We start from the raw sequence: 72,089 nt of genomic DNA on the forward strand, positions 1-72,089 counted from the left end.
GCAGGCAAGTTTTACAATAAGTGGAGTTAGCTAATGACTGTGGATCAAAGGAAACGCTGAGTAGCTTATACTGTTTATTTTTCCTTTATTGTAATTTTTATACCTATACATAGGTAGGCTGGCAGCAGCATCCTACGCTGCTCTTCAACCTTCGAGTCGACAATGAGAGAAACATGAAGAAGATTCATAGGAGATATATTGACGGGCAAAAAACAGTAGACACAGAAAAACAAAACACGGAGCCGTTCACACTCGACGAAAATTACACTGAAACACGTTGGCACGGCGCACAGACACTGATGATTCGACGGTACAGGTGAACGTTGGAGTGTGACGGTGAACACTAACACAAACACGACGGCACACACACGAGAAACTGCTGGCAATGATCTCTGGCGCGCCCATGTCCACGTAGCGTGTACGAGCCTGGGGACCTGCCGATAGGGGAAGAAGGGGGAGGGGGAGGGGGAGGGAGAGGGGTGAGCAAAGATGCCAATGGCAGAGGAGACGGGAGTAGGAGCGGAGAAATGGGGGTAAGGGAAGCCCGGGGGAGGAGTGAGGAGAGAGGGAGGAGGGAGAGAAGGGAGAGAGGGTGCCCATAGGAACAAAACACAGGAGGAGGCTACAAAATGGTCTCCCCCAAGGGTCTGTGCTGGCTCCATGCCTTTTCAATTTATACATAGCGGACATCCCAAACCTGGAATCTCGTTCTTTTATGTATGCAGATGACATCGCTATCGCGGCTCACGCCAACACTTTCGAAGAACTGGAAGAAATTTTAAACAGGGATCTGGAACGACTACAACAATATTATGACAACTGGCACCTCAAAGTAAATCCGACTAAATCCGTGGCATCAATAATGCACTTGTGTAACAAAGATGCAAATCGTGAGCTAAAAGTGCAAATAAAAGGTAAATTGTTGAAAAACGATAGGACGCCAAAATATCTGGGTGTTAAGCTAGATCGCACTCTCACATATAAGAGCCACCTGTACGAAGTCGCCCAAAAAATGAAAACAAGAAACAACATCATAATGAAACTGGCAGGAACAACCTGGGGATGTTCCACTGAAACTCTACGCACATCAGCACTGGCACTTCTGTATAGTGTAGCGGAATATTGCGCACCCGTCTGGGCCCGCAGTAGGCATGTCAGATATATTGATGTGCAACTTAACGAGACAATGAGGCTCATAACAGGAACAGTAAGACCCACCCCGAAACCTTGGCTGCCCGTCCTTGCCAATATCGAACCACCCTCGATTAGACGTGAAAGAGCAATCCAGAGGTACAAAGAAAAGTTCAGGGACCTACCTCCTCCCCCTGACAGATTGATGTCAAGAAATCCCTTCTGGAAAGAACTCAAACAACAGATTGATATCGATAACCTGTGGAAACAGCAATGGCAGGAAAGCAAAGTGAATAACAGTTTCCTTATTGAGGACCCATCTCAACGAGTTCCAGGCTTCCAACTCCAACGTAGAGTGTGGGTAACTCTAAATCGCCTGCGGACAGGTGTTGGTCGGTGCGGATATTTGTTGAAAAAGTGGGGTTTCTCCCAGGACCCCAATTGTGAGTGCGGAGAGAGTCAAACCATGCAGCATATAGTTGAGTGCGACGTACACGGACTTAAGGGAGGATATCTGATGGACATACATGTGATAAGTGACCAAGCACTTTTGTGGCTGGAAACCCTGAAAATTTTATTGTAAATCATTGTTAATGTTAATTTAAATTTTTATGTTGATGTTTGTAAGTGTATCACGCTTTGACTGTAGCTGAACGAGAAATAAAAATAAATAAACAGGAGGAGGGAGGGAGGATCACAGTTGGTAGGAGGGGTAGATGGAGGGGAGGAGGGCATCATCAGGGAGGGGGAGCTGGCGGAAGCCACCTTGGGGGAGGGTGTAGAGAGTGGAGAGATGGAGAGCAGGTGGGCGTGGAAGTACAGGCGCGGCAGCGGACGGGGGCGGGAGAGGATGGGAGAGACCAGCGGGTGAGGAGGATCGAGTTTACGGGAGGTGTACAGGATCCGTATCCGTAATTTATACTGATAAGTAAAAGGCCTTTAACGCGCTCGGAATAAGTAATAAGGGTGCAAGGTTTTAACAAGTAGTGAAAGAGCAGATGTAGCGAGGAGGAACTTTGGGCTTGCAAAACATGCTTTAAACCTCGTGAGCTTCCTAAATTCACCAAATAGAGGAGACTACCGGTTCCCTATCAATCGGTGACTACCCGCTGCTGCACGCATCGAACGATCGACTTCACAGCCCTTGAGCCACCGCAATGTGGTTTAGGCACCGAATTGCCGGCCAACTCAGACACCGTGCCACGGCGACAGAAAGTAAACACGTCTCTGCCCCGGGTCCAGGGAACAGGAACGAGTCGTCTGCTGCCAAAGCTATCCCCCCAACACACAACAAAAAGTAATCTACGCAAATGCCTAAGATGTAAAAAATCTGAACTAATCGCGCAAGGAACTACCGATACAAGTTACAAGTGTAACACTCCTTAAAAATTACTTATTATTTAGGAGCGGAAATATCGGGGCCTGGTGATGCAATGACTCAAGCATACTCGTTTACAAGGGGTACTTCGCCTCTGACACAGATTATGTTACAAATTTAATTCCTCCATTGAATTTATAACAGGGAATACTCTTCACTAGTACGGAATATGGCCTGGAACACAAATTGTGATCGGTTAGATTGACCGATGACTATGCGTAAAATCACTCGCAGACCTTAATTTAATAGATCCAATAATGGCCTTACTATACCAAGTACCCAAAACAACACTTAACTCCACTCAGGAGTGAAGGAGCCGTGATTTGCAGGATTCCATCCAGGGTGTTAAGGGTGTCTACAGTCTGGAACTGCGCGACTGCTACAGTCGCAGGTTCGAATCCTGCCTCGGGCATGGATGTGTGTGATGTCCTTAGGTTAGTTAGGTTCAAGTAGTTCTAAGTTCTAGGGGACTGATGACCTCAGGTCCCATAGTGCTCAGGGCCATTTTTTGTTAAGGGTGTTATTGCCTCCAATCCGTACAGACGGTCTTCAAGATGCCGTAAAATTTAAGCTTGCAGAGTAGGACACGAATTTGTCAATCTACTAACCCCCAGCTCGCCGCTACCAGTCCTAAACCGAGCCGGCTAGGAATGCCTCCGACCGGCTTCTCAAGGCCCGCAAGAGACAGCTGAAATCCCTTAAAAGCACGAACTTGCCAACCACGTGCTCTACAGCCAACTGCTTGCCCAGGATCCGCCAAACCAACAACACACGGCTCGATCAAGGACCCAAGCTTGCGACATACGATCAGATCGATATCACCAACGCAGGTACGTAGTGGCACCAGCGGAGTACCATACCAAGATTAAAGCCGCCACGGCGCACATCTGAACCGCACATACCCTGATCACTGGATTGTTCATATTTGTATAATTAACCAGCCACAAAGATCGGCCGGCCAGTGTGGCCCAGCGGTTCTAGGCGCTTCAGTCTGGAACCTCGCGACCGCTACGGTCGCAGGTTCGAATCCTGCCCTGGGCATGGATGTGTGTGATGTCCTTAGGTTAGTTAGGTCTAAGTAGTTCTAAGTTCTAGGGGACTGATGGCCTCAGATGTTAAGTCCCATAGTGGTCAGAGCCATTTGAACCAACCAAGGTTGGAGTGCCATGCCACCAACATTAAAGCTGCACGGCTCACATCTCAACCGCATTTACCCTCATCACTGGATTGGTCAAGGTTGTACAATTAATTGGGCACCAACATCGGACTGCCATGCCATCAAGATTAAAGCCGGCATGGCTCATATTGAAACCTCTTTATTATATTTTTACTTAATCTGAAATAACTGGGAAGGTGAAACTTCTTAATTTAATTCTAAAGCTGCTGAGTGAAATTGAACGTACTGTCTCTTTGACTTTATCGTTTCATTTCTGACCTACAGAATTATTCCTGACAAATACACTCCCGGAAATGGAAAAAAGAACACATTGACACCGGTGTGTCAGACCCACCATACTTGCTCCGGACACTGCGAGAGGGCTGTACAAGCAATGATCACACGCACGGCACAGCGGACACACCAGGACCCGCGGTGTTGGCCGTCGAATGGCGCTAGCTGCGCAGCATTTGTGCACCGCCGCCGTCAGTGTCAGCCAGTTTGCCGTGGCATACGGAGCTCCATCGCAGTCTTTAACACTGGTAGCATGCCGCGACAGCGTGGACGTGAACCGTATGTGCAGTTGACGGACTTTGAGCGAGGGCGTATAGTGGGCATGCGGGAGGCCGGGTGGACGTACCGCCGAATTGCTCAACACGTGGGGCGTGAGGTCTCCATAGTACATCGATGTTGTCGCCAGTGGTCGGCGGAAGGTGCACGTGCCCGTCGACCTGGGACCGGACCGCAGCGACGCACGGATGCACGCCAAGACCGTAGGATCCTACGCAGTGCCGTAGGGGACCGCACCGCCACTTCCCAGCAAATTAGGGACACTGTTGCTCCTGGGGTATCGGCGAGGACCATTCGCAACCGTCTCCATGAAGCTGGGCTACGGTCCCGCACACCGTTAGGCCGTCTTGCGCTCACGCCCCAACATCGTGCAGCCTGCCTCCAGTGGTGTCGCGACAGGCGTGAATGGAGGGACGAATGGAGACGTGTCGTCTTCAGCGATGAGAGTCGCTTCTGCCTTGATGCCAATGATGGTCGTATGCGTGTTTGGCGCCGTGCAGGTGAGCGCCACAATTAGGACTGCATACGACCGAGGCACACAGGGCATACACCCGGCATCATGGTGTGGGGAGCGATCTCCTACACTGGCCGTACACCACTGGTGATCGTCGAGGGGACACTGAATAGTGCACGGTACATCCAAACCGCCATCGAACCCATCGTTCTACCATTCCTAGACCGGCAAGGGAACTTGCTGTTCCAACAGGACAATGCACGTCCACATGTATCCCGTGCCACCCAACGTGCTCTAGAAGGTGTAAGTCAACTACCCTGGCCAGCAAGATCTCCGGATCTGTCCCCCATTGAGCATGTTTGGGACTGGATGAAGCGTCGTCTCACGCGGTCTGCACGTCCAGCACGAACGCTGGTCCAACTGAGGCGCCAGGTGGAAATGGCATGGCAAGCCGTTCCACAGGACTACATCCAGCATCTCTCCGATCATCTCCATGGGAGAATAGCAGCCTGCATTGCTGCGAAAGGTGGATATACACTGTACTAGTGCCGACATTGTGCATGCTCTGTTGCCTGTGTCTATGTGCCTGTGGTTCTGTCAGTGTGATCATGTGATGTATCTGACCCCAGGAATGTGTCAATAAAGTTTCCCCTTCCTGGGACAATGAATTCACGGTGTTCTTATTTCAATTTCCAGGAGTGTATTTAGCAAATTTTACCTTAATAGTGTGACATCCAGCTCAAAAAATTATATAATCATCCGTGATATCCAGTTCCAAAAAGTTATATAATCGGCAATAATTTTAAATTTCTATGACAGACTCGACCGTGGCATCCAGTTCCAAAAATTATATCATCATCAACAATAATACATTTGTATGACGGAGACAAGTCCAGACCGTCCGCTCGTGCTAACACTTCGAACCTCTAACCTCCATCTCTGCTAACTACAAAGCTTCCAACCTCCATCACTGCTGGCTATTCACCTCCAACTGCGAGTCCGACCAGCCACTGAGTCTCATACTGAGGGAGCACAGCTCTGTCAGAGTTATTAATGCAGTCAATCGCGCTTTCAATATATAAACAAACAGGCTACTTACAACATCTCAAACGCACTTACCCTCATCACTGGATTGGTCATGGTTGTACAATAAACTTGCCACCAAGATCGCCAGCCTTTGGAAAATTACATTTTTGTTTATGGTACTGGATGAAGTCTGAGACGTGCAAACGAAGGGGGAATACGGTAGTGAACTGCTTGGTCACATCACGTACGTTGCTGCTCTCATTAGGAAATGTTCCGAGGCACTCAAACAAACAACGCAACATGTTCTCCCAAGAACACACAAAGGCACTGGAGTTGGCAAAGGGATACTCGAAAATTCATTGCGAACTACACAACAGCTGTAATATGACGTGTCCATTAATGGTTAGAGGTGAATGTGTTAAAAATAACTATTTCTTCATTTCATTGTAAAACGCGTGTCGTACATGTGTAAATGTGACAATATAATGAATTCCACATAAAAATAAATAACAATGTACATTGAATCTGTTCTATTTCGTGGATCTCACAGCAGCGTACGATACTGTCCATCATCGGTTAGTCCATGCAAAACTGTACAATATGATCAACAACGCCCACCTCGTTAGACTACTCAGCACCCTCCTCCAAAACCGCAGATTTTTTGTTGAATTTAAAGAACAACGCAGTCGCTGGAGAGCGCAGAAAAATGGTCTACCTCAGGGAAGCGTCTTGGCTCCACTTCTCTACAACATCTATACCAACGACCAGCCATTGACCCCAGGCACAAGGAGATTCTTATATGCAGATGACCTAGCCCTTGCTACACAGAGCTCATGCTTTGAAAGAGTGGAAAGAAACCTGGCAACAGCACTTAGAACACTGTCAAGATACTACAAAATGGTTCAAATGGCTCTGAGCACTATGGGACTCAACTGCTGAGGTCATTAGTCCCATAGAACTTAGAACTAGTTAAACCTAACTAACCTAAGGACATCACAAACATCCATGCCCGAGGCAGGATTCGAACCTGCGACCGTAGCGGTCTTGCGGTCCCAGACTGCAGCGCCTTTAACCGCACGGCCACTTCGGCCGGCCAAGCTACTACAATCGGAACCAACTCAGACCAAACCCTTCGAAGACACAAGTGTGTGTCTTTCATTTAACGAACAGGGAAGCTAATCGTGAGCTACATATGGCATGGTCAGGCACTGTGCTTTTCTACTGCTGAATATGCTTCTCCATTCTGTTACAGGTCATCTCATGCCAGACAAGTAGACATTGCTCTCAACGAAACCTGCAGGTTGATCACAGGTTGCTTAAGACCTACCCCAACTGATAAGCTCTACTGCCTGGCTGGAATAGCGCCACCATGGATACGCAGAATAGTGGCTGCCAACAAGGAGAGACTGAAAGTGGAACAGGACAGTGCCCATCCACTGCACGGACATAATCCACCACAGCAACGGCTGAGATCGCGAAAGACCTTCCTGAGAACATCCGAGAAGCTCACCATTTCACCAGAGAAGGCAAGGCTGGAGTTATGGAGGAAGTCCACGCCTCACCTGCAGACGCCAGAAGCTGAAGAATTAGCACCTGGACACAACGAGAGCTGGCTGGTGTGGAAATCTTTAAACAGATTGCGATCAGGAGTTGGACGATCCAGAGACAACCTGAAGAGATGGGGCTTCATAACAGAAGATACGTCCTGTGATTGTGGACAAGAACAAACCACAAGCCACATGCTCCAGTGCCTTTTGTGCCCTACATCCCGCACGAAGAATGATCTCCTGCAAGCCACTCCAAGCGCCTTGGAGGTTGCAAAGTACTGAGCACATGTAATATAAATACAATTTGTGTGTATACACTGCTGGCCACCGTAAATGCAACACCAAGAAACAAGAGGTAGCACAACAAAATTTATATTGTAGATAACATGTTGACCAATTATCAAATGCTTACGTTTACAGACGTCTGTGACATGTGGTTCCTGCCAGAATCAGTAGCCAGAGTAGCCGCCATTGTTGGAGATCACCGCAGCCACACGTCTCGGCATTGAGTCAAAGAGACGTTGGATGTGTTCCTGGGGTACAGGAGCCCAAGCAGCTTCCACACGTTGCCAAAGATCATCTGGTGTGGCAGCTGGGGATGTAATCTGGGTCACTCGTTGAGCAACCATGGACCACATGTTTTCTATCGGCGAAAGATCCGGAGAGCGAGCCGGCCAGGGAAGCACTTCAATCTGGTTATTGACGAAGAACCTTTGGACAATGCGTGCCACGTGTGGTCGCGCATTATCCTGTTGAAATATGGCTGTGGCCGAGCCCTGAAGGTAAGGAAGGACAACTGGCTCCAGCACCTCGGATATGTAGCGCCGGCTATTTAAAGTACCGGCAATGCGTACTAGAGGCGTGCGAGAGTAATATCCAATACCGCCCCATACCATAATACTCGGTGCAAGACCAGTGTGGCGGTGCATAATGCAGCTGTCCAGCATCCTCTCTCCACGGTGTCTCCACACTCGAATCCGACCATCGTGGTGCTGCAGACAGAAGCGTGCCTCGTCAGTAATGACAACGTCATTCCATTCTGCCGTCCACATCCGTCTGTCATCACACCATTGGCGACGGAGACGTCTGTGGTTCTGCGTCAATGGTAGACGAAGCAATGGACGTCTTGCGGACAGACCACTCTGCTGTAAACGGCGTCGAATGGTACGCGCAGACACTGGATGATGCGTTACAGACGCAATGTGCTGTGCTACGGTTCGGGATGTCACTGAGCGATCCGTCACTGCCATGCGCACAATTTGCCTATCAGCACGTGCAGTGGTGCACCGAGGTGAATGCGATCGACCACGTCGGTCCGTCGTACCCTCCTGCATCCAATGGTCACATATCCGCATTACAGTTGTTTGGTTTCGTCCAACACGACTAGCGATTTCTCTGTATGATAATCCACAATCTCGGTAAGCCACTATCCTTCCTCTGTCGAACTCGGATACTTGATCAAACGATATTCGCTGTTATCTACGAGGCATAACTGATCGTCTTGTGAAACAACCACAAGGTAAACACACGTGCCGAACGTACACTCGTCGAAATCGCCAAGCCTTAAATGGCGCTATGAGGTGGCGCCACAGGTGCGCGTGATGTGCGTCTGCGCTGAAATTCTAATCAGTTGCATATCTCATCGCTGCAAACCCATGGTATAAATTTCACTTGATTCGGATGCTTCCTTCAGAGTGTTGCATTTACGGTGGCCAGCAGTGTATATTTATTGATGTGTATGGCAACTGTAAATTTGTATGTTTCTGATTCGAGAATAAATAAATTTCGAGAACCATTCGGAACATGTCATACGTCCATGTGAGGTGTTTTGCTTCGAATGATAGTTCGAGTCATATCCCTGAATACTTACAATTTTTCCTGGTAGACCCTTATATCAGGAATTGTTCTTCCCTGACGGGGAATTCTACCATCATCTGTAAATAAATGGCACCAGTATTTTGAAACAACGACTTAACTAAAGGTACAAAAAATATCACCACTCCTTCTGAGTACCATTACTAGCTGAGAAAGTGGGTGGGTTACGTCTCGCCCTGCACTGACCACCGCACTGATGACGTAGAGGCTTTAAGATGTGACCGAGGTATCGCCGGCCTCTGCCTGACATGGCGTCGAAAAATGATTTATCGCTACGGAATCGAAAACGAGTTGTCCGAAAAACATCGACGCCTGTCGCCCGGCATTGTAAAGCAGGGGCCGACCAATCAAATTTTAATGGCGCTCTGCTTTTGTCCGCTTCACAATGGGCGAGCTGGGCACTTTTTCCGTGCCGATGGAAGATTTATTGTGCAAATATTACTATGTACTGCGCGCGTGTATACACGACGGCCGGGTTCAGGTCACGTAGGTGGCGGCGTGTATTTGATATCCGTTATTTATTACTTTATCGGCCATTACTGGCAGAAAGGGCCGGTGATACCACTGCGTTGCTAGCACGGAATGCGTCCCGCGCTGCAGGGTTCGCGGATAATGCCTCTTATATGTGTGCTGCTCACACTCGCGTAATGTTCCGTAGGGGGTCGCTTCTGAATGTTGTCTGACAGTTGTCAGGTGCGGAAGTAGCGCCTGGTACACGACTGTCTGAAGAATGTGTGCTAGTGTGATGGCGCATGTGGTGGCTGTGTCAAAATTAATCAGTGGCAACTGTAGGAGGCTAGCAATCTGTATTACCAAACGGCTAAAACCACGTATTACTACACTCATGCTCATAAATTAAGGATAATGTAAGCCTGCAGGTTTTCGTGGCTGTTGTCACTGAAGTTAAAATCTTCTGGGTTATTAGGCCGCGTCATGTTTCTTCTAAAATGGTCGACGTTTCGACCCCTCTGCTGGAATCTTCCTCACGATCTTTTGGTGTCCACTACTCCTAGAACACAGTCTGAGACGAGTGTCGCGTCCACTTATAAAGGGGGAATTTTCTGGCGTTCGTGCTGGAGAAGTGATAGTATTGGTTAAAATTCATATGGCTACCATTGGTGGGCCATAGTCATAGGCTAATACAGAAGAAGGGGCGTTGGTAGCTCATCTCCTGTGGATACCATTGGCGGTCATCGTCACTAGATAGAAAGGCACTATTCCACACTTATGCTGGAGAAGGGTTATTGGTTGAAATGCCTGCTACCGCTATTGGTTGGTCGTCATCAGTGGCTAGATTCGAACCGGACAGAGCAAGAGAGGGGGATGTTTACCCAAAATAATATTGTCCGCCGAGTTGACTTGCAGCGCGTTGTTTATGCCGCTCGCACACCGCGGCCGCGTATTTACTTCCTTGATGGCGGGGAGCCACGATGCCGTAAGCCTATAGCCGTCCTCTCTGTTGAAATTAGAGGCATTCTTAGAAATTTCAACCGCTTCTCGGACCTTTCTTCTATAAATTAAGGATAATGCTGATACATGGTGAAACAACGCTCTGGTGGGTGGTTTGCGGGTTTAAATCACCTCCGGGTATGACCATGCGGTGCATTTGACCTGCAGTCGTCGCACAGTGGCGCTGGCAGCAGTCCACATACGCAGAGGTGTGTTGGTGCATGTCAGAGTACAGTGCAGCGAGTAAGTGTGCAGACGTTTTCAGACGTACTAATGGTGACTGTGTGATGAAAATGGCTCAAAGAACACATACTGATGACGTTATGAGGAGTAGAATACTAGGGCGACTGGAGGCTGGTCAAACACAGCAGGTCGTAGCACGGGCCCTCCTTGTGACACAAAGTGTGATCTCAAGATTACAGCAACGACAGTAAACGTGTCTAGGCGCTACAGTACGGGACGTCTACAGTGTACAACACCACTAGGAGACCGACATCTCACCATCAGTGCCCACAGACGGCCATGGAGTACTGCAGTTGTCTCCAGACACACAGTCTACAGACGACTGAACAGACATTGTTTATTCGCCCGAAGACCTGCAAGGTGCATTCCACTGACTCCTGGACACAAGAGAGCCCGTAAAGCCTGGTGTCAAGAACACAGTACATGGTCATTGGAACAGTGGTCCCAGGTTATGTTCACAGACCAGTCCAGGTATAGTTTGAACAGAGATTCTCGCCGGGTTTTCATCTGGCGTGAACCAGGAACCAGACATCAACCCCTTAATGTCCTTGAAAGGGACCTGTATGGAGGTCGTGGTTTGTTGGTGTGAGGTGGGATTATGATTGGTGCACGTACATCCCTGCATGTCTTTGACAGAGGAACTGTAACAGGTCAGGTGTATCGGAACGTCATTTTGCACCAGTATGTCCGCCTTTACAGGGGTACAGTGGGTCCCACCTTACTCGGATGATGACGCACAGCCCCACAGAGCTGCCATCGTGGAGGAGTACCTTGAAACAGAAGATATCAGGCGAATGGAGTGGTCTGCCTGTTCTCCAGACCTAAACCCAATCGATCACGTCTGGGATGCTCCCGGTCGACGTATCGCTGTACGTCTTCAAACCCCTACGACACTTCAGGAGCTCCGACAGGAACTGGTGCAAGAATGGAAGGCTATACCCCAGCAGATGCTCGACCTCCCAGAGTATGCCATCCCGTTGTGCAGCCTGTGTACATGTGCATGGTGATCATATCCCACATAGATGTCGGGGTACATGCGCAGCAAAAAGGCTTTTTGTAGCACATGTGTTTCGGAACGATTTTCTCAACTTATCACCAATACCGTGGACTTACAGATCTGTGTCGTGTGTGTTCCCTAAGTGCCTACGCTGTTAGCGGCAGTTTTGTGTAGTGCCACGTTCTGTGGCACCACATTCTGCAATTATCCTTAATTTATGAGCATGAGTGCAGTTGCAGATTGTCTATCTAACAGCTTGCAGGGGCAACAAATATTTGACTTTTCAGTATTTCAATTATTGACGGAATTTAAAAAATTCCAAATGCTGTCATAATCTACCAATTAAGAAGTACCGGCTTTTTATACGAGGGTTATTCGGAAAGTAAGGAACGAAATGGCAAATACAGTGAAAATCTGACGAAGGTCTGCACACATGCATTGGGCACTGTGTCTAGTACACCCGTCGATCACATCATGTTGCTCTTTTCAGTTCTGAGCTCACAGTGAGAACGTAAAAAGGCTAGAAATTAGCGTCTCCCGCCAAGTATGAGGGCCTGGCGAAAGATCTCGCCTGAAGCTATGCAATCCACATAACATAACTATCATGCGGTTCGTTCTACACGACAATTCTCGGCCGAACTCTGCAGGGGCAATGAAGATGCTCCTGCAGCGCTTTCGATGGGAAGTGTTTGCCTTTGAAGACAATATTTTGACACAGACAACGAGCTGCAGTCCAGAGTGGAAAATATTCGAAAAGCACTGGCAGCTGCCCTCTATAACGAGGGAATTGAAAAGATGGTACAACGCTACGACAGATATCTAAGTCTGAGCGGCGACTGTGTAGAGAAGTGACCGTTGCAAATAAAAAAGTTTTGATTTTCACTGTGGTTTCCATTTCGCGATCTATCGTTCCTCACTTTCCAAATAGCCCTCATACTTGAAGTGCAGCTACTCATGAAGGTCCATTGTGGGCTGTAATTATCGTATGGCAGAGTAACTTGGTAGATTATCTATTGCGTTAATGGAAAACCGATTTACACTGGGAAACAAGTTAGTTCCAGTTGTGGCCACCATGTGCAAATTTGGAGCTGTACACTGTTTGTATGACACCCTCAGTGTCGTCTGACAAGCAGTGACGTGAGTGAACAGTACGGTTATCGACAAGAGAGACTGTGGCTGCTAGTGAAACTGTTTTATGTGAACGGCAGTAGTTACAGTGCTTCATTGAGAGAGCACTGCCGATTACAGGGTCTGAGGAGATACCCGATATTAAATCGTTTAAAGAAGATGACAACGAAATTCGAAAAGGCAGGTGGTGTTGATGTGACACCTGGAAGAGGAAGGCATCCTACCCAGGTAAAAGTTATTGACGATGTTGCTGCTGTTGTAATCGACAGTGCAGAGGTGTGGCTTGCGTAGTGCTAGTGCTCGCGCAATGTCATGAGAACTGTCCATCATATGATCAAGAGCAGGGAACATTTTGCTGTCTCTGTCACACTCGAACCCATACAAGATCCAGACGCAACAGAAATCCCATGATTCGCAGCAAAGTTGTGAATTCGGTCTGTGGTTTCTGGTGCAGATCGAAGCTCATGATACATGGCCAAGCAATATTCTATGGAGGGACGATGCACATTTTACACTGGCAGGGTACAATGAATACACAGAACTGCCGAATCTCGAATCAAGAGTAGGCCTTCGGAAAATTTTGTGGTCTATGTTACACTGTGTGAGGTAACGGGCGAGTTGTGGCGCCCTGAAAATATTCTAAGTTCGGAGTTGGCGTGGCCGCACGGGCTGCTCAGCAAGCCGGGGCTCGTCAGCAACCACGTGGTGCCGAATGTTAGCCGGAGAAAGAGGGGTAGCTCCAGCGCGTGGTCCAGGCCGACCGAGTGGCTGGGAATTCCGTGTTGACGCTGTGTCGATGAAGGAGATTTGTATGCTGGGAGTGCCAAAAATGGTGGACTTGGTGAAACCATAATGGCAGACGTTTCACAGTTCATGTAGAAATTAATAATAGCCAGAGGAATCATGATACCTTAAAAAGAAACATGTACATTACCATTATTTTCACGACGATTCTGATGGTGTAATCAGATTTTCAATATCTTTATTAGTTTAAAGTTTAGTATCTGACTGTAAATTATAAAGTAACACCCAGCACCGAATTTCCAAAATCTAAATGGTTCACCCGATTTTATCGATCGACGTGTCTTTAGAAAGCTATTAGTGTAAACCTTGATTGGTATGAATTACAGGCATGTAACTTGAATAGTATATGAGTAATTGGAGGTCAAAGTGGCTGATTACTATTGACTGCACCAGGCCATAAGTACTCCACAGTTACACGAAGAAACGGCAGCAGCATGCTTATAAATATATTTATTCGTCTTTGTCTTTCTTTATATCCGATATATACTACTCATGAAGAAATTGGTCACGTATTTACTGTGTTTTAGAAAGCACCGAGACATTAGGCTACTGGTCTACTTTTGTTTTCCTTTGATATATTTTTATTTTTTTATGTATTTAATAATGTTTGTTGAATCGTGTTTATGGTCCAGCCATAGGAACATTTATTTAATTTCAAGTTATTTAAATGTAAATCCAGTATTTCGTATGTGGTTCAATATGTTTGTGAGTGTGTATTGGCTTGGAGACAAAGCCGGAGCACTTTGGCCAATCACAGGGCTCGTTACTACGGTAAGCAACTAGCGAAGACAATGGAGAGGCTATGGAATTGGGGGGGAGCAGCATCGAGTGGAACAGGACAGGGGAGTGTTGGACGGGAAGGCGCGATGGACGGTCACAGGAAATACTTGGGGAGTGTTGAGCAGTTTGTGCGTGGTGGCGGGAGATAGAAACATTTCGTAGTGCCGACTTGTGCACTTGTGGGATTTCCGTGGCTTCCGCAGCGAAGACGTAGTGTGCGTTTAGAAGTGAATATCTCGCGAGCTGTGCTGTTGCTCATAACTAATTACGTGAAGTACGAATCTGTGGTTTCCCGGATATTCAACTTATATTTTATTTAACTGCTGGACCATCGACACCAATAAGTGTTTTACAGTAATAAATGGCATTCTTAAAGGTACTGTTGCTATCGTACTCATCAATTAAAGTCGTTAAAATAGCACCTGCAGATTTTATTTAATTGCAATCTTCCATTTATAAATTTCGATGTTACATTCAAAATTCACAATTCCCGAGTGATAGTAACCTTCGACCATTTGATTCATGTATGTATACTGTAGACTCAGCAGTATTTGGCACGAAATGAGGCAACTACGATTCCCAGCCCCTAGACAACGAAACCAGCCAAAACTTTTAATATTTCAATTCTGTGTCTGAGGGTACGTAGTTGAAAGTCCATTTTATTTATTTATTTTTTTTTAAAGCCCGCTACTGGAATCCGTACAAAATCCAGATGCTGCAGCAACAGAAACCCCATGATTCGCAGCAAAGTTGTGAATTCGGTCTCCAGTTTCTGGTGCAGATCGAAGCTCATGATATGTGGCCGGGCAATATCCTATGGTGGGACGTTGCACATTTTACACTACATGGTATAGTGAATACACATAACTGCCGAATCTGGAGCACTGTTTAACCGCGTCTTGTGCACGAAGAGCCATTGCACTCGCCGTTTGTGACTATGTGGTGTGGATTCGCAAGCACCTTTATTTTCGGTCCATTCTTCTGCGAAGGTATTACATCCAAGTGCATGTCGATTAACATACCCTAACGTCTGCACTTCATAGAGAGCTCCTTGTACAGCATGTGATTCCTGCTCTGGAACATCACAACTGCGTGAAACCATTATTTTCAAATAAGACGAGGCAAGACTATCTAATACAACCTTACACGAACATGCTATCTCCAGAGCTTTCTCAGATGCATGGATTGCAAGATTTGAAACCATGTTGCTTTCGACTTTGGGTATATGTAAAGGAAAGCTTTTACCAGGGACAAGTATGGTCTTATCTGATCTGAAGGCCAGTACAGAGGAACACGTTGCTCAGATTCCATCAGAACAGCTGCGAGCAACTGTTGATCACGTCATTTTCCTAATGCAGCACCTCGTCGACATCTCCGGCGCTCATATTGAATAAACTGTGTCAGCGGAGGTTAATAATAAAATGAACATTATGTCTTTCTCACTTGTTTGACCTTTTTTCTTCACGTCCCGCTCCCAATCCATTTCACGTGGAAACATTTCCATACAATCCCTTGCATTCACAGCGCCAATTTGAAACTGGTGGACAAGATTGTAACTATTTTTTTTTTCAGAGTTCCGCATTAACGTATTAGAATATCCACCAAGTTCCGCTGCACACGATAATTACAGCCCAGACTGAACCTCTGTCAGCAGCTACGCTTTAATTAAAACTATCCGATATGATGTTACATGCAAGGCTTTAAGATGCCATCCGAGCTGGAAATGCCTTCTGCATCTGTTGGACCTTCCAGAGGCAGAACGCTCACCATAATCTCAGATACGCTAATAAAAACTGTCGAGCAATGGACAAAAGAGATGAAAACGTTGGCCCTGAAAAAATAGTCTTTGGTGTTGGTTCTATAAAAAAAACCGTTAATAAGCTTCATAAATAGGGGCTCATCAATCTCCTAAAATGAAACATCTGTCCAAACTGATCCCAGTTTATTACGAAGTCCCTGTGTCTTGCACATGACACGAATTTTCAAACAAAATTATATCGAGTGTGGCAGTACACGGAGAAAATAAAACAACCAACCTTTTTGGATAAAGAGCAATCCAAACTAATAATTGATTTACTTGACAAAGACCATGTGGAATAAGAAAGAAGGGAATAGTCATCTTACAAACCACTCACAAAAAGGAACGATCACGGTGCCTGCACAGTGGTTGCCCCCGACTTTTCCAGGAGGAGTGGGATGTGACATGCAACCACCATAACCATCTGGGTCATTAATGTGGCCTAGAGGGGTAATCAAAAGCGTCGAGGGCCCATAATCTGACTCAGTGCGGGCAATGTGTCTAGCGTACGATTCGTAACTCTCATTCCCGGTGGCCGGTGCTGCAGATTCTACCGTGATTTAACCTGAAACTTGGGGTAGAGACTACGGTATTGCAATGCCTTTTTTTGTAAGAAGTACGAGGCGATGTCGCTTCGGACACATGCACTCTGCAACGTACTTCTTACAAATACAGGCACTGCAGTATCGTATTTATCCGCCGATACCAGGCTGGTGACCTTCGATTAAATGTCTCCCTTGAACGGGAATTATACTGACAAGGGGAGGCCGCCAGTTGTGAAATTCAGATTCGATTCATACTGCGCATAATAAAAGCTCATGGCCAGAGGTGTAATGTGGCAAAGCACGAAGATGCACTTCTGAGCCGTTGTCGAGAAAATCGACAGTTAAAAGAAACCGTTGTGGTGAAATACTTTCTACGATTAATAATTTTCCACAGCGTCGTGGCACAGCGGTAAGCGCTCGGGTTCGTAATCCGAAGGTCGCTGGATCGAATCTCGCACCATGCAATTTTTTTTATTATTAGTTTTTTGTAATTCAAATATATATATATATATATATATATATATATATATATATATATATATATATATATATATATATATTAATGAATTGATTATGCATGTTGGTGAAGGCGGATCGCTCTCCAATTGTACCGCCTCCATTTTTCCGTTTTTTTAACAGGGTGTACCGAAGCTCTCCCGTCCGCACTGATTTTCGACGATGTTATAAGTTGCGCTAGGGACCGCATCTACCTTCTTTCGAAGTTAGCAGGCAACTACGCTGTTATGCGGCGGCTCGTTTCGGCCCATTCAACATCTGTCCTTCAAGTGTAACGAGCGAGTAACGGAGTTTATATTTCATACCTGCCACAGCGAATTTGTGTTCGTGGGGTCTCTATTCTAATTCCAACGTTTGACTTACGCTATACGTATTCGTTTCGGAATATCGTTTGTACGTCTTCCGTTAACTATGCGTGGTTAACATTATGAAGACAATTAATAACATTTGTGAAATACAACTTTCTTTGTGGAAAACATAATGAAGTTCGAAGTCGCCAGTTTTTCCACGACAAACGACTTTCAACAACTTATTATATGCATAATTGTTGCAACTGATTGCCGGGAATTATATATGCGCTTGGGTTTGTAATCCGAAGGTCGCCGGATCGAATCTCGCACCATGCAATTTTTTTTAGTATTTGTTTTTTGTAATTATTGTATATATATATATAAACAAATACTAAAAGAAAGTTGCATGGTGCGAGATTCGATCCGGCGACCTTCGGATTACAAACCCGAGCGCTTACCGCTGCACCACGACGCTGTGGAAAATTATTAATCGTAGAGAGCTAAATCATTCACTCTAATTGTCCAGAAGTTGTGAATAATTGTGACACGGTGAAGTGACGCACTGTCGTCTCCAAGTAGCCGAACATAAGCATTTCCAGTCCATAATCAATTGGAACAGAGGACCCAATGCATTCCATGTGAACACGGCCCACACCATTAAGGAGCCGTCACCAGTGTGTGGTATTGCCTACTCGTCTCGTATAGGGTGCCTAAAGGATGCTGCGTTCTCGGAATGCTATACAACAATTCAAGCAAAGAACATTAATAGTTTTTATTACAAATAAGAAGATTGTCAGTACTTAACTTGGAATTTACAAAGGTGTCGCAAGCGATGGGCGAGATGCAACATAAGTCAGAGTCCTTTGCTATATATAGTGTTCATGCAAGTTTGACCCACAGTTTGTGGATCACTAATAGCTGTTATCTTAGCGTTCTCCTCTAGGCCGTGGTAATATTTTCCTAATGCTGAGAGGCCGAGGCTTTTTCTTTTTCTTTCTTTTTTTTTTTTTTTTTTTCGTGTTGTGTTGTTCAACGAGTGATCGCCTTCGGCGATTTCTTCTGGAGTGGCAAGGTATGAGAAATGGTTTCACTTTATTGTGTATTCGCTTGCAAAGGGCCTTGGGCTCTCTGTGGGTCCTTGAGTCCTTTGAGGGTGTTGTTTACGTAGTCGTGCGCGTGATGAACAGTAACTACACCGAATAATTGAAGATTACATCATCTTTGATGGTTCTGTATGGTTGCAATAATGGTTCAAATGGCTCTGAACACTGTGGGACATAACATCTGAGGTCATCAGTCCCGCCGCGCGGGATTAGCCGAGCGGTCTCGGGCGCTGAAGTCATGGACTGTGCGGCTGGTCCCGGCGGAGGTTCGAGTCCTCCCTCGGGCATGGATGTGTGTGTTTGTCCGTAGGATAATTTAGGTTAAGTAGTGTGTAAGCTTATAGACTGATGACCTTAGCAGTTAAGTCCCATAAGATTTCACACACATATGAACATTTTTCACCAGTTCCCTATAACTTAGAACTACTTAAACCTAACTAACCTAAGGACATCACGCACATCCATGCTCGAGGCAGGATTCGAACCTGCGACAGTAGCGGTCGCGCGGTTCCAGACTGAAGCGCCTAGAACCGCTCGGCCACATCGGCCGGCTGATGCAATAATGGCTCGAGGCATCTTGTATTTGTGCCAATATTGTGGTACGGCCTGGCCTACATTCGCAAGTTGGCGGACATGTCCCCGATACTCGTCTAATTTGTGAAAAAGACAAGTTGCCTGGTCTTTTATCTTCCCAGCGACGTATTTTTCTCCGGTCAGCTCGTGTATTTCTCTCGTCCTGGCCCACCGTGGGGCTCCTAGACTCCACTTCAAACACCTTGTTTGTAATGCTTGCAAGCTACGTATATTAGAGTCACATCTTGCTCCCCAAGTTGTCGAGCCGTACTGCAGGGCCGGCCGCAGTGGTCTCGCGGTTCTAGCCGCTCAGTCAGGAACCGCGCGACTGCTACGGTCGCAGGTTCGAATCCTGCCTCGGGCATGGATGTGTGTGATGTCCTTAGGTTAGTTAGGTTTAATTAGTTCTAAGTTCTAGGGGACTGATGACCACAGATGTTAAGTCCCATAGTGCTCAGAGCCATTTGAACCATTTTTCGTACTGCAGGGCGGGTTGTACCGTTGGTCTATAAAGTTTTAATTTCGTTGACGGGCTTTGATTCCTGCTCGTGAAAAACGGCGTGAGTGCCCGAATCATCTTCATAGTGCCCGGATCATCTTCATAGTATTCAGTGTTCTATCTTGTATGTATGGGATAAAAGTCATCCCTTTATCCATTATCACTCCTAGGTGTTTCGTCGTCGTAATCCATGGTACTGGCTGTCCATTGATGGCAAGTCGCGTCCTCAGTTCCGGCCGTTTCTTCGTAAACAGTATTGTTGCAGTTTTCGAAGGGTTTAGGGTGATTTTATTGCTCTTTGTCCATTGTTCGGTGACGACAGGTTGTCGCTGCATCCTGTTGACAAGTTGTTCGATGTTCCTTCGAGAGGTTAGGAAGGCCGTGTCATCGGCGTACAGACTGGCGGTGACGTTCTGAATGGTGGGAACGTCGATAATATACACTCCTGGAAATTGAAATAAGAACACCGTGAATTCATTGTCCCAGGAAGGGGAAACTTTATTGACACATTCCTGGGGTCAGATACATCACATGATCACACTGACAGAACCACAGGCACATAGACACAGGCAACAGAGCATGCACAATGTCGGCACTAGTACAGTGTATATCCACCTTGCGCAGCAATGCAGGCTGCTATTCTCCCATGGAGACGATCGTAGAGATGCTGGATGTAGTCCTGTGGAACGGCTTGCCATGCCATTTCCACCTGGCGCCTCAGTTGGACGACGCTTCATCCAGTCCCAAACATGCTCAATGGGGGACACATCCGGAGATCTTGCTGGCCAGGGTAGTTGACTTACACCTTCTAGAGCACGTTGGGTGGCACGGGATACATGCGGACGTGCATTGTCCTGTTGGAACAGCAAGTTCCCTTGCCGGTCTAGGAATGGTAGAACGATGGGTTCGATGACGGTTTGGATGTACCGTGCACTATTCAGTGTCCCCTCGACGATCACCAGTGGTGTACGGCCAGTGTAGGAGATCGCTCCCCACACCATGATGCCGGGTGTTGGCCCTGTGTGCCTCGGTCGTATGCAGTCCTGATTGTGGCGCTCACCTGCACGACGCCAAACACGCATACGACCATCATTGGCACCAAGGCAGAAGCGACTCTCATCGCTGAAGACGACACGTCTCCATTCGTCCCTCCATTCACGCATGTCGCGACACCACTGGAGGCGGGCTGCACGATGTTGGGGCGTGAGCGGGAGACGGCCTAACGGTGTGCGGGACCGTAGCCCAGCTTCATGGAGACGGTTGCGAATGGTCCTCGCCGATACCCCAGGAGCAACAGTGTCCCTAATTTGCTGGGAAGTGGCGGTGCGGTCCCCTACGGAACTGCGTAGGATCCTACGGTCTTGGCGTGCATCCGTGCGTCGCTGCGGTCCGGTCCCAGGTCGACGGGCACGTGCACCTTCCGCCGACCACTGGCGACAACATCGATGTACTGTGGAGACCTCACGCCCCACGTGTTGAGCAATTCGGCGGTACGTCCACCCGGCCTCCCGCATGCCCACTATATGCCCTCGCTCAAAGTCCGTCAACTGCACATACGGTTCACGTCCACGCTGTCGCGGCATGCTACCAGTGTTAAAGACTGCGATGGAGCTCCGTATGCCACGGCAAACTGGCTGACACTGACGGCGGCGGTGCACAAATGCTGCGCAGCTAGCGCCATTCGACGGCCAACACCGCGGGTCCTGGTGTGTCCGCTGTGCCGTGCGTGTGATCATTGCTTGTACAGCCCTCTCGCAGTGTCCGGAGCAAGTATGGTGGGTCTGACACACCGGTGTCAATGTGTTCTTTTTTCCATTTCCAGGAGTGTACAAATTAAACAGTCATGGCGATATCACCGCTCCCTGTGGGAGGGCAGCTGAGACAGTTTTCAGTGATTTCTTCGCATCTGTTTGTACAAACAGACGCCTGTCCTTCAGAAAGCTATCAGTCAGCTTGATGAGACAATCGGGGAAACGGGTTTGACCGACTAGCTTGTCACGCCACACCCGATCATACGCCTTTTCGATATCTAGGAAAACTCAACTGTGGAGTTTCGTCCATTCAGGTTGAGTTGTATGGACTCTGCGATCCGAAGCAGCTGAAGGTCTGCCGATAACCGCGTCTGGAAGCCAAACTGTTCGTGGAGGACGATGTTATTTTCTTCCAGATAATCTTTGAGAGCTGCAGTAGCACCCGTTCCAGTATTTTGCCGAGTGTGGGCAAGAGGTGAATCGAGCGGTAGCTGTCTGGTAACGTTGGGTTTTTTCCTCTTTTGGGAATAGAAATCGTCTTCACTGTCTTTCAGTCTGCAGGGAAGTAGCCGTTGAGTAAGCAGCTGTTGATAATTCGAGTAAAGAGAACGATGTCATTTCTCGGAAGATGCTTAAGATCGGCGTTGGTCACAGAGTTCCTTGCCAGGCGCCGAGTTGTTCTAACTTCGGTGGAAGTACTAAGAACAGGCCTCTGTTATGTGGGGAGTTGGTGAAAGTCGGCATCCTTTGGGGGCGGAGCTGTCATGTGGCGTTCATATACGTCGGCAAACAATTCAGCTTGGCCAAGAGAGTCGTATAAGAAGCCATCGGGGCCTCGTATTGCTCTCTTTGGTGGTCTCGGTTGGCGTAGTGCCCTGACAAGTTGCCACTCTTCCCGAGTCTGGAGAAACATTTAGTCCACCTTTGTTTCCCAGACGTCTTGCCGCCATTCTTCAGCTCGGCGGCGTAGCTCCCGGGACAAACCATGCATCAGACGTCTTTCTTCTGGATTTCTATACCGTTGCCATCGTTTTCTGTGAGTATTCCGGCGATGCTTGATGACGGTGAGATAAGGAGGGAATGTTTCAAATTGATGCTCATGACGAAAGATATCAGTCGCTGCACGTCTTGTTGCCCGTTGGATTGTAGGTGTCAAAGTTGCCACAGCGATGTCAATTTCCAGAATTGTAGAGACTGCTTGGTCGAGCGTTATTGTTAACGTATGTCGCAAAGAGATCCCAGTTCAGCTCTGGAGCTAGGAGGAGATATTGGGAGGCCGCCACCCTCGAGAAGTCCGAGAACTGGTAGATGATCAGATGACAGGTCCTGGATGGTCTTGAGCAGTAGATTTGCAGCGACATTTTTAACAATCGCTATATCTAGAACGTCAACCTCCTGGACGGCGAACTCAGGGATGCGAGTCGGCTCCCGTGGCCCATAGATTGTGACTTGAAGATCATTCTCTAGATCGTAGAGCTGCTGTCCCTTTCGGTTGGCCCTCCTTGAATGCCAATCCCCATGTTTGGGGTTAAGCAAGACCTTATTGAATCGATCGAAGACAGCATGAATAACTCTGGCCACCAACTGTTTCTTGGGGTTAAGATCCGCCACCACCAGAGTTATGTTTCCTATTGCCGTGAACATTGTAGCCACTGTGGTTTCCAGTAAGTCCAGGGGCGTTAGATCCTCCTGACGATGTCGTATGGTGTTTTTGACGAACACTGCAGTCCCACCACCTCGTTTTCCAACAAGGTCCGTCCTATAACCAAGTACGTTGCGTAATTTGAAGCTAGCCATCTGCGTCAGGTGCGTTTCCGATATCAGAACTATGTCTAACCTGTGCCGACTAACAAATTCGTTCAGTTCAGTTTGTTTACGTCTTGCGCCATTGACATTCCAAATGCAGAGTTGGAGGTGTCTTGTTCTGCTGCCGTTATCCATACCTTAAGGAGCGGTAAACGCCTTGATCATTCCCTCCACCAGCGTGAGGATTCCTGCCAGTTTTTGTTGAAGTTGTACAAGTAGGGCTGCGATGTCCGATATTGCTGGTGGCAAGGTGCCTATGATACCTGTAGTGGAACCAGATGTTGCAGGTTGGTCGCTCCTAGGTGACAGTGTGTTTGCATTGGATCGTGAAACCGTCGTCTAGGAGTCTTCTGTAGGGTAGCTGATATTTGGGGCTATCCGGAGGGCTGTTGTTCTGGTGCCTCACAGTCCATGTTGCTGGTCGTCGCTGGCGTTGTCGATTGTTGAAACCGTCGGTTTCTTGGGCTGCTGTTGTGGCTGGTCTTTATATTTCCGGAGGAGTGCCTGGTATTTTTCGCAGCCGCGCCGTGAGGCGCAGTGATCTTTTTCACAATCAGCAAGTTTTGCTTTGGAGGTGCAGGGCAGCTGCAGTCTTTGGTTCGATGGTCTTCTGCGCACTTCAGCGGGCTGGCATCTGGCAATAATTTGCCGTATGCTCAAAGCGTTGAAAGTGTCTCGGCCCATGCCTGGACCGATAATCTTCAATGCGCACCCTCGTGTAGAGAAGGTACCAGATATCGTAGATTTTGTGGTTGTCATTTGCCTTGGGAAGTCTGACGCAGTACGTGGGCAGCCTAACTAGTTCACCACTGACCTCCCTCTATCCTTTTATAATGATGTACTCTGGCGTGGGGGAATCCTTTTTCACTTAATGCCTCCTGGAGTTAACGTTCTGTGACCTGTGCAGGCAGTCGTTTGACCAGTTCCTTATCCTCCAGTGGTTGATGCGTGGCAAGTCGTAGGTCGCAAAAAATTTCAGAACCTTTCTTTGACCCTCAAAGGACTCGAAACTGTACTTAATGTGGTCCTTCTGGAAGATGGCCTTCGGGGTTCCGGAGAGTTGTTGTAGCGCATTATTCAGTTCCACAGCCGGCCGCTGTGACCGAGCAGTTCTAGGCTGTTCAGTCTGGTACCGGGTGACCGCTACGGTCGCAGGTTAGAATCCTGCCTCGGACATGGATGTGTGTGATGTCCTTAGGTTTAAGTAGTTCTAAGTTCTATGGGACTGATGACCTCAGATGTTAAGTCACATAGTGCTCAGAGCCATTTGAACCATTTTTTAGTTACACATTCTGGCCAGTATAATATATCGTCACTAGTGGAACACATTTTTGTTTTGCTGCGTCTGATGCACCAACGACTGGTTGTTCCGACGTTCCTGGGTCGAGGTTTCGTGTCTGCATTGAGTCGTCCATGTTGTCATCTCTGGGGGTAATAGGTGTGAACCCGTTGGTAGTCTCAATCGTCTCAGCTCGTCGTTCCTGAGGGTTCGCGTCTTTCTTAGAGTTTCTCCGATAGTGCCGTTTGTGTCGCACTAGGACGAAATCATCCATTTCTGCAAAGCTCGTGTATCTTTCCAGTGGTTCTTGGTCCATCGATTCGACGCTCTAGCCGAATTCCTGTCCTGTCCTGTTACACATATTGTTCGTCGTGAATGACGCTACCGCGTGGAGGGTACGAGTTTCCTTCGTCCGTGAAGGTTGCAGTTTTGCGCAGCGGCGCCGGCTCCAGCGAAAGCTCTTGTTTACCAGTATAAGCTGCTGCTGGTGTCATTTCGGTGTGGCGTTCTCTCGTCGCCGCGGCGTCAGGCGATTGCACAGCTCCGCCCGAGTGAAACGTTGAACTCTCATAAACCATGTCGATAGCCTGCGTCGTCTCCCTCCGATTTCCATTTGCCGGTGCCGAAGTCGTCATAAGTGGAGTGGCTTTGGGGCCTGCCGGGCAGACCCCACCGACTGGCGATCGACCCCCTCCTGCAAGCGCGCTGCACGGTTTGCTCGCGTTGACATCGTTCTCTAGACGTGGCCGAGGCTGGCAGGAGCAGCGCTTGTATTCTCCTCTTGTAGAGGCCGCTCCTGTCGTGGTGCGGTCCTAACCAGCGCACCATTGGCCAACGTCGTTTCACCGCCTTCTCTTCTCTTGCGTTTCACATTTTCGTTCCGGCGCTTGTGGCTATGCCAGAACAACCAGCCTGCACAATGCCTTTTAGATAACTTATGTCCATGGCTTCGTGGAGTATGCGCCACACTCGAGTCATATCATCAGCTCTTACCAATTGGAATGGGGGCCGCATCTGCACCAGGCCACGGTTTCCCAGTCGTGTAGGGTCCAACTGATGTGGTCACGAGCCCAAGAGAGGCGCTATGAGTTGTCCAAAGCGTTTGATTGTGTGAACCATGACATTATTTTACAGAAATTACAATTCTATGGTATAAATGGAATAGCATATGAGTAATTTAAGTTATACCTACAGGACAGGAAACAAAAAGTGTCTTTATATTGGTCAAGTAATTTAAATAAGTTTTTCACTTCATCTAATTGGGGTGAAATTACATTAGGTGTTCCACAGGTTTCAGTCATAGGCCCCCTACTGTTCTTGATATATGTGAACGACCTCCCATCTTATCTGAAACAAGAAGCTGAACTGACACTGTTTGCTGATGATACAAGCATCATTATTAATCCAGTAAAAGAAACTCCAATTGAAAATGATGCAAATAATGTCTTTGGAAAAGTCATTTATTGGTTTTCTGCAAATGGGCATGCTTTAAACTTTGAAAAAACACAGTACATCCAATTTTCTGCTGCAAAAAGTACAGTTCCTTCAATAAATATAACACATCAACAGAAGTCGGTAACCCGCCAGGTTAGCCGAGCGCGTTAACACGCTGCTTCCTATACTCGGGTAGGCGCGCCGACCCCGGATCGAATCCGCCCGGCGGATTAACGACGAGGGCCGGTGTGCCGACCAGCCTGGATGTGATTTTTAGGCGGTTTTCCACATCCGCCTAGGTGAATACCGAGCTGGTCCCCACGTCCCGCCTCAGTTACACGGCTCGCAGGCATCTGAACCCTTTCGCACTATTCCATGGATTACACTAGTCGCAGACAGTTGGGGTACACTAATTCCTTCCTGGGGGGGGGGGGTACGTGGTGGCGGCAGGAAGGGCATCCGGCCACCCCTTCCACTAACATTGCCACAACCAATTAACCACGCCGACCCTGCGTCTCCACAGGGAAAACGGCACAAGCAAAAGAAAGAACGAAAGAATCAGCAGAAGTCAGTAGGCAGGGTAGGGCATTCTAAGTTTTTGGGTGTACATATAGATGAGAATCTTAATTGGAAAATTCATATTTTGGATCTTCTAAAGCGACTAAGTTCAGCAACTTTGCAATCAAAATAATTGACAATTTTGAGGATATCGAAATCAGTAAGCTAACATGCATTGCATACATTCACTCTCTGATGTCATACGGAATAATATTTTGGGGTAACTCAACACTTAGACAAAAGTATTCACTGCTCAAAAGAAAGTGGTTAGAATAATGTGTGGGGTTCATAGTCGCACATCTTGTAGGTATCTTCTTAAAAGATTGGGAATTCTTACAACAGGCCCACAGTACATTTACTCACTAATGAAATTTGTTCCCAACAACATGGACCAGTTTAAAAACAACAGTGACATTCATGATTATAAAAACAGAAAAAGAAACACTTACACTACCCCTTACTCAGACTATCTTTTGCACAGAAAGGGGTAAAACATGCTGGTATAAAAAATTTTCACAAATTACCACATGAAATAAAATGTCTGACAGACATCGGTAATAGCTTCAAAAATAAATTGAAATCATATCTCCTTGACAACTCCTTCAATACCATAGATGAATTCTTGAATAGAAATAAATAAATCTATAAATATAGTATATACATGCTGTGCCATTTAAAAGCATAGGGCAAATAAAAGAAATATTAACCTTTAACACTGTACTGTAATATATATATATATATATATATATATTAAAAAATCATATGTGCGTTTCTTGTGCACTTGGCACGTTCCTCATCAGAACGGCTACCGTACAGTTTGACTGATCAATGGAACACGCAACTAACTAACTACAGGTGATGTCGTTCTGCCATAGCCCCTTAATGCCAAATTTCGCCGTATTGTCCTTACGTTCGTCGTATGTTCCACATTGATTTCTGCGGTTATTTCACGCAGTATTATTTGTCTCCTAGCACTGGCAACTCTACGCAAACGCTGCTGCTCTCGGTCGTTAAGTGAAGACAGTCGCCCACTGTGTTGACCATGGTGAGAGGTAATGGCTCAGTTTGGTACTATGAATCTCGGAATATTGAATTCTGTGATGATTTCCAAAACAGGATGTCCTATGTGCTAGCTCCGACTACCATTCCGCGTTCAAAGTCTGCTACTTCCCGTCGTGTGGCCATGATCACGTCGGAAACCTTTTCACATGAACCACAAATGACAGCTCCGCCAATGCAGTTCCCTTTTATACCTTGTTTACATGATACTACAGCCATCTTAATATGTGCATATCGCTATCCTCTCACTTTTGTCATCTCAGTATTTATTAAGTTTACGAGTGCAGGTTGATGAAACATGGACGACGACATATAGAAGGCCGGCCGAAGTGGCCGTGCGGTTAAAGGCGCTGCAGTCTGGAACCGCAAGACCGCTACGGTCGCAGGTTCGAATCCTGCCTCGGGCATGGATGTTTGTGATGTCCTTAGGTTAGTTAGGTTTAACTAGTTCTAAGTTCTAGGGGACTAATGACCTCAGCAGTTGAGTCCCATAGTGCTCAGAGCCATTTGAACCATTTGAACATATAGAAGTCCGGCACGGTCTTTGAAGCGTGCACAGGTAGCCGAAATTGTTAAGGGGCTCCGGAACGCCCTATACTTGCAATGTTAAAATAACGCTTATAAATTACATCTTTCCTCACAAAGTATTTGAAGTAGGAAGTTGAACTTTTTACAGATTATTTATTGGAATATGGGCTACAACTTAACACAGGGATTTTACAAAATTTTAGTTCAGTTATTAAAGATGATTTTTTTTCAATTGTAATGAAAATTCACAACATTTTTTTGCAATTTTTTATTTATATATTCAAAAATATACAGTTTTTTGGAAAAAGGCTGTGTTAAATTATGCAGAAGGTACTGTGTAACATTTACTGAAAGTTTGAAACAAATATGTTTGGAAGATCCTTAGAAAACATGTAATTAGTATGAGAAAATAAAAGTTTTGGGAATCGAGCGACAAAGATTGGATTAACTTTTTAGTGCATTCCAGGTCCATAGGATGGATTATCTTCATCCTCTGCAAACTCCTCCTCCAGCTTCCTCTTGTTCCTCCTCCTGTTTACTCTTGCTTGTATTTCTAGACTCTTTACAGCCCTGTCTGTAGCCCGAAGGCGTTCCTTGTCTAAAGCAAGCATCGCTCATACCATGTTAGAACCTATCTTCATTCCCATATTTCTAAATACCTTGCACCTTACAATGTTGCCATCATTGAAAGTCGCAATAGCATCATACACACCAAAGTGAAGTGTTTCTATTCCAACAAATACAGTCTTGGGGATTCTCGACCGTATAACACTATTTACACTTTCATTGGGGTTTTGAGTTTTTCCGTGAATACACTTTTTCAACAGTTCAGGTGCTGCTAAGTCTCTGAAAATAGGTTTTATCACCTCCATTATTGCATGAGACAGACTATGCTTATGAGTCTACACTTCACCAGTTAGCAATCTTTTGTTATATTTACACCAACTGTCTTCTTCTTTGGGACACAAGCCATGTTGGGGATTTTCATCGTCTTTATTGTTTACAGTAATAACACATACCTTTGGCTTTCCAACATTTCTCCTTTTCTTAAAAGCCTTCAGAGGATTTCTAATAACTTTACTTTTACTCATTATTATACTTCAACAAAACAGAGACTCAAGAAACAGAATTAATTACGAATATTTTCGAGATAACGACAGAGTAAATAAACATGAAACAATCGACAATCACACCAGCGATATATATTGAACCATCACAGGTTAGCCACAACACATACTTTATCTCACATCACTAAAATGTACCTGATGAACACGGACGTTAATAATAACACCATTTGACAGCAGTTTAACAGCGCCACAGTAGGTCACGCCCATGTAGAACACATTTCAAAAAAAAAATTTAAAAATTGTTGTAGTCTTCGGAATTGAATAAATTATATATCTATTAAAAGGTAATAGTCTGCAGATTCAGAAAACGCAAAAAAGTAAAAATTGAACTTCTCATGATTTTGAGCCTTTCCGGAGCCCCTTAAGGCGAACCTTCATGACAAGCGGCACACAGTTTCAGTGTCGTCATTCCACTCTACAGTTGGAGCTTGACCGTATTCATAACTGCGAATACATTTTCTTTCCCTCAGAAGACGTATCATTTTCGGCCAGTCGCACGAGAAGCCAGGAGAACAGTTGAAACATCCCCTTGGAAGAATTTATAAATGACAGTGCTGGAAAACCTCTACATTATTTGATTTTTAAACAGCTGAGAAAAACTGAACGTACTCAGCCATTTCTCTCTTTACTTATTCTGATCAACACTAAATTGACACACAATATTTTTTTAGCGCAACACAATCTGACTTTCAATAATACCTACAAAAAATGGCCCTGACTAACAATAATCTATACCTTTCATGAATCACTTACCTCACAAAAATCTTCGTTATTAGAACTACTGCAATACAGCGAGTGCCAATACTGCCAGCTAAATAAAAGATTCTAACTACTGAAGGCACTAACTACTGATAGGCATAGTTAGCAAATGAAAGATTTTGATAGAGAACAAACAATGTATTCCTTTTTTCTGACGGACACGCGTCCAGATCGTCCGCTCTCAAAACTCTGCCATCTCTCTCCCCACATCCACCACTGCCGGCGGCTCACCTCCAACTGCGCCATGCTACGTAGACTTAGCCACTGTTTCTATGTTTCGATACAGTGTATCGATACGTGGAACTTTCAGTGTTTCGGAACGGCTGTGGTTCACTGTTTCGAAACAGTGGTGTTTCATTCCGCCCCTGTCTCGGATAACCGGACCAGATTCGATCTCGAGCCAGACACAGAAACTGTATCGTTGTTTCAAAATAAAGCTGTTTCAGTCCACCTGTGCTTGGAACGGACAAATTGTATCGAAACAGTGATGTTTCATTCCGCTCTGTGTCGGACGAGATTCGGGCTTGGCACAGGTACTGAAACACAACATACCACTTCGTGAAACACTTTCAAGAGTGTCGAAATCTTTTCGACATGCAATAGCATGAAGCTTAAGATATCCGAAAATAAAGCTTCGTTTCTATTTGACTGTCCTATTCCGAAATGGCGTAACATCTGCTTTATAAACACTAACCAAACAATAAAACAACGTATACTATTCACATTCAAAATAATAAATATGTGAAAATCATTCAGTTAAATTACACTTTTTTCATAACATACGTTTCTCTGGTCATCCACAGTAATCATATTAAGAAACACAAGTAAGCCTACAACATTTTGAATAAAAAAGGGCGTAGAGTGACAGTTATTAGACATATACATAAATTTGATGTAGGTATAATTGCATGCAATCTGTTTGACATATCACTGATAGTGTAATGGTGAACGGGAAGGGCTGGGAAGCATGGTGAATTTATAGTAACGGTTCGAAACACCCTGAAAGACAATTTTTTGTTATATATTGTTATTTATTCGAATTATTTAGCATTATTTGTGAGTCTATAGTCACTGCCTATTATCCACAATGATTCCCTTTGTGTGCATGGAAATTAGCAAGATGGGTATTTACCCATACTAACGGAATGTGGGAATCATAGTAGCATATCCGTTGTTTCTGCAGTTTGCTCCCACCTCCAGTTCCGTTCGTGGTGGTTCTTCTGTGTTCAGCTATGGCTGACCTCAGCCAATTGAAAAGTATGAAAGTCACACGACACGAAAGCAGCGCATTTGCTGAAGGAAATACGAAACTTCCAAGACGCCTAAGTGGTAGTTTCATACTTTCTACGATATGATTAGCGCTCTCGCACCTCATTTATGTTTATGTGGACATACTTATACAGTAGACATTCAAGATGATAAAATGTGTAGATTTATTAGATTACAAAACACAAACTGTTTCACTGTTTAGAAACAGCGTATCGAAACATTACATCGTACTGTTTCATTTGTTTCGAAACAGTTACGTGTTTCAGTTTGCCCATCTCTAATGCTACGCGCTGTTCGCATCCAACCGCCCAACACTGCAATAAAGAATATTCCAACAATGCCAACCAGTCACAGACTGCACACAGCACAGTCAGTGATTTCCATACAGGGCGCTACGTGGCGTTACCAACATAAAGACCTAAACAGCCTACTTACACAGTGTACTCCCGCAGAAGTGTAGTACCCATGTGTTCTCACAGAGCTGCATTGAGCGCTCTCGCAGAGCTTGTAGAACCGAGTGCCTTCAGTGAACGGTGTCCTCTTGCACTCTACAGAGGTCACATAAACTATCCTTCACCACTACCAAGGCTTCTCTAAATTCTGGCTAACGAAAATTTTCGTAACAGAACTGCCATTTCCACCCCTAGAAAACGTTTTCGGAATCAGCGAATGTTTTGTTTTTCTGAAGCCACCATGTAAGGTGGCAGAATAAATGAAGGTTAAAAAATGGTTCAAATGGCTCTGAGCACTATGGGACTTAACTTCTGAGGTCATCAGTCCCCTAGAACTTAGAACTACTTTAACCTAACTAACCTACGGACATCACACACATCCATGCCTGAGGCAGGATTCGAACCTGCAACCGTAGCGGACGCACGGTTCCAGACTGAAGCGCCTAGAACCGCTCGGCCACTTAGGCCGGCTAAATGAAGGTCAGTTTCGCACCTTACGCAAGAACTTTATACATCGCAATGGGAAGGTGGATATGACACCTAACTTAATTCGGTGGTAATGAGAAAATTTGCCTGTCAGTATGTAATGCAAAAAGGGATGACAGTGACGGTATTAACACACCGATCCCATATAATGCATGTCAATGAGCAGAAGGTGAAACAAGCAGCGAGAGGAAATGTTTTGTGTGGAAGCCAGCGCAGGCAGATGCAGAGGCTGCACCCCGGGACTCACTACGGAAAGCTCTTAAAGGGGGGGGGGGGGGGTGGCATCCCGCAGAGGGAGTCAGCAACTGGACAGGTAACGCATACTGCAGAGCGAGCAACGGGCCGCCAGAAGTAAGATAGAAAGAAGCTTTAAGAAACTGCGTTTCGGAATTCCAAATGGGTACGAACAAAATCAGTGACGCAGTTGATCACGTGAACAGCGAATGGTACACAAGTGAGCTGGCACGAAACGTCCGATTGGCGGAAACGAACTAGGAAAGAGTAAAGGGCCGAGATTTCAACGCAGTTCAATGGTAGGGTCATTGCGATTGGTAGAGAGAGTTCCCACAAAATAAGAGGAACGCTCCTATTGGTCGAAAAAAGCTGTGACCCGGAGAATGAAACAACCCAGGTGGGGAGAGAGTTCGCCTATTTCGCCTATAAGATAGAACAGAGCGAAATTTTCGTGGATTCTTCTCTGATCTGGCGTAAAGTGCAGAAAGGAGTGCATAATTCGTGTGAACACTGCATTGACTGCAGCTGACATTCAGCTAGATATTAGCTGTAGCATCGTTGAGCTCCCACTGTAGAGAAACGAACCAGCCACTTAGTTAACTGTCCTTGCGTCGACTGAGAGGGCATATTAATATGCACGCTGCTCCAGCCATACGCATGCATATCGGCATATTCCAAGACTAGGGATGAGTGCATGTTTTCTCGCATCACGAGAAACATAGGGAGAATTTCTGCTGATAAAAAATGGGCAAAGGCTTAATTATTATACGAATTTCAGTGGGCGAGAGCAGCCATGCAGACGACAGCTAATCGCAGCTAAGGTAAATACTGCATGCAGAGGTGTAAACTTATTCGTTCACCAGCTTGCAACCACTGTAAACTCGACCGACCTTGGGTAATCTTTTGCTCAACTTGGCAAAAACCAACCATCCTCCATAGACTTGAATGTCATCCTAAATAATACCGACTTTGAACAGGAATCGGATGATTTATCGTAGTACTGGCCAACATCATGACGTAATCATAAGAATAATGTTGTAAAGAAACTTCTAGTTAAAATGGTTCAAATGCCTCTGAGCACTATGCGACTTAACTTCTGAGGTCATCAGCCGCCTAGAACTTAAAACAAATTAAACCTAACTAACCTAAGGACATCACACACATCCATGCCCGAGGCAGGATTCGAACCTGCGACCGTAGCGGCTGCTCGGTTCCATACTGCAGCGCCTAGAACCGCACGGCCACTCCTGCCGGCTCTTCTAGTTAAAATTTACCATGGTTGTGTTTAGGATTATTTCACTTTCTGTGGATGAGATGCGTCGTTTGACATCTGTCATAACATTGTCACATTGTAAACTGTGTAAATGCGTGTATTTCTGTGATAAGTTTGCAACATTAAACCAAAATTATTTACTGTTTACACAGTTGTTGTTGATCAGACACGAACCTTACAACAGTTTATAAAAGTTTAGGGCGAAATTTTCACTCTTCAAAGATATTTCTATTACAGGCACTCCGTGGTTCTCCCGTGCCTGTAATTCTTAGAAAGTAGCCTGCTATCTCCCACTCTTTGTTAGTTTCTTTAGGGGCAGCAAGTGGAGCTCTTATCTGCGTTTTCTACGACAGCAGACGCTGCTCACCCTGCTTGGAGAAGGCACCTCGTATCCTCAAAGGGAGAAAAGAAATTCTATGGCGAACTCAGCTATTTCTCTCCCCCAAGAAAAAGATAGAGATCTTTATCTGCGAGTGGAGTCTCACGCTCCTGCTCTCTAGGAAGAGTGCCGGCCCAAACAAAATTCTAGAGAGCGATGCTCTGACCGAAGAGGTTCGTCTTGTAAAAATGGACAGTATTGTGCACAGGCTCAAGTTTCCGTCAGCGGCGTTTTAAGGTAGACTCGATGGATTCTCATGCTGTGCTGCCCGCCGTATTCAGAGAAAAACTTTGCTGCCGCTGGAGGTCGAGCGTCTGACCTACGCAAAATAGATGGCGGGCTACGTGCCCTGCACGGAGTGCGCGGACTCTTATCGGCCCTTCAGACGTCGGCATGCAGACCGTGTTTTCGAACGTCAACGTTGAGCGTGCCGAGTTAAAAACTGCCGCTGAACCCTCAGAAACGACACGACTGGTGCATACGGCACGTGTGCCTCAAAGCTTTGTACACGATGTCAGCGCGCTCCTGTGGCAGTTGTCGCAAGTACGAGGGCAGTTCAATAAGTAATGCAACACATTTTTTTTCTGAAACAGGGGTTGTTTTATTCAGCATTGAAATACACCAGGTTATTCCCCAATCTTTTAGCTACACAACACTATTTTTCAACGTAATCTCCATTCAATGCTACGGCCTTACGCCACCTTGAAATGAGGGCCTGTATGCCTGCACGGTACCATTCCACTGGTCGATGTCGGAGCCAACGTCGTACTGCATCAATAACTTCTTCATCATCCGCGTAGTGCCTCCCACGGATTGCGTCCTTCATTGGGCCAAACATATGGAAATCCGACGGTGCGAGATCGGGGCTGTAGGCTCAAATGGCTCTGAGCACTATGGGACTCAACTGCTGTGGTCATAAGTCCCCTAGAACTTAGAACTACTTAAACCTAACTAACCTAAGGACAGCACACAACACCCAGCCATCACGAGGCAGAGAAAATCCCTGACCCCGCCGGGAATCGAACCCGGGAACCCGGGCGTGGGAAGCGAGAACGCTACCGCACGACCACGAGATGCGGGCATGGGGCTGTAGGGTGCATGAGGAAGAACAGTCCACTGAAGTTTTGTGAGCTCCTCTCAGGTGCGAAGACTTGTGTGAGGTCTTGCGTTGTCATGAAGAAGGAGAAGTTCGTTCTGATTTTTGTGCCTACGAACACGCTGAAGTCGTTTCTTCAATTTCTGAAGAGTAGCACAATACACTTCAGAGTTGATCGTTTGACCATGGGGAAGGACATCGAACAGAATAACCCCTTCAGCGTCCCAGAAGACTGTAACCATGACTTTACCGGCTGAGGGTATGGCTTTAAACTTTTTCTTAGTAGGGGAGTGGGTGTGGCGCCACTCCATTGATTGCCGTTTTGTTTCAGGTTCGAAGTGATGAACCCATGTTTCATCGCCTGTAACAATCTTTGACAAGAAATTGTCACCCTCAGCCACATGACGAGCAAGCAATTCCGCACAGATGGTTCTCCTTTGCTCTTTATGGTGTTCGGTTAGACAACGAGGGACCCAGCGGGAACAAACCTTTGAATATCCCAACTGGTGAACAATTGTGACAGCACTACCAACAGAGATGTCAAGTTGAGCACTGAGTTGTTTGATGGTGATCCGTCGATCATCTCGAACGAGTGTGTTCGCACGCTCCGCCATTGCAGGAGTCACAGCTGTGCACGGCCGGCCCGCACGCGGGAGATCAGACAGTCTTGCTTGACCTTGCGGCGATGATGACATACGCTTTGCCCAACGACTCACCGTGCTTTTGTCCACTGCCAGATCACCGTAGACATTCTGCAAGCGCCTATGAATATCTGAGATGCCCTGGTTTTCCGCCAAAAGAAACTCGATCACTGCCCGTTGTTTGCAACGCACATCCGTTACAGACGCCATTTTAACAGCTCCGTACAGCACTGCCACCTGTCGGAAGTCAATGAAACTATACGAGACGAAGCGGGAATGTTTGAAAATATTCCACAAGAAATTTCCGGTTTTTACAACCAAAATTGGCCGAGAAAAAAAAATGTGTTGCATTACTTATTGAACTGCCCTCGTATCTGGCTCGCAAATCATACAGTTTACGAAAAAAAACACACACACACACACACACATTGCCTCTCTTGTCCATTTGCTAGTAAAGTTTTCCCGTTTGTAGTTTGCCGCACATACATAAAAACTTCAGCGTCAATGAACGTGTTATAAAGCGAAAAGGGAAGTACCATGCCCAGTCAGTAAGAACGTCGGGTTATAAAAGTTCCCTCACAAATAGTGCGATACAGATTTACAATAGCTGTCCCTATAAGATAAAAATTATTTTATCATTCTCACATTTTAGTAATTCTTACTTGATCGCTGTTCTTATTCAGTAGCAGAATCTTTGCAAAATGTGAAATACAAAATGTAAAACAACAACATACAAAATATCTCACCGCACATAGCACAAGCTGTCTTGTAGATTAAGCCAAACGAACAAATTTACTCCTCGGAAAGCGAACACTTATATTTACGTAACATCAACTATTAGTCCGCCCCTGGTAGCTGAACGGTCAGCGTGACGGATTGTCAATCCTTTGGGTCCGGGTTCGATTCCCGGCTGGGTCGGGGAATTTTCTCCGCCCAGGGACTGGGTGTTGTGCTATCATAATCATATCGTCCTCATCGACTGCAGGTCACCGAAGTGGCGTCAAATTGAAAGACCGGCACCCGGCGAACGGCCTGCCCGAAGAGGAGCCCTAGCCATACGATTAAATGGTTCAAATGGCTCTGAGCACTATGGGACTTAACTTCTCAGGTCATCAGTCCCCTAAAACTTAGAACTACTTAAACCTAACTAACCTAAGGACATCATACACATCCATGCCCGAGGCAGGATTCAAACCTGCGACCGTAGCAGTCGCGGGGTTCCAGACTGTAGCGCCTAGAACCGCTCGGCCACCCCGATCGGCTAGCAATACGATTAAATAAATAAATAAAATTAAATGAATCAGATATTACAAAACACACTTTTATTAAACTAATAAGAAGGTATAGGGTGACAATTATTGAACTATATGAAAAAAAACGTAAACTGGTTACAAACTACGGCGCGCACACACTTTATTCAACATGTAAACGTCACTACACATATTCTGATTTAGCTTATGACATGTTCGATGTGCCATCATTGGCGCTGATGTGGCGCAGACGAATAGCGAAATTCTGCATGATCCGCTTAAGTGTCGGAACACTGATGCTGTTTTCAGCTCAACAATGGTTATGAGGTTATTTCTGTACACCTTGTCTTTATTATAGCCCCACAAAAACGAGTCGTTTTTGTTCAGATCCGGAGGATATGGCGGCCAATCGAGTCCCATGCCAGTGGCCTCTGGATGCCCTAGAGCGAGAACGCTGTCCTCAAAGTGTTCCTCCAGGACATCAAACAGTTTCAATGGGGTCGAGCTCCGTCTTGCATGAACCACATCTTACCGAAATCAGGGTCACTTTGGAAAATGAGGATGAAATCATGTTACAAAACCTTCACTTACGCGTTCGGTAGTCACTGTGCCATCAAGGAATATGGCACCAATGGTGACTGGACACTGCACACCACACAGTCACCCGTTGAGGGTGAAGAGACTTCTCGGCTGCGAAATGCAGATTCTTACTCCCCCAAATGCTCCGGTATTGCTCATTAACTAACCCACCCAAATGAAAGTGGGCTTCGCCGCCAAACCAAACCATACAGCGCATATTAATTCTCATCAGGACCCACGGCCAACCGTGCAGTTTGAACGACCTAACGCAAACCGTTCACACGTTATGACGATTTTATTTCATATAGTTCAATAATTGTCATCCTGTATCAGAAGCTGTTAGAAAACGCGAAAGGTTTGTAAAAAAATTGGATCCAGCGAGACAGGAACCAGGAAGACAGCACCTGATATCTTACAATTCTTCAAGTCTACTAAAAACGCTACACCAGCCATGAGTGATTTACAACCATACTTCGACTCTTACCATCTCCTGAAAATGTTAATCGTAGATACGTTATTAACTGACATTTAATTATAACAAAAATGTTCACAGAAAAATTCTGTGGTGCTGTTCCCTTTGCTATGGCTCACCGATCCTGGACACGAAAGTTGAGTTTTGACCTAATCCACCAGCAAGCCACGACCTTCACATTGTGTCGTTTGGATTTCGTTGTCGGCTATTGGGACATTCCCGCGAGCTACAACGTGTGTTTCCAAGTTGGCAAATTTTTGCCACCCTCCGGTGGAGTTTAACTGTACTTTGTTATTTTGAATTGAAGTGCACCAGCGGAATCTTCTGCATTGTGGCCGTTAACGTTCCAGTTAACTGCCCTGGCCGTTGACGTAAATTCAGGCAATGTAGTTTCCTCATCGTGTTGTCGCTGTCCAGCACGGTGTGTAGTTTGACAGCTCAATGTACACTCCTGGAAATGGAAAAAAGAACACATTGACACCGGTGTGTCAGACCCACCATACTTGCTCCGGACACTGCGAGAGGGCTGTACAAGCAATGATCACACGCACGGCACAGCGGACACACCAGGAACCGCGGTGTTGGCCGTCGAATGGCGCTAGCTGCGCAGCATTTGTGCACCGCCGCCGTCAGTGTCAGCCAGTTTGCCGTGGCATACGGAGCTCCATCGCAGTCTTTAACACTGGTAGCATGCCGCGACAGCGTGGACGTGAACCGTATGTGCAGTTGACGGACTTTGAGCGAGGGCGTATAGTGGGCATGCGGGAGGCCGGGTGGACGTACCGCCGAATTGCTCAACACGTGGGGCGTGAGGTCTCCACAGTACATCGATGTTGTCGCCAGTGGTCGGCGGAAGGTGCACGTGCCCGTCGACCTGGGACCGGACCGCAGCGACGCACGGATGCACGCCAAGACCGTAGGATCCTACGCAGTGCCGTAGGGGACCGCACCGCCACTTCCCAGCAAATTAGGGACACTGTTGCTCCTGGGGTATCGGCGAGGACCATTCGCAACCGTCTCCATGAAGCTGGGCTACGGTCCCACACACCGTTAGGCCGTCTTCCGCTCACGCCCCAACATCGTGCAGCCCGCCTCCAGTGGTGTCGTGACAGGCGTGAATGGAGGGACGAATGGAGACGTGTCGTCTTCAGCGATGAGAGTCGCTTCTGCCTTGGTGCCAATGATGGTCGTATGCGTGTTTGGCGTCGTGCAGGTGAGCGCCACAGTCAGGACTGCATACGACCGAGGCACACAGGGCCAACACCCGGCATCATGGTGTGGGGAGCGATCTCCTACACTGGCCGTACACCACTGGTGATCGTCGAGGGGACACTGAATAGTGCACGGTACATCCAAACCGTCATCGAACCCATCGTTCTACCATTCCTAGACCGGCAAGGGAACTTGCTGTTCCAACAGGACAATGCACGTCCGCATGTATCCCGTGCCACCCAACGTGCTCTAGAAGGTGTAAGTCAACTACCCTGGCCAGCAAGATCTCCGGATCTGCCCCCCATTGAGCATGTTTGGGACTGGATGAAGCGTCGTCTCACGCGGTCTGCACGTCCAGCACGAACGCTGGTCCAACTGAGGCGCCAGGTGGAAATGGCATGGCAAGCCGTTCCACAGGACTACATCCAGCATCTCTACGATCGTCTCCATGGGAGAATAGCAGCCTGCATTGCTGCGAAAGGTGGATATACACTGTACTAGTGCCTACATTGTGCATGCTCTGTTGCCTGTGTCTATGTGCCTGTGGTTCTGTCAGTGTGATCATGTGATGTATCTGACCCCAGGAATGTGTCAATAAAGTTTCCCCTTCCTGGGACAATGAATTCACGGTGTTCTTATTTCAATTTCCAGGAGTGTATAATTGGTTGTAGGCACCAATACCTTCTACGTTGTTCCATTGAACTCCCTGTTGTGTGCTGGTCGGGTGAAGCGGAAGTTATCTTGTCGGTGAGTCCGTTGGCTGTCTGTCGGTTGGGTTGTCATCGGATCGAGAATGGTGGGGCCGACTGCCTGTCTCACCTAAGCGAGCGTTAATGTTTGAATTCCAGGCCGACCCTTGGAAACTTCTGAGCGCCGTTGGGTGTACTGCCTTTTCTTATTTGCAAATGAGACGAGTCAGCCGGCCGGAGTAGCCGTGCGGTTCTAGGCTCTACAGTGTGAAACTGTGCTACCGCTCCGGTCGCAGGTTCGAATCCTGCCTCGGGCATGGATGTGTGTGATGTCCTTAGGTTAGTTAGGTTTAAGTAGTTCTAAGTTCTAGGCGACTGATGACCTCAGAAGTTAAGCCGCATAGTGCTCAGAGCCATTTGAACCATTTTTTGAGACGAGTCAGTCCAAAATGAACTGACGCTTTTCAAGGCGTAACACAATAAGTCTAAGTTAGAAACTGTGTAGGCGCCCAGATTATTCATTTATCTAGTGTTTGAGAATGAGAGAAGTTAGCGACTTAGCCGGCCGTTGTGACCGAGCGATTCTAGGCGCTTCAGTCTGGCACCGCGCGACCACTAGGGTCGCAGGTTCAAATCCTGCCTCGGGCATGGATGTGTGTGATGTCCTTAGGTTATTTAGTAGTTCTAAGTTCAGATGTTAAGTCCCATAGTGCTCATAGCCATTTGAGCCAGTTAGCGACTTACAACAAACTGTACACATAATTTCAAACCATTTTCGCAACTTTGTGTCACTCACATAACCCAAAGAATAATGAAAAGAAGATACTTTATCCCTTACTACATTTTCGCTGTTCGCGCAGTATAACTTCAGCATCCGGTATGACGATTTAATTTGTTACTCATTCCCTGATAGTTCTATTCGCAATACATTTAGCGGGCAATCTCCACATCCAGCACAGAATGTACGTGTAAAATTACATCATAATACAACACGTAGTTCAGGAGGAATTGTCATAAACATTGAGCTGCATGGAAAATTAGCTTAAAAAAATAAAAAGAAAAACGGAGCACAGTTCCTTTAAAGAATCGAGGTTGGTAGTACTGGTTACTTCTAAATATTTAAACTTCGTAAATCCTTCACATTTTCGCGACTGATCTAATCTGATACTATCGATTTCTTTCTTACAGGTATTACTTTCCTTTCCCCACACATAGAGAGATCTGTCATTCATTACGCCAACTGGATTTTTTTTTCAAGTCTTTCTGCGTTTCCTTGCGATCATTCAACGAAAATATTATTATGTAAGCAACATTCTGATAGAGCTGCTGATACTATCCCATACACTGCCGCCCCCAAAAAAATTCAACACCATCAACGACAAGGCTATTTTATTGACAAGTGACATGATACGTAGTTCATCATTGTAGGAAGTATATGATAACAAATTCAGACCGAATGAAACACACATGTCACAGCGACGCATACCCAAACACAGATACCCCCCCTCCCCCCGAGCTCCTCCTTAGCGGCATCACAGGCGTGAATACTAGCATGGAAACGATCGTAAAGATTCCGAATGGCGTCCTGCGATAGACTGTCCCAAGCACTTTGCACCTTGTATTGTAAATCGGTTCTTGCAGGCTCTGCAGAACAGGTGAGTTAACTCTTCACCATGTGATCTTGCTGGCCACTGCTGTTGTACACCCTAGAGAGCACTTTGGGTCGTAATAGCCCTATGTGGACGCGCGTTATCCTGTTGAAAATGCACATCACCGTCCTGTCGAAGAAATGGCAGTAGCACAGGGCAGCAGCCTGTGTAATGTAACGGGTACTGGTTTCTTTACAGAAACACCAAACGTCGCCGTGAGCTGTTACAAATGGCTCCCACACTATGAAACCTGATGTTGGATCTGTTTGTCGTTGGCGAGTGCATTCCTGAATAGACATCTCATCGGTTCTTGGTCATGCACGTGTACGTACATCACTTACAGGCAGAACCCACTTTCATCGCTAACGACAGCAGACTGCCATTCCAGTCTCTAGTCTCTTCACACCAGAGCAGCCGTTGTTGGCAGTGTCGTGTTGCCGGCGGTAGCCTGACAAGAGACGCACCTAATCTCAGTCCTCCCGCAAGCAGACGGTGACCAATGGTCCATGATGACACACCAGTTGCCACACGTTCGCAGATTTCTTCCTTGGATGATGTATGGTAGGCCACAGTTGCTCGCACGATGCGTCGACCCTGATGTGCGTCTGTACTACACGGTCGTTCAGACCACTGCTGAACGCACAGATGAACTGTGCCGAACATGGGCGGCAACCCTTCGAGACGTCTATCCAACTTCCCACAGGCCCATAAAACGAGCCCGTTCAAAGGGCTGAAGTTGTTCAACAGTCGACAAGGTGTGGTTTTATCCAGAATGAATGTTTCACATAGTGTTCAACTTTAATATCAGCACAGTTACTGCCTTCGGAGGGCACCCAGACAGGCCTCTAGAGCGTCATATGATCGTCGATGACCGTGACAAATGAATCACTAACGCTACGGTCCCACAGTATGCACATTTTATGCCCTAGTGTCACTGAACGCGGCAGTGCAAACCGTTTATCTATTCTGAAAACAGTTTAAGTTCTATTACGCTTCCTTAACACACAGGCGATGTAACTTTCGTTTGTATTGAATATTTGTCGTCCAGTACAACGGGATACCTATGTGCCCAACACACTTGATCAGTATCCTCGGACGGTTCTTTCTAGACTCATTGTATTCCCCAGTATCCTTCCAGTAATCAACGTCTGCCACTGCTTTACTTACTACTGAACATATACACACAAAAAAAAATTGCATCACCTCAGTTTCGAGAGTTCCGAAGCCTGTACAGAAAATTGGAATAGAGATCAACATAAACATCATTTCTGCCCTTTTTATTGCTAATGGTCCGCAGCTCGTGATCGTGCGGTAGCGTTCTCGCTTCCCACGGCCGGGTTCCCGGGTTCGATTCCCGACGGGGTCAGGGATTTTCTCTGCCTCGTGATGACTGGGTGTTGTGTGATGTCCTTAGGTTAGTTAGGTTTAAGTAGTTCTAAGTTCTAGGGGACTGATGACCATAGATGTTAAGTCCCATAGTGCTCAGAGCCATATTGCTAATGAAAACCACACATTGCATATTGTTCCACCATACAGCGAGACCTTCAGAGGTGTGGTCCAAACTACTGTACACACCGGTATCTCTAATACCCAGAAGCACGTCCTCTTGCATTCATACACGCCTGTATTCGTCGTGGCATACTATCCAAGTGTTCATCAAGGCAACGTTGGTCCAGACTGTCCCACTCCTGAACGGCGATTCAGCGTAGATCCCTCAGAGTGGTTGGTGGTTCACGTTGTCGAGAAACAGCCCTTTTCAATGTATCCCGCCGCGCGGTATAGCCGCGCGGTCTTGGGCGTCTTGTCACGGTTCGCGCGGCTCTCCCCGTCGGAGGTTCGAGTCCTGCCACAGCGGCGCCACCGCCAGAAACGGAAAGCGACTACTTTACACTACGCGCTGCGGCGCGCTCTTCAAAACAGCAAATTTTACCACGGCTCAGACTGACATGCACAGAGTCCCACCCTGAACCCGATGGAATACCCTTTGGAAGGATCAGAATGTCCATTCTAGATGCCAGCTTACAACAGCACTACCTTCTGTGGTTTCAGCTCATCAGAAAGAATGGACAGCCTTTCTCCACAGACATTCAAATATGTCCATGAAAGTTCTCCAGCAGAGTTGATACCATCATAAAGGCGAAGGGAGGACACCCTTCTTATTAATGTCCACTAATAAGTGTCTGGATATTCTTTATCAGACAGTGTAAAGATTTCTGCCTGGAAGAACACTCAGGCGCCCTCGACTGACTTGATAACTCAACAAGGCTGTTGATGTACACATCTGACATCATTCCACGTCATCATGATTGCGCACTTCTGATTAAGGTAGCGTTCTGGTCAACAGATCGGTATTAGCTCCGAAATAACTTCCGCAGAGAGCCACCTCGCTGCGGATTTATACTGGCTGAGAGAAATTTCGCCATAAGCCTGTCTGTCGCTGCTGTCTGAACGCAAAAAGACGACGAAGGCTTCGAGGCGGTGACGGCGCCAGAAATACTCTCCACTTCCTTTCTCCAGGCCTTACGCAGTATCCTCGGAGGAAGTGGCCGTGATAACGAGCAATTTGTGTAGCGAGGAGAAAGAGGATTGCAAGAATGCGCAAGAGTGCATCGCGTCGTTAGAGAGAAGTTCCTGTTAGACATGTAGCTCTCTGCAAGAGACGCAGGATCAGAAATTTATTCCGGCGTTTTCTACAGAATTCGCTATCAGGTTTACAAATTAAAATACAGGGTTATTACAAATTATTGAAGTGATTTCACAGCTCTACAATAACTTTATTATTTGAGATATTTTCACAATGCTTTGCACACACATACAAAAACTCAAAAAGTTTTTTTAGGCATTCACAAATCTTTCGATATGTGTCCCTTTAGTGATTCGGCAGACATCAAGCCGATAATCAAGTTCCTCCCACACTCGGCGCAGCATGTCCCCATCAATGAGTTCGAAAGCATCGTTGATGCGAGCTCGCAGTTCTGGCACGTTTCTTGGTAGAGGAGGTTTAAACACTGAATCTTTCACATAACCCCACAGAAAGAAATCGCATGGGGTTAAGTCGGGAGAGCGTGGAGGCCATGACATGAATTGCTGATCATGATCTCCACCACGACCGATCCATCGGTTTTCCAATCTCCTGTTTAAGAAATGCCGAACATCATGATGGAAGTGCAGTGGAGGACCATCCTGTTGAAAGATGAAGTCGGCGCTGTCGGTCTCCAGTTGTGGCATGAGCCAATTTTCCAGCATGTCCAGATACACGTGTCCTGTAACGTTTTTTTCGCAGAAGAAAAAGGGGCCGTAAACTTTAAACCGTGAGATTGCACAAAACACGTTAACTTTTGGTGAATTGCGAATTTGCTGCACAAATGCGTGAGGATTCTCTACCGCCCAGATTCGCACATTGTGTCTGTTCACTTCACCATTAAGAAAAAGTGTTGCTTCATCACTGAAAACAAGTTTCGCTCTGAACGCATCCTCTTCCATGAGCTGTTGCAACCGCGCCGAAAATTCAAAGCGTTTGACTTTGTCATCGAGGGGTCAGGGCTGTAGCAATTGTAAACGGTAAGGCTTCTGCTTTAGCCTTTTCCGTAAGATTTTCCAAACTGTCGGCTGTGGTACGTTTAGCTCCCTGCTTGCTTCATTCGTCGACTTCCGCAGGCTACGCGTGAAACTTGCCCGCACGCGTTCAACCGTTTCTTCGCTCACTGCAGGCCGACCCGTTGATTTCCCCTTACAGAGGCATCCAGAAGCTTTAAACTGCGCATACCACCGCCGAATGGAGTTAGCAGTTGGTGGATCTTTGTTGAACTTCGTCCTGAAGTGTCGTTGCACTGTTATGACCGACTGATGTGAGTGCATTTCAAGCACGACATACGCTTTCTCGGCTCCTGTCGCCATTTTGTCTCACTGCGCTCTCGAGCGCTCTGGCGGCAGAAACCTGAAGTGCGGCTTCAGCCGAACAAAACTTTATGAGTTTCTCTACGTATCTGTAGTGTGTCGTGACCATATGTCAATGAATGGAGCTACAGTGAATTTATGAAATCGCTTCAATCGTTTGTAATAGCCCTGTATTTCACCAGAAGCCTCCTAGAATTTATTCTGCTAGGGAGGATGTTGTATGTTCACTTGAGCAGAGTGTCGTCGACAGTATCTTGACGTCTGCCACAGGGAAATTTGTTGGATCATTCACTGTTATTGCTCTATGTTAATGACTTGCATGATGATGATGAATCACTTACATCTAAGTTACATACACTATGCTATCAAAAGTATCCGGACACCCCCAGAAACATACGTTTTTCATATTAGGTTCATTATGCTGTCACCTATTGACAGGTACTCCATATCAGCGACTTCAGTAGTCATTAGACATCTTGAGAAAGCAGAATGGGGTGCTCCGCAGAACTCACAGACTTCGAACGTGGTCAGGTGTCACTTGCGTCATACGTCTGTACGCGAGATTTCCACACTCCTAAACATCCCTAGGTCCAGTGTTTCCGATGTGATAGTGAAGTGGCAACGGGAAGGGACACGTAAAGCACAAAAGCGTACAGGCCGACCTCGTCTGTGGACTGACAGAGACAGCCGACAGTTGAAGAGTGCCGTAATGTGTAATATGCAGACGTCTATCACACAGGAATTTCAAACTGCATCAGATTTCACTGCAAGTACTATGACAGTTAGGCGGGAGGTGAGAGAACTTGGATTTCATGATCGAGCGGCTGCTCACAAGCCACACATCACGCCGGTAAATGCCAAACGACGCCTCGCTTGATGTAAGAAGCGTAAACATTGGACGATTGAACAGCGGAGGAACGTTTTGTGGAGTGAAGAATCACGGAACACTGTGTGGCGATCCGATGACAGAGTATGGGATGCGGATGCCCTGTGAACGTCATCTGCCAGCGTGTGTTGTGCCAACAGTCAAATTTGGAGCCGGTGGTGTTATGGAGTGGTCGTGTTTTTATGGAGGGGGCTTGCACCCCTTGTTTTTCGTAGAACTATCACAGCACTGGCCTACATTGATGTTTTAAGCACCTTCTTGCTTCCCGCTGTTGAAGAGCAATTCGGGGATGGCGATTGCATCTTTCAACACGATCGAGCACCTGTTCGTAGTGCACGGCCTGTGGCGAGGTGGTTACACGACAGTAGTATCCATGTAATGAACTGGCCTGCACAGAGTCCTGACCTGAATCTTTGGGATGTTTTGGAACGCCGACTTCGTGCCAGGCCTCACCGACCGACATCGATACCTCTCCTCAGTGCAGCACTCCGTGAAGAATGGGCTGCTATTCCCCAAGAAACCTTCCAGCACCTGATTGAACGTATGCCTGCGAGAGTGGAAGCTGTAATCAAGGCTATGGATGGGCCAAAACCACAATGAATTCCAGCATTCCCTATGGAGGGCGCCACGAACTTGTAAATCATTTTCAACCAGGTGTCCGGATACTTTTGATCACATAGTGCACATCTTCAGTAAGCCACCGCATGATGCGTGGTGGTGGGTACCGTGTAGAACTACTGTTCATTTCCTTTCCTATACCACTTTTTAAATAGAGCGAGGGAAAAAAAAGATTATCTATATGCCTCAGTATGCATAACAACTTCTCGAATCTTATCTTCGTGGTCCTTGCGCGAAATGTGCTTTGGCGGCAGTACAATAGTTCTGTAGGCGGCCTCAAATGCCGGTTCTCCAAATTTTCTCAATAGTATTCCTCACAAAGGAACATCGTTTTCCCTCCAGGGATTCCCATTTGAGTCCCTAAAGCATCTCCGCAACACCTGCATGTTGTAGCAGCATCAAATGTAGCAGCCCTATTCTGAATTTGCTTCGGTGTTTTGAATCAATCCTTTCTGGTATTGATCCCAAACATTCGAGCAGTACTTAAGGATAGTTCGCACTTGCGTCCTTTATGCGATCTCCTTTACAGATGACCCACACTTTCCCAAAATTCTCCCAGTAAACCGCAGTCGACCATTCGCCTTTCTTCCCACAGTTCTCACATCTACATCTACACCTACATGGATACTCTGCAAATCACATTTAAGTTACTAGCAGAGGATTCATCGAACCACCTTCACAATTCTCTATTATTCCGATCTCGTATAGCACGCGGAAAGAACGAACACCTATATCTTTCCGCACGAGCTCTGATTTCTCTTACTTTATCGTGGTGATAGTTTCTCCCTATGTAGGTCGGTGTCAACAAAATATTTTTGCATTCAGAGGAGAAAGTTGGTGATTGGAATTTCGTGAGAAGTTTCCGTCGCAACAAAAAACGCCTTTCTTTTAATGATGTCCAGCCCAAATCCTGTATCATTTCGCGATAATACAAAACGTGTTGCCCTTCTTTGAACTTTTTCGATGTACTCCGTCAGTCCTATTTGGTAAGGATCCCACACCGCGCAGCAGTATTCTAAAAGAGGAAAGACAATCGTAGTGTAAGCAGTCTCCTTAGTAGATCCGTTACATTTTCTAAGTGTCCTTCCAATAAAACGCAGTCTTTGGTTAACTTTCCCCACAACATTTCCTATGTGTTTCTTCCAATTTAAGTTGTTCGTAATTGTAATTCCTAGCCGGCTGGAGTGGTCGAGCGGTTCTAGGCACTTCAGTCTGGAACCGCGCGACCGCTACAGTCGCAGGTTCGAATCCTACCTCGGGCATGGATATGTGTGATGTCCTTAGGTTAGTTAGGTTTAAGTAGTTTTACGTTCTAGGGGACTGATGACCTCAGATGTTAAGTCCCATAGTGCTCAGAGCCATTTGATTTGATTTTGTAATTCCTAGGTATTTTGTTGAATTTACGGCCTTTAGGTTTGACTGATTTATTGTGTAACCGAAGTTTAACGAATTCCTTTTACCAGTCGTGTGGATGACCTCATACTTTTCGTTATTTAGGGTCAACTGCCAATTTTCGCACCATTCATGGGCCTGTAATTTAATGGATTACTCCTACTACCTTTCTTGAATATTTGTGTGACCTGTGTAACGTTCCAGTATTTGGGTACGGCTCTTTCGTCGACTGAACGGTTGTATATGATTGTTAAGTATGGAGCTAATGCATCAGCATACTCTGAAAGGAACCTATTTGGTATACAGTCTGGACCAGAAGACTTGCATTCATTAAGTGATTTAAGTTGCTTCACTACTCCGAGGATATTTACTTCTACGTTACTCATGTTGGCAGCTGTTCATGATTCGAATTCTGGAATATTTACTTCGTCTTCTTTTGTGAAGGCATTTCGGAAGGCTGTGTTGAGTAACTCTGCTATGGCAGCACTGACTTCGATAGGGTCTCCATTGGTGCGCGCAGAGAAGACATTGATTGTTTCATGCCACTAACATAATTCACATGCTCGTTTCATTCCATATCGCTTTGCATCGTTACGCCCAGATACTGAAACGAGCTGACTGTCTCAAGCAAGACACTATTAATACCGTATTCGAACATCAGGAATTTATTTTTCCTACTCATCTACATTAACTTACACTTTTCTATTCTTTAGAGCTAACTGCAATTCATCACACCAACTATAAATGTTGTCTAAGTCATAGTGTATCCTCCTACAGTCACTCAACTTCGACATCTTGTGGTACACCGTGGCATCATCAGCAAACGACGGCAGATTACTAGCTGCATAAAAAGGACCATTTGCTCAAATATACATCCTGGTTCACGTTCACGATAACCTGAATAATTGGGGGCGTAAGTTACGGCACGAGAAACGTCTGAACCGCAAGACCGCTACGGTCGCAGGTTCGAATCCTGCCTCGGGCATGGATGTTTGTGATGTCCTTAGGTTAGTTAGGTTTAACTAGTTCTAAGTTCTAGGGGACTAATGACCTCAGCAGTTGAGTCCCATAGTGCTCAGAGCCATTTGAACTATTTTAGAAACGTCTCGAAGACATCACAGAACCATTTCTGACCTAAACTACACCCTCCACAAACTCCAGGCTAAACTCCTGACTGGGTCGCCAGTGCACTCGACATATTGCGTCATTTGACAAGAGGCGAAATCGCGACTCGTCAAACCATACTACACGTCGCGAATCAGGTACCATCTAATGTGTACCTTTTGGACCATGGAACACATGCGGCTTTGTGTATCGCTGTGAGCAAAGCCCTTTCGCGATGTACTCAACTCCAAACGCCCGTTCCATGCTGTTCCTTTCCCAACGGTGGCTAGACAGCTGTACAAGATGGCAGAGGTTGAAAATACCGATTCAGTTGTAAATTACTTTATTTTCACACGACCGGTTTCGGACTGTTATAAGCCTATACTCAGGTGTCGTAGCTGTGCTGTGGTCCCCTGTTCTGCGCTCATAGGCAGCGCACCGCGCCTGGTACACGCGGCGCTCGGGGACCACAGCACAGCTACGACACCTGAGGATGAGCTTATAACAGCCCGAAACCGGTCGTGTGAATATAAAGTAATTTACAACTGAAGCGCTATTTTCAACTTCTGCTATAATGCACAGTTGCGAATGTTCTTCCAACAGGATTGTTTGGTGTACAAGATGGAATTGAATTCATTGACAGCAGCAATAATTTCCGTTTGGTATGAAGCAGATCGTCATTGTGCAGTCGTGATACTAATCCCCGTTAGATGCTGGTCATGATGTTTCTACGAACACCATTCTTACACCATGTTACGCAGCTGCGATTGGTGAACCATTCCTTGTAAACATACAGAACAGTGTGCACTGATATCCCACCAATTCAGCTAATTTCATTCACAGTTCGGCGACGGGCACCTCCAAACACGATGCTCATTTCTGCCATTCTTTCGCTTCTACTCTTCGACCTCTCTTACTGCCCTGATTCCGTACAACCGACTGTCAGATACAGACTGCTTCAGTGCCAATGACTTACGACAGCAGTAGGTGCAACGTCATGCGACCGGCTGGTAGCAGTTCCCCACTATCTACGACGCTCTAAAGCAACCACTGTCCTAACAATCGGTAAACGTTTCCACAGTGCTGGGTATCACTCTACAACGTACAACTAAGACAGCTGGTAAAACAAACCCGAGATAGAACAGAACGGAAATCGGTAAGAAGGCATTCAACATCTATCATCCTACATCTTAATTAGGGTGCTGCTGTTGTTGAATTTCCATACAGGGTGATTGAAAAAGAAAGAACAAATTTCAGTTGAAACTTCTTGGAAGATTAAAACTGTGTGTCGGACCGAGATTCGAACTTAGGACCAAGTGCTCTACCGACTGATATTCCCAAGCACGACGCAGGACCCGTGCTCACTGCCCGCCAGTACCTTCTCTCCTACCCTCCAGACTTCACAGAACTTCTCCTGCGAAACTTGCAAGACTAGCATTCATGCTTCCTCGATGAACAGATTGAACAGTAGGGGCGAAACGCTACATCTCTGTCTTACATCCTTTTTAATACGAGCACTTCGTTCTTGGCTGTCCACTCTTATTATTCCCTCTTGGCTGTTGTATATATTGTGTATAACCCGTCTCTCCTACAGTTTACCCCCACTTTTTTTCAGAATTTCGAACATCTTGCACCATTTTACATTGTCGAACGATTTTTCCAGGTCGACAAACCCTATGAACGTGTCTTGATTTTTCTTTACTCTTGCTTCCATTATTAACCGCAACGTCAGAATTGCCTCTCTCGTGCATCTACCTTTCCTAAAGCCAAACTGATCGTCATCTAGCGCATCCTCAATTTTCTTTTCCATTATTCTACATATTTTTCTTGTAAGCAACTTGTATTCATAAGCTGTTAAGATGATTGTGCGATAATTCTCGCACTTGTCAGCTCTTGCCGTCTTCGGAATTGTGTGGATGATGCTTTTCCGAAAGTCAGGTGGTATGTCGCCAGACTCTTACATTCTACACAGCAACGTGAATAGCCGTTTGTTGCCACCTACCCCAACGATTTTAGAAATTCTGATGGAATGATATCTATCCCTTTGCCTTATTTGATCTTAAGGCCTCCAAAGCTCTTTTAAACTCTGATTCTAATACTAGATCCCCTATCTCTTCTAAATCGATTTCTGTTTTCTTCTATCACATCAGACAAATCTTCCTCCTCACACAGGCTTTCAATGTATTCAGTGTATTCTTTCCACCTATCCGCTCTTTCCTCTGCATTTAGCAGTGAAATTCCCTTTGCCCTCTTAATGCTGTCACCCATGCTTTTAATGTCACGAAGCTTGTTTTGGCTTTCCTGTATGCTGAGTCTGTCCTTCCGATAGCCATTTCTTTTTCGATGCCTTCACATTTTTTCTACAGCCATTTCGTCTCAGCTTCTCTGCACTTCCTATTTATTTCATTCCTCAGCGACTTGTATTTCTGTATTCCTGAGTTTCCCGGAACATTTTTGTACTTCCTCCTTTCATAGATCAATTGAAGTATTTCTTCTGTTATCCATGGTTTCTTCACAATCAGCTCCTTTCTACCTTTGTTTTCTTTCCCAACTACTGTGATGACCTTTTTCAGAGATGTCCATTTCTCTTCAACTGTACTGCCTACTGAGCTATTTCTTATTGCTGTGTCTAAGAGAACTTCAACAGTATCTCATTATTCCTTAGTATTTACGTGTCCCACTTCCTTGCAGATTGATTCTTCTTGACTAATCTCTTGAACTTTAGCCTACTACATTGTGATTTACATCTACCCCTGGGGACGCCTTACAATCCAGTATCTGATTTCGGAATCTCTGCCTGATCACGATGTAATCTAACAGAAATCTTCCCGTATCACCCGGCCTTTTCCAAGTATAACTCCTTCACTTGTGATTCTTGAACAGAGTATTCGCTATTACTAGCTGAATCTTGTTACAGAACTCAATTAGTCTTTCTCCTCTCTCATTCCTTGTCCCAAGCTCATATTCTCCTGTAACCTTTTCTTCTACTCCTTCCGCTACAACTGCATTCCCGTCCCCCATAATTATTAGATTTTAATTCCCCTTTACATACTTTATTACACTTTCTCCCTCTCTTCATCTTCAACTTGCGACGTCGGCATATATACCTGAATTATCGTTGTCGGTGTTGCTTAGCTGTCGATTCTCATAAGAACAGCCCTGTCACTGAATTGTACATAGTAACATACTCTCTCCCCTACCTTCCTATTCATAACGAATCCTACTCCCGTTATACCATTTTCTGCTTCTGTTGATATTACCGTATAATCTGACCAGAAATCCTCGTCTTCTTTCCACTTGACTTCACTGACGCCTACTATATCTAGATTGAGCCTTTGCATTTCCCTTTTCACATTTTCTAGTTTCCATACAACGTTCAAGCTCCTGAAATTCCACTCCCCGCCTCGTAGAACGTTATCCCTCCGTTGATTCAGTCTCTTTCTCTTCTTAAGCTCCCCTTGGAATTGCCCTTCCGGAGATCCGAATGGAGGACTATTCCGGAATGTTTTGCCAAAGGAGAGATCATAATGACACTTCTTCAATTACATGCCACATTTCCTTTGGATACACGTTACGTGTCTTTAATGGAGTGATTTCCATTGCCTTCTGCATCCTCATGCCGTTGATCTTTGCTGGTTCTTTCGCCTTTAGGGTCAGTTTCCCACCCCGAGGACAAGAGAGTGCCCTGAACCTCTGTCCGCTCCTCCGCCTTCTTTGACAAGGCCGTCCGCAGAATGAGGTTGACTTCTTATGCCGGAAGTCTTCGGCTGCCAGTGCTGATTGTTAATCAAAATTTAAGCAGCGGCGGGATTCGAACCCGGGACCGAAGACGCTTTGATTATGAATCAAAGACGCTACCCCTTTCTTTTAATTTTGTTCGTTTTTGGTCGTTGTATTTGTTCGGGACGGACGTCCCATGAGACTTGTTCAAGTTCGTCGTTCATCCATTCACTCAGTTTTTTTGTTACAGAGGGCAGCTGTCCCTCTCACCGAACACGCTGAGCTACCGTGCAGGCTCACTAGACCACGGGGAGATCTGAGTACATCCAACAAACAATAGAGCGTGCAAGTGCTACTCTGAGATAAAGAGGAGAGCACAGCAGAGGAACTGATGGCGGGACGCATCAAACCAGTCAGGAGACTGATGATACGAAAAGAAAAAGAAAGGCGTCCGGCCACAAGCCTAAAAGATTTTTGAATAATATTAGAACAAATAAGCCCTCGGTCAAAATTGGCCAGGTTTCGACGCTACTATGAGCGTCGTCTTCAGAATTAGACTAACTGTTCTAAAACATATTAGCTATATAATACATTAATAAAATTAAAGTTTGTACTGGCTGGAAAAAGAAGCAGTACTTGACAAGACACATATTAAAAAAGATCTAAGCCGGAAAGGCGACGTCATGAATAGTTGTGAGATGGCGAGCCGCTAAGGGCTGCTCGTACTGTGAACAAGGGTTGCAACAAGACTGAGGTGCCCACGTTAGAAAGTGTGGGCAAGTAAACATGGTGTTGCTATGAGCGCCATCTAGTAGCCGCAGAAACAACTAGGCTACTGTACATTAGATACATGAAATTGCGATGCAGCTGATTCAGGCACAACGTAAGCACTAATAACAATAGGATGAAGTTACATATTTATCTGCTTTAAATAGAGATATATTTTGAAACGTAAAAAACGTTAGTTATGACATACAAGAAAAACAGCAAAAATGTGACAGGAAAACAACATTTCGGTAAACTGCATGAGGAAATCTGAATCAAAGATCAAGCAATGGCTTTATACCGTCGAAAAAGTTTTTATTTCGCAGCTGCAGCTGTTCGTTGAGAATGAGGCCATAATGACGAGAAAGATGTTTGAAAATCTCCAATTCCTCTAAGACATCTAACCTACGCTCCTTCTTTTCGGTATGCAGAATATTGTTATCGCCTATGGCTTTAGGCTTCCCCCATGAACCATGGACCTTGCCGTTGGTGGGGAGGCTTGCGTGCCTCAGCGATACAGATGGCCGTACCGTAGGTGCAACCACAACGGAGGGGTATCTGTTGAGAGGCCAGACAAACATGTGGTTCCTGAAGAGGGGCAGCAGCCTTTTCAGTAGTTGCAGGGGCAACAGTCTGGATGATTGACTGATCTGGCCTTGCAACATTAACCAAAACGGCCTTGCTGTGCTGGTACTGCGAACGGCTGAAAGCAAGGGGAAACTACAGCCGTAATTTTTCCTGAGGACATGCAGCTTTACTGTATGATTAAATGATGATGGCGTCCTCTTGGGTAAAATATTCCGGAGGTAAAATAGTCCCCCATTCGGATCTCCGGGCGGGGACTACTCAGGAGGACGTCGTTATCAGGAGAAAGAAAACTGGCATTCTACGGATCGGAGCGTGGAATGTCAGATCCCTTAATCGGGCAGGTAGGTTAGAAAATTTAAAAAGGGAAATGGATAGGTTAAAGTTAGATATAGTGGGAATTAGTGAAGTTCGGTGGCAGGAGGAACAACACTTTTGGTCAGGTGATTACAGGGTTATAAATACAAAATCAAATAGGGGTAATGCAGGAGTAGGTTTAATAATGAATAAAAAAATAGGAGTGCGGGTTAGCTACTACAAACAGTATAGTGAACGCATTATTGTGGCCAAGATAGACACAAAGCCCATGCCTACTACAGTAGTACAAGTTTATATGCCAACTAGCTCTGCAGATGATGAAGAAATTGATGAAATGTATGACGAGATAAAAGAAATTATTCAGGTAGTGAAGGGAGACGAAAATTTAATAGTCATGGGTGACTGGAATTCGTCAGTAGGAAAAGGGAGAGAAGGAAACATAGTAGGTGAATATGGATTGGGGGGAAGAAATGAGAGAGGAAGCCGCCTTGTAGAATTTTGCACAGAGCATAACTTAATCATAGCTAACACTTGGTTCAAGAATCATAAAAGAAGGTTGTATACCTGGAAGAATCCTGGAGATACTAATAGGTATCAGGTAGATTATATAATGGTAAGACAGAGATTTAGGAACCAGGTTTTAAATTGTAAGACATTTCCAGGGGCAGATGTGGATTCTGACCACAATCTATTGGTTATGAACTGCAGATTGAAACGGAAGAAACTCCAAAAAGGTGGGAATTTAAGGAGATGGGACCTGGATAAACTGAAAGAACCAGAGGTTGTAGAGAGTTTCAGGGAGAGCATAAGGGAACAATTGACAGGAATGGGGGAAAGAAATACAGTAGAAGAAGAATGGGTAGCTCTGAGGGATGCAGTAGTGAAGGCAGCAGAGGATCAAGTAGGTAAGAAGACGAGGGCTAATAGAAATCCTTGGGTAACAGAAGAAATATTGAATTTAATTGATGAAAGGAGAAAATATAAAAATGCAGTAAATGAAGCAGGCAAAAGGGAATACAAACGTCTCAAAAATGAGATCGACAGAAAGTGCAAAATGGCTAAGCAGGGATGGCTAGAGGACAAATGTAAGGGTGTAGAGGCTTGTCTCACTAGGTGTAAGATAGATACTGCCTACAGGAAAATTAAAGAGACCTTTGGAGAGAAGAAAACCACTTGTATGAATATCAAGAGCTCAGATGGCAACCCAGTTCTAAGCAAAGAAGGGAAGGCAGAAAGGTGGAAGGAGTATATAGAGGGTCTATACAAGGGCGATGTACTTGAGGACAATATTATGGAAATGGAAGAGGATGTAGATGAAGATGAAATGGGAGATAAGATACTGCGTGAAGAGTTTGACAGAGCACTGAAAGACCTGAGTCGAAACAAGGCCCCGGGAGTAGACAACATTCCATTAGAACTACTGATGGCCTTGGGAGAGCCAGTCCTGACAAAACTCTACCATCTGGTGAGCAAGATGTATGAGACAGGCGAAATACCCACAGACTTCAAGAAGAATATAATAATTCCAATACCAAAGAAAGCAGGTGTTGACAGATGTGAAAATTACCGAACTATCAGTTTAATAAGTCACAGCTGCAAAATACTAACGCGAATTCTTTACAGACGAATGGAAAAACTGGTAGAAGCGGACCTCGGGGAAGATCAGTTTGGATTCCGTAGAAATGTTGGAACACGTGAGGCAATACTAACCTTACGACTTATCTTAGAAGAAAGATTAAGAAAAGGCAAACCTACGTTTCTAGCATTTGTAGACTTAGAGAAAGCTTTTGACAACGTTAACTGGAATACTCTCTTTCAAATTCTGAAGGTGGCAGGGGTAAAATACAGGGAGCGAAAGGCTATTTACAATTTGTACAGAAACCAGATGGCAGTTATAAGAGTCGAGGGGCATGAAAGGGAAGCAGTGGTTGGGAAAGGAGTGAGACAGGGTTGTAGCCTCTCCCAGATGTTATTCAATCTGTATATTGAGCAAGCAGTAAAGGAAACAAAAGAAAAATTCGGAGTAGGTATTAAAATTCATGGAGAAGAAGTAAAAACTTTGAGGTTCGCCGATGACATTGTAATTCTGTCAGAGACAGCAAAGGACTTGGAAGAGCAGTTGAACGGAATGGACAGTGTCTTGAAAGTAGGATATAAGATGAACATCAACAAAAGCAAAACGAGGATAATGGAATGTAGTCAAATTAAATCGGGTGATGCTGAGGGGATAAGATTAGGAAATGAGACACTTAAAGTAGTAAAGGAGTTTTGCTATTTAGGGAGTAAAATAACTGATGATAGTCGAAGTAGAGAGGATATAAAATGTAGACTGGCAATGGCAAGGAAATCGTTTCTGAAGAAGAGAAATTTGTTAACATCGAGTATAGATTTAAGTGTCAGGAAGTCGTTTCTGAAAGTATTTGTATGGAGTGTAGCCATGTATGGAAGTGAAACATGGACGATAACCAGTTTGGACAAGAAGAGAATAGAAGCTTTCGAAATGTGGTGCTACAGAAGAATGCTGAAGATAAGGTGGGTAGATCACGTAACTAATGAGGAGGTATTGAATAGGATTGGGGAGAAGAGAAGTTTGTGGCACAACTTGACAAGAAGAAGGGATCGGTTGGTAGGACATGTTTTGAGGCATGAAGGGATCACAAATTTAGCATTGGAGGGCAGCGTGGAGGGTAAAAATCGTAGAGGGAGACCAAGAGATCAATACACTAAGCAGATCCAGAAGGATGTAGGTTGCAGTAGGTACTGGGAGATGAAGAAGCTTGCACAGGATAGAGTAGCATGGAGAGCTGCATCAAACCAGTCTCAGGACTGAAGACCACAACAAACAACATGGCTTTAGGCACGTGGCCAGTAATTAAGAGATGATAAGGATGAATTTAGGGGACTGGTGCCGTTCTTTCTCAAAATATGTTCTTTATATCTGATGGTGAAAGCACATCCAGTTTGCCCTATATAATAGGAGGAGCAGGTATCGCAGATGATCTTATAAACGCCAGAACGTTCTGTAGGGGAGCGAATGGATTTCGAATTATGAATGAAGTTTCTCTTTAGATTATTATTAGTAGAGAAGGCAATATTGCAGTTGTGTTTGTTGCGAAGCATGAGCTGAATCTGATAGGAAATGGGTCCTATGACAGGAATAGAAAAACGTTTTTTTTTTGGGTTAATTTCAGTGCATGAGGTGTTGAGAGTGGTAGTTCTTGCAGTTTTCTTTGTTAGGATATCGTCCACTATGTTAGGCGTATATTCATTATTGACTGCTATGGTTTTAAGTAAATTAATCTCCTCATTAAACTTTTCTGTTGAAAGTGGTATGGCGGTGGCTCGGTGGACGGCAGAGTGAAAAAAAGCCATTTTTTGAGACTGTGGATGAAAAGAGGAAGCAGGCACGATTTGGTCAGTATACGTTTCTTTTCGAAAAATATTGAGAGTGATGTTATTGTCTTCTATTGTAAGCGTCAAGTCTAAATAATGTAATTGGCGGTTCTCGTTTTTTTTTTTTTTTTTTTTTTGGCGTTTTGAATATTTGAAAGAGTCGTTATATCTTATGACGTCGTAAATTGGTATGTCTTTAGAAGTGTCCCTAGCTCACTACTTTCTTCGACGCGTATATGCGACGAAATCATTTACACCCACACACACATACACAGAGTGAGAGTCACACGCATCTCTATCTCGGAACCCTGCCACGGTCAAATCTTATTTGCACTTTTACGCAATTACTAGGCAATATCCTGGGGCTGCGTCCATATAATATTGGACTGAAATTGATGTGCGTTATTAAATTTAACAGCGGGATGAGGCGGGACGGGGAACTTGTGGGGTGGGCGGAGAGGGGGTGGAGGGGGAGGTTGAGTGGTCCGAGGCTGTCGGGAATTCGGTAGCTGGAGATACCGGTGGTGGTGGGGGCAGGGGGAAGGGGAGAGAGGGTTGGAAGGGGGGAGGGGTAGCTGAGTGTCGCACTCTGCATCGATCTCGTTAAAAGAGAGGGCGCAGTCAGAGAGTGGAGGCGGAGGGGGAGGAAGGATGAAATAGCTGTCTCTGATATCAATCGCAGGAAACCGAAATATTTTTTACGACCTGAACGAATCGCGCGCTTCTGCTGGGGAGCAGAAGTAAGGAGCGCTGTGTTGCCGCAGCAATTTCCCCAGAGGGCATCCCGCGACCTCCGGAGCTCACTCGCTAAATTTAATATTTATTGTCGCGCACCGAGTCAGCACCATAGCTGTTGCGCAGCCACGGCGTACGCAATTGGCGTTTTCCGCGCGTCCGCGGTTTTGTACGCAGAGTCGCTGATTTTGTAGTGTAAAAAATTGGCCCGTGCGGCGCGGTATAGGCTATGAAAAGCTCCGGCAGCGGGGATATTGGCAAGCTCACTGACCCGTTTCTTCCTTAAAGTAAGTTCTTTTCGTAGCCTTCCATGTCCGCTCACTGCACCTTCATCGTATTCCCCCATCCATTCTCTGCAATCCGTCTTGGCCATCCGCACAGGTACTATGTGGTTATACAGTTAGGTGACAAACGACATGGGATAGCTATATGCACATATACAGATGGCAGTAGTCTGAGGTGTGGGGTTGATCTGTTATTCTGTTATTCTGCGCAACGGATTAATCTGAGATGTACCCTTTACCCTGTGGCTCCTGCAAGATGCAATTTCCACCCCCACACTACTACAGAAGTCAGACTGACGCTCCTAACGTTCTAAAGAGAAATGCCTGAAAAACTTGCAATAGTAAATATCTTCTGGAGTCGTCCGCTGTAAGGAAATGACACAAAAATTCACAAAATTTCTTACGTAACTAGTGGGAAGCTTGGGTACTGGAGTAGTGCTGGTTAGTGTAATAAAAACATGAAACTAACGAAAGTTATTATTTATTTTGCAAAAATTCTGAGAAATCACAATGGCACTTTTAGTTATGAATTGAACAAGTTATATCCTGGTTCTTTTCGGAATGTGAAGATTCGCTAATGAAATTCTATACAGAGTTTAAGATGGTTGTTGACTTGGCAGAATGGCTGAGAGGCGCGCCTACTCAACTTGAATAGTTATCCTTTAGAATGTTGTTAGGTATGGTCGAGGCTGTCGCGTGTGAAATGCAGTGAAGTGTACTGTTGTGGAGGAAATATGGGGCTCGCAATAGCTGTACTGCACAGTACCGTAAGCTGCGATGACTCCTGTCTGCGCCGCTCGCTGCTGACAAATAAGATAACTCTCGTTCTATCTCGACTGACCTTCGCCAATCAAACTCTCCCTATGGCTTGATGAAGTCAAGGATTCCTATTCGCCCCTAGTCTAACTATTGGCGTGGTACACCAGTCAGATAACCAGTCCACCGCGATGCCACTCAAAATTCGCTCACAGGCGTTTAACTATGTCCGTTCACACCGCACAATAAGTGTGTCGGCCAACACAGTGAACAACGCTTAATCGCAAGGACATTATAGAGTAGCACTTCTATTCGCTCTCGACAGAGGTGCTCTCCCAGTGAAGTACTGAGGAGAGACTTGTTCCTCGCTCCAAGAGCAACAACGGAACGGCGCCTCTCCACGCCAGACGTGAAGGGGTACATCTTTCGGTCTCTTCCATTATTCCTTCAGCTCAAGGCGTCAGACTTATCGTCTGCCAATCAGCATTGCTCTTCTAAAACGGGAGAATGACGTTTCGTTTAAGGCGACCAATCCGGAAACCTGTAGCATTGGCGTTTGGCATTTGCTGTCTCCCTGTGAAAATCTCTGAAACTACGTGTTATGTGTAAAGAATGTGTAGGCTGGCCGCTCCCACACAATGTAGCGGAATTTGCTTTTAAGCTGAACACGGGGTTGTCCCCCCCTTTCACTCGGGGCCCACGCTGTCCGCTACACGGGCGGTCACCGGCCGACATAGGCTGGGTCGTCCTCTGAAGGGACCGGCGTCCCGTTGTGCGGTTTCTCTCCCGAACTAAAAGCTTCTGTGACTGTCATATGTATGTGCGTACGCCAGCCTCGAGTATTTCAACCACAGTGCGCTTACTTGTTAATTGCATATCGTTTACATGAATTCATACAACATCGACTTTATCTTATCGAGTTTGGGTTCGAATGAAGCGTCTTGATAGGCGGAATATGAGTTTGAGGGCGGAATATGTAAGCAATGAAGGTCAGGAGACCACGACGTTTTACAGTAGTATAGCGTACCCAAGGCATAAACAGACAGTGCGTTGGCGGCACTGTCATTTGAAATCGGGTGATTCGTGTGAAAAGGTTTCAGCGTTATCATGTTCGGACGATGGGAATTAACAGACTTTGAACACGAAATGGTTCTTCTATCTAGACGTACTGAACATTCCATTTCGGAAATCATTAGGGAATTCAGTAGTCCGACATCCACGGAGTCAAGAATGTGCCTACAATACCGGATTTCAGGCATTACCTCTGGGGCTCCCATTCAGTCACTCGTTGACCAGTTTGCTTTGGCGGTAGAAGCTAAGTTTCACGGGAGCTCGAAATTTAGTGCGGACGTCAATGCGAGATGCTTTTAATAGTTTCCACAATGAAACATTGTCTCAAAATATGGTAGAAAACCCAAAGAGATTCTGGTCGAATGTAAAGTACACCAATGGCAAAAAACAGTCAACACCGTCACTGCGTGATAGCGATGGAAATGTTACCGATGATGGTGCCACTAAAGCGGAGTTACTAAATACAGTTTTCCGTAATTCCTTCACGAAAGACGACGAAGTAAATATTCCAGGATTCGAAACCAGAACAGCTGTTAGCATGAGTGACATAACAACTTAAATCACTTAAGAAAGGCAAGTCTTCCGGTTCAGATGGTATACCAGTCAGGTTCCTTTAAGAGTACGCAGGGTTCAAATGGCTCTGAGCACTATGGGACTTCTGAGGTCATCAGTCCCCTAGAACTTAGAAATACTTAAACCTCCCAACCTAAGGACATCACACACATCCATGCCCGAGGCAGGATTCGAACCTGCTCATACGGAAGCATATAGACAGTCGTCTTTCCCTCGCTCTATCTGCGAGTGGAACAGAGAAGGAAGCGACTAGTTGAGGTACAGGGTAACCTCCGCCACGCACCGAGTATGTATGTACACTCATGCTCATAAATTAAGGACAAATGGCAGAATGTGGTGTCACACAACGTGGCACTACACAAAACTGGCGCTGATAGCACAGGCACATAGTGAACACACACGACACAGGTCTGTGTCCACGGTATTGGTGATAAGTTGAGAAAACCGTCCAGAAACACATGTGCTACAAAACGCCACTGTTTCCTGCGCATGTACCCCGACATCAATATGGGATATGGTCACCATGCACACGTACACAGGCCGCACAACGGGTTGGTGTACTCTGGATCAGGTGGTCGAGCATCTGCTGCGGTGTAGCCTCCCATTCTTGCACCAGTGCCTGTCGGAGCTCCTGAAATGTAAGTGTTTGAAGACGTGCAGCGATACGTCGACCGAGAGCATCGCAAACGTACCCGATGGGGTTTAGGCCTGGAGAACAAGCAGGCCACTCCATTCGCCTGATATCTTCTGTTTCAAGGTTCTCCTCCACGATGGCAGCTCGGTGGGCCCGTTTGTTATCATCCATCAGCAGGAAGGTGGAGCCCACTGCACCGCTGAAAAGGCGGACATACTGTTGCAAAATGACGTCCCTATACACCTGATCTGTTACGGTTCCTCTGTCAAAGACATGCTGTGGTGTACGTGCACCAATCATAACCCCACCTCACACCAAACCTCCATACAGGTCCCTTTCAAAGACATTAAAGGGTTTGTATCTGGCTCCTGGTTGACGCTAGATGAAAACCCCGTGAACATAACCTGGGACCACTGTTCCAATGACCATGTACTGTGTTCTTGACATCAGGCTTTACGGGCTCTCCTGTCACCAGGGGTGAGCGCAATGCGCCTTGCAGGTCTCTAGGCGAATATAGGTTGTTCAGTCGTCTGTAGACTTTGTGTCTGGAGACAACTGTTCCAGTGGCTGCAGTAAGGTCCCGAGCAAGGCTATTTGCAGTACTCCGTGGCCGTCTGCGGGCACTGTTGGTGAGGTATCTATCTTCTTGTGGTGTTGTACACTGTGGACGTCCCGTGCTGTAGCGCCTGGACACGTTTCCTGTCTGCTGGAATCGCTGCCATAGTCTTGAGGTCACACTTTGTGGCACACGGAGGGCCCGTGCTACGACCTGCTGTGTTTGACCAGCCTCCAGTCGCCCTAGTATTTTACCCCTCGTAAGTCATCAATATGTGTTCTTTGAGCCATATTCACTACACAGTCAACATTAGCACGTCTGAAAACGTCTGCACACTTACTCGCTGCACCGTTCTCTGATATGCACCAACACACCTCTGCATATGTGGACTGCTCCCAGCGCCACCGTGCGACGACCGCAGGTCAAATGCACCGCATGGTCAAACCCCGAGATGATTTAAACCCGCAAACCGCCCACCAGAGCGTTGTACCACCATGTATCAGCATTATCCTTAATTTATGAGCATGAGTGTAGATGTAGATGTAGACTACTGACAACACAGTGGCCGACGGCCTTCAGATTAACGCCCGAGAGTAGCGGCGTTTGCGTAGATTTGTCAGTGCTAACAGACAAGCAACACGGCGTGAAATGACCGCAGAAACGACAAACGCATGCGATAGGACAGTGCGACGTTGACTTCGCCTGCAGCACCCCTCCTAGCCTCGTGACCATATCGGTTGGACCCTACACGACTGTCCCTATTTCAGTTGGTAACAGCCCGCATCTCGTGGTCGTGCGGTAGCGTTCTCGCCTCCCACGCCCGGGTTCCCGGGTTCGATTCCCGGCGGGGTCAGGGATTTTCTCTGCCTCGTGATGGCTGGGTGTTGTGTGCTGTCCTTAGGTTAGTTAGGTTTAAGTAGTTCTAAGTTCTAGGGGACTGATGACCATAGATGTTAAGTCTCATCGGTCTCATCGGATTAGGGAAGGATGGGGAAGGAAGTCGGCCGTGCCCTTTCAGATGAACCATCCCGGCATTTGCCTGGAGTGATTTAGGGAAATCACGGAAAACCTAAATCAGGATGGCCGGACGCGGGATTGAACCGTCGTCCTCCCGAATGCGAGTCCAGTGTCTAACCACTGCGCCACCTCGCTCGGTCAGATGTTAAGTCCCATAGTGCTCAGAGCCATTTGAACCATTCAGTTGGTAACAGCTGATGGTAGGGATCAAGTGTGGAGCAGTCCCCCAAGAAGCCAAGTTGTCAACAAGGCACTGTGCACGCTGGTGATGGCTCCATAATGGGCTGTATTCTTTGGTCCAGGCTGTGTTTACGTACTATGGACTGCGTCCTCTGATACAACTGAACTGATCGTTGACTGAAAAAGTTTATGTTCGGCAACTTGGAGACCATTTGCAGCCATTAATGGACTTCTTTTTCCAAAACAACGATGAAATTTTTATGGATGGCACTGCGCCATGTCACGGCACTAGAATTGTTTGAGACCGGTTTGAAGGACATTCTAGGCAATTCGTGCAAATGATTTGGCCGCACAGACCGCCCGATATTAACCCTATTGAACGTTTGTGGGATATAATTGAGATGTCAGTTCGTGCACAAACTCCTGCACCGGCAGCACTTCTGCAACTATGGTCGGCTTAGAGACAGCATGGCTCAATGTTCCTACAGGAGCTTGTTGAGTCCATGCCGCGTCGAATTGCTCCACTACACTAAACAAAACAACACAATATTAGGAGGTTTCCCGTGACTTTTGGGACGTCAGTGTAACTAAAGTGCTGCTTCTGACAGAGGTCCAATTTGGGCTGTAACTCTCGTACATAACGAAACTTGGTAGATGTGCTGAACGTTAATGTGCAACCGATTTACGCTGGAAAAAGTAGTTCTAGTTGTGGCTGTGACCCTACAACGCAGTCCTTGCTATGAATTTTTTCGCTTACTTGACACATGAAACTGTTTGTATACGATGTATTGTCTGGTGTAAATATGTATTGTAAATACTATGTTTAAATTATGTAATATTTAACACTGGCAAGTCAGGGAATATTTAGTCAACGTTGAAGTCAGAGAGATTGTTTTGTCGTGCCGCTGGGCACGGGAGCGCGCCAGCGGGCAGTATTCGCAGTGACGCCGTGCTCGGAGTAAGACGTACAGTCGAGTGCTGCTATTCTTAGCTGTGTTACATATAACGGCTAGTGTGTGGATCTAAGTACGACGGGAAAGTAATGGTCGGCATATCTGGAAGCATGGCCGGGCAAGTTGTTATAGATTAATGTGCATAGTGCTGAAGAAACGAGGACTTAAATAATGTGAAGCGCACTGTGGGCCCAAGTCGCAACAGTAAAAGCCCGCTGCCACATTGTGTCGCCGCCGTGGACTTCCGTCGATCCACCGACAACGAGGGAAGTAAGATCTACGTAATTTTCGTAGGATAAAATTGTAGAAGGCTTGCCAGTGACTGTGCCTTTCTCTAAACTTGAACAATTAATAACAAGCACTTTATAATCGAAGTGTTGCTGTTACATTCCACCTTACAATAACACCAAGTAGGCTCCTTCCGATCCTTACCTTATTGAACCGAGTGTGTCACGCTATTATCAAGATAAAATATGTTAATTATCAAATTATTTGCATAGACGGTGAAGAGTAAATTTCAAAGTGGTTATCGTAGTTAATTGTTGCACTGAATAAGCTTGCGCCAACCGTAGTAAATAATAGACTGAAGTAATAAATTTGATTATTAAGATTTATTTCAATGCATATTCAGCTGACGTTAGTTCAAGGATATTTCATGAAACTATAAAGCTTATTCCACCTGACAATCCCCCAATAAATGAAATATTATCATTCGAAACATAGTTAATCAATTATTGGCAATATATTTCATTATCAGTAGATTAAACTGTGCAAAGTACCTAATTTTAAAGACAGAATGACAGTCCATTATTCAAAATCTCGATAGATAATTATCTGTATTGTCAGCATTGCACTTAGCTGACAAATTATGAACAAAATAATTATCAAAATACTTATTGAAAGTTAACTATTAATGTTTAAGTGAAGTTAGATTGTTATGACATTGCCTGACACACCACTTACGTAAAAGTTCCCGTTGCACCTGCTGCGCTACAAACAGGTAAACTTTATTTTTGACACAATTATTCACGTACTTAACAGTACTGTCGCTCATCAGTTGAGCTGGCGACCGATTTTTTAATTGATTTTACAACTTAATCATTTCTTTCGGCAAAATTTCCACTGGCAAAATGTATTTCCAAATTATTTCCATTATTTCATTTACCGATCGTTATTGAATGAAATTACTCATTCAATAACGATCAAGTTATAACGTCTCCTGTTTCCCCCGGAATAATCATTATTTACTTCGGATTCGGATGCCTTATAATTCACGGTCATCATCAACTTGTAATTTCGCAAATCCCGGGAAGCAGGGGGGTGTTATATGGCCACCAGGTGCAAATCTGGCGCTGAGAATGCAAGACAGACGTATAGAAATACAAAGGGCGTTCAAAAAGTTTTGCACAGTCGGCTCTAACTTTTTTTTATTTTTTGCAGAAGGAGAATGAATTTTTTTGTGAACATACTTGGAACATTTAGCTATACAGGGCTATTACAAATGATTGAAGCGATTTCATAAATTCACTGTAGCTCCATTCATTGACATATGGTCACGACACACTACAGATACGTAGAAAAACTCATAAAGTTTTGTTCGGCTGAAGCCGCACTTCAGGTTTCCACCGCCAGACCGCTCGAGAGCGCAGTGAGACAAAATGGCGACAGGAGCCGAGAAAGCGTATGTCGTGCTTGAAATGCACTCACATCAGTCAGTCATAACAGTGCAACGACACTTCAGGACGAAGTTCAACAAAGATCCACCAACTGCTAACTCCATTCGGCGATGGTATGCGCAGTTTAAAGCTTCTGGACGCCTCTGTAAGGGGAAATCAACGGGTCGGTCTGCAGTGACCGAAGAAACGGTTGAACGCGTGCGTGCAAGTTTCACGCGTAGCCCGCGGACATGCTGGAAAATTGGCTCATGCCACAACTGGAGACCGATAGCGCCGACTTCATCTTTCAACAGGATGGTGCTCCACCGCACTTCCATCATGATGTTCGGCATTTCTTAAACAGGAGATTGGAAAACCGATGGATCGGTAATGGTGGAGATCATGATCAGGAATTCATGTCATGGCCTCCACGCTCTCCCGACTTAACCCCATGCGATTTCTTTCTGTGGGGTTATGTGAAAGATTCAGTGTTTAAACCTCCTCTACCAAGAAACGTGCCAGAACTGCGAGCTCGCATCAAAGATGCTTTCGAACTCATTGATGGGGACATGCTGCGCCGAGTGTGGGAGGAACTTGATTATCGGCTTGATGTCTGCCGAATCACTAAAGGGGCACATATCGAACATTTGTGAATGCCTAAAAAAACTTTTTGAGTTTTTGTATGTGTGTGCAAAGCATTGTGAAAATATCTCAAATAATAAAGTTATTGTAGAGCTGTGAAATCGCTTCAATCATTTGTAATAACCCTGTACATAGAGCCTACTGAATGTAGCTGTGACGCATGTGGCCCAACGTTCTTTCCACGACGTAATTGCACTTTGGTAAAATTCTGGGGATTGACTTTTACATCATCGCTTGACACCGGAAATAATGTCTTTCTCACTATCAAATGTTTTACCGCGGAGTTGGGCCTCTTCAAATGACCAAAGAGATAAAAACCAGACGGAGTCAAGTCCGGGCTGTAGGGAGGACGAGGAATAATTTTCCTGATTTTCTGCTTACTCGTAAGGGCTGTATGGGGTTTGGCATTGTTGTGGTGTAGTCTGATGAGCTGACCCTGAAGCTGTGGTCCGTGGGTCTTGGTGGTGCGTCGCAGCTTATCCAGTGACAAACAGTAACGGTCCCGGTTAATTGTGGAGCCAGGTTCCAAAAAGTCAATGATCCCAGAAGAAGGAGGTCATCACCTTTCGTCCTGCTGTTGGTGAAAGTCTTGGTTTCTTCTTCCAGGGGGAACCCTGATGACGCCACTCCATGGATTGGGTTTTGCTCTCAGGTTCGGACAAAAACAACCATGTTCATCCTGGGTAATGACGCCATCAAAACGCTGTTTCCACTCTTCAGTAAAGGTCATCATGAGACGCTCGCACTCATTCTTCCTCGTCGTTTTCATTTCTCTTGGCAGTAATCTAGGCACCCAACGTGCGCAGATTTTTCTGTGCCCTAGTGACTGTCCCAGTGATACCACACTACCCAATGAGAAACGAGTCACTTAAGTAAGCTATCGTGCCATCAAACATTTGTCATTTTGGATGATTTGATCACATCACTCACTGCCGTCGATGGTCTACCGCATCGTGGATTGTCCAGGTGGAGAGAAATCACCTTCTTTAAACCTCTGCAGCCACCACTGGATACTGCTGTGATCCACTGTGTCCTTCCCATAAACAGGGAGCAACTTCCTGTGAATCGATGTGTTTCCTAAACAGGTGCTGAGAACCAGCCCCTAAGAGCCAGCGAGTACTTCAGGTGGGTCTGGGTCGAGACTCCTGAGTGTAAATCTTCCACGTCAATAAGAGCGCTTTGGGGATCGATATGAAGGCTGCCAGAGTCCATAGCCACCTGTGACGCTGCAGCCACAACCCAGTGCCTACCTGCGCTGGCTGTACTGCAAGTCCAGTCCAACATATGCCAGCATTCCAATGCTGACAAGGCGTTGCTGCATCAGATGGCTGTGGCATGACACTTTGGAAGACAAAAATGGTTCAAATGGCTCTGAGCACTATGGGACCTTCCATCTATGGTCATCAGTCCCCTAGGACAGAACTACTTAAACCTAACTAAGGACATCACAGAACACCCAGTCATCACGAGGCAGAGAAAATCCCTGACCCCGCCTGGAATCGAACCCGGGACCCCGGGCGCGGGAAGCGAGAACGCTACCGCACGACCACGAGCTGCGGACTTTGGAAGACAATTCTCTAATACTGCCTAATGAGTGTCTTATTGTCAGTGATGTTATCCTGGCGTTCTCAAGCATAACTAGGACCTCACTAATGCATCATGCCTGGCTCTCTCATGACGACTGTAGGAGTCTGGGACTGGATTCCTAATTTTTTTTTTTTCCTTTTTGACTCATCAGTCTTCTGACTGGTTTGATGCAGGCCACCACGAATTCCTCTCCTGCGCCAACCTCTTCATCTCCGAGTAGCACTTGCAACTTACGTCCTCAATTATTTGCTGCATGTATTCCAGTCTCTGTCTTCCTCTACAGTTTTTGCCCTCTACAGCGCCCTCTAGTACCGCGGAAGTCATTCCCCCATGTCTTAACAAGTGTTCTATCATCCTGTCCCTTCTCCTTATCAGTATTTTCCACATATTCCTTTCCTCTCCGGTTCTGTACAGAACCTCCTTGTTCGTTACCTTATCAGTCCACAAAATTTTCAAAATTCGTCTCTAGCACCACATCTGAAATGCTTCGATTCTCTTCTGTTCCGGTTTTCCCACAGTCCATGTTCCACTACTACTTAAATTCTCATAAGTTCTTCCTCAGATTATGGTCTATTCGACACTAGTAGACGTCTCTTCGTCAGGAATGCCCATTTGTCAGAGCTAGTCTGCTTTCGATGTCTTCCTTTCTCTGTCCGTCATTATTTTGCTGCCTAAGTAGCAGAATTCCTTAACTTCGTCTGCTTTGTGACCATCAACCCTGATGTTAAGTTTCTCGCTGTTCTCATTTCTACTACTTTTTCGTCTTTCTTAGTTTTACTCTCAACCCATATTGTGTACTCATTAGACTGTTCATCCCATTCAGCAGATCGTGTTATTTACTTTCACTCTGGATACCAACGTCATCAGCGAATCGTATCATTAACATCCTCTCACCTTAAATTTTAATTCCACTCCTGAACCTTCCTTTCTTAGATGTACAGTTTGAACAGTAGGGGGGAAAGACTACATCTCTGTCTTACACCATTTTTAATCCGAGCACTTCGTCCTTGGTCGTCCAGTCTTATTATTCCCTCTTGGCTCTTGAATGTATTGCATATTACCCGTCTCTCCCTACAGCTTACCGCTATATCTCTTAGACTTTCGAACATCTTGCACGCTTTTTCCAGGTCGACAAATCCTATGAACATGATTTTACTTTAGTCTTGCTTCCATTGATGATGAAGTCCCATACCCCTTAACAGAGCGTAGGAGATGATGCGGGAGACCCGCACCGCTGTACTAGGCAAGGTCCTAGCGGAGTTGGTTTGCCATTGTCTTCCTCCGACCGTAATGGGGATGAATGATGAGGATGGAGATGACACAACACCCAGTCATCTCGAGGCAGGTGAAAATCCCTGACCCCGCCGGGGAATCGAACCCGGGACCCCGTACTCGGGAAGCGAGAACGCTACCGCGAGACCACGAGCCGCAAAGTCAGAATTGCCTCTTGGTGCCTTTACCTTTCCTAAAGCCAAACCGATAGTCATCTAACGCATCCTCTATTTTCTTCTCCATTCTTCTGTATATTATTCTTATAAGCAACTTGGATGCATGAGCTGTTAAGCTGATTGTGCGATAATTATCCCACTTATCAGCTCTTACAGTCTTGGGAATTGTGGGGATGGTATTTTTCCGAAAGTCAAATGGTACGTCGACAGACTCGTACATTCTACACACCAACGTGATTAGTCGATGGTTCAAATGGCTCTGAGCACTATGGGACTCAACTGCCGATGTCATTAGTCCCCTAGAACTTAGAACTAGTTAAACCTAACTAACCTAAGGACATCACAAACATCCATGCCCGAGGCAGGATTCGAACCTGCGACCGTAGCGGTCTTGCGGTTCCAGACTGCAGTGCCTTTAACCGCACGGCCACTTCGACCGGCTCGTGATTAGTCGTTTTGTTGCCGCTTCCCCAACTGATTTTAGAAAGTCTGATAATATGTTCTGCCTTATTAGATCTTAAGTTCTCCAAAGCTCTCTTAAATTATGACTCTAACACTGAATTTCCTATTTCTTCTAAATTGAGTCCTGTTTCTTCTTGTATCACATCAGACAAATCTTCCCCCTGACAGAGGCCTTCAGTGTACACTTTCCACCTATCCGCTCTCTTCTCCACATTTAGTACTGGAATTACCGTTACGCTCCTAGTGTTAACACCCTTGCTTTTAATTTCAGGGACGATTCTTTTGAAATCTGAGTCAGTCCTTCCGACAGTCATTTCGTTTCGATTTCTTCGCATTTTTGATGCAGCCATTTCGTCATAGGAAACAAAAGAAAAATTCGGAGTAGGTGTTAAAATCCATGGAGAAGAAATAAAAACTTTGAGGTTCGCCGATGACATTGTAATTCTGTCAGACACAGCAAAGGACTTGGAAGAGCGGTTGAACGGAATGGACAGTGTCTTGAAAGGAGGGTATAAGATGAACATCAACAAAAGCAAAACGAGGATAATGGAATGTAGTCGAATTAAGTCGGGTGATGCTGAGGGAATTAGATTAGGAAATGAGACACTTAAAGTAGTAAAGGAGTTTTGCTATTTAAGGAGTAAAATAACTGATGATGGTCGAAGTAGAGAAGATATAAAATGTAGACTGGCAATGGCAAGGAAATCGTTTCTGAAGAAGAGAAATTTGTTAACATCGAGTATAGATTTAAGTGTCAGGAAGTCGTTTCTGAAAGTATTTGTATGGAGTGTAGCCATGTACGGAAGTGAAACATGGACGATAACCAGTTTGGACAAGAAGAGAATAGAAGCTTTCGAAATGTGGTGCTACAGAGGAATGCTGAAGATAAGGTGGGTAGATCGCGTAACTAATGAGGAGGTATTGAATAGGATTGGGGAGAAGAGAAGTTTGTGGCACAACTTGACCAGAAGAAGGGATCGGTTGGTAGGACATGTTTTGAGGCATCAAGGGATC

This window comes from Schistocerca nitens, chromosome 10 (genome assembly GCF_023898315.1).
Source record: "Schistocerca nitens isolate TAMUIC-IGC-003100 chromosome 10, iqSchNite1.1, whole genome shotgun sequence".
Classification (NCBI taxonomy): domain Eukaryota; kingdom Metazoa; phylum Arthropoda; class Insecta; order Orthoptera; family Acrididae; genus Schistocerca; species Schistocerca nitens.